This window comes from Vicia villosa, linkage group LG3 (assembly GCF_029867415.1).
Source record: "Vicia villosa cultivar HV-30 ecotype Madison, WI linkage group LG3, Vvil1.0, whole genome shotgun sequence".
Classification (NCBI taxonomy): Eukaryota; Viridiplantae; Streptophyta; class Magnoliopsida; order Fabales; family Fabaceae; genus Vicia; species Vicia villosa.
The window spans coordinates 218461785-218533873 of NC_081182.1; the positions used below are offsets into that span (position 1 = coordinate 218461785).

The window sequence follows — 72089 nt, forward strand, 5'->3', positions numbered from 1 at the left end:
TATATACAAAAATAACTATAATTTGCACTTATTAAACTCTCCCCAACTTATTACATTGTTTGTCCTCAAACAAAGTCAAACAACTCAAAGAGACAAATAACGAAAATCAAAGAATGCATGAATCAACAAGTTTTAAAATCGAAATACAAATGTATGGTTCAAACAAAAACACACGAACAAGGTAATACTTACCACAATCCTAAAACAACACATGAGAACTAAATTAATCCTAAATACAAAAATCCTGCAAAACAAGCTAAAACAAAATATGCTAAAGTCATGAATCACACCTAACAAAAATTCATCGTTGGATGAAAAACACACAAAGGTGAGGTTTTGACACTCATCCAACAAATTTGCAGACAAAACTAAATTATTCATTCATACACAAATTCACATTGAAATTTGATGCATCCGCAAGTGCATGGAAATATCGAAGTAATATAAAAGATTGTCGAACCCACAGAGACCAATGTCAACCTACTATAATCTACCGCCTCTGTGTACAACTAAGGCTAATGAATAATTGGGATTAAAGGGAAACTAATAACTAAAACTGAAGTAAAATAAAGATTAATATGAATATAAGAAAAGAGAGATCAGAGTGTGTATTCCGCGTACCTCGGAGACCCTGTTACTCGTTGGGTTATAAAAATGTCAAAAATATATTTAGTAGGAAATAGTCAGTTGAGAAAGACTATTTATAGTGGAAGACATGTGAATTATGATCTAGGAAGGTGATGGTGGATCTCCGTGAGTCCAATTGATGAAATATTAATTTTTTTTTTGTTAATCCATTTTACATATTGTGGACCGTCTAATATTGAAATTCTAGTATGTGTACTCCCAGTGAAGGAAAACGTCAATTGAGGATGACCCTTTCTAGTGGAAAACATGGACATTATGATCCACAAAGATAATGACAAATCTACGGGAGTCTAATTAAGGGAATTTTTAATTTTTTTTGCTAGTCCATTTTATACAATGAAATTCTGGTATACAGATTGTAGATGTCCTAATAGATGTTGAGACATTGATATTTGAACAACATATAATGGGAAGACAAACATGATATTAAAATAAGACTGAAAAGTAATTGAACGCACAAAATTATTAACCTGGTTCAGTGTACAACAACACCTACTCTAGGGGCTACCAAGCCAGGAAGGAAATCCACTATTACTAATATCAATTCAAAGCTAAACAACCTCTGGTTTACAACTTCTCACTTAATCCCTTCCCAGTGCAACTTCTACCTAAGAACTTCCTAGATAAGAGAAACCTCTCTCACTTTCAATCACCACAGTGATGTCTTACAATGACAATCTCAGTTACTGGTATTGACGGCCAAGTACCTCAATCTTCAATTACAAGTGACACTAGATTAATAACCTCTTATTCAACAAGAAGTTACATGATGTGGAGCGTCCAATATTGAAAATTCTAGTATGTTGAAGGAAAAGTTCATTTGATAAGGATCCTTTCTATTGGAAGTCATGCGAATTGTGATCTAGAAAGGTGATGGCAGATCTTCGGGAGTCTGATTCATATTTTTTTATTTGTTTGTTTTCTAGTCCATTTTTCACGATGTGGACGGTCTGATACTGAAAGGTCTGGTCGATGTTCTTCTATTAAAGGAAATATTTAGTTGAGAATGACCATTTTTAGAGGAAGATTTGTGGATTGTGATATGGGAATGTGATGGTGGACCTCCGGGAGTGCCATTGATGACATTTTTAAATTTTTTATTTGTCAGTCCATTTTACACAATGTATACAGTTTGATAATGAAAATTCTAGTCAATTTTTTCCAGTGAAGGAAAGAGTCAGGTCGAGAAGGACATTTTCTTATGGAAGTCATGTGAATTGTGTGATATGGGAAAGTGATGGTGCGCCTCTTGAAGTCCAATTGATAGAAAATTTAAATTTGTTTGTTTCTTAGTCCATTTTACATGATGTACGTGGACAGTTTAATATTGAAAATTCGAGTTGTTGGTCTTCCGGTGAATAAATAGTTAGTTTCTACGGAATGAATTCTCTATGTGATGGTACAAGTTTTCAATGTGGTAATACGAGGGTGGACTTATTTGAGAAATCATGTTCCTAATTTTATTAGAATATCCTTTTCAACTTCAATTTTTAGTTATTAAAAAATGTCTTTAAAAAATTGAATTTTTCTAAAAAAAAGGTCAGTTTCTTAGAAATAAATGAATAAGTGTATTAAATTCTAAAGTAAATAAGTTTTTTTTTGAAATATTATAATATTAAATTATTAATGAGATTGTTTAATTAATATTTTAGGTTATGCTAACGAGTGCCACAGGGATACTCTTTAAGCATTCCATATAAAGAAAATATTCCCTAAATAAATTATTTATTTAAATTTCTAATGCATTGAATACAAGTAATTTTAATAAAACAAACTTTGTTATTTCTTCAAAAGTCATTTATTTCCACTTCTAAAACATTAAATACAAGTATTGCTTACCTTTTTAAACTCTTAACAAGTGCTCCTAGACCACTCGTTTGCATTTTCCTAGTATTTTTTTAAGGTGTTGAGTTAAAAAATTGAGTGCTTATTAAATATTACTAATATCGTATTAAAAAATGTTGGAAACTTAAGGTGAATTAAAAGGGTCATCCTATTTTTATGGGAGTTAATTTTAGTGGAACTAACTCTTAATATTAATTAATTAATTATTATTTAATAATGAGTCATTCATCAAAACCTAGTTTTGACTAAGTAACTCCCTCACACTATTTTTCTCTCCACTCTCCCACTATTTTCTCTCCACTTAGTTGAATCATTTACTTATTAATGATTCTTAATATTTTTGGAAACGTACGTCAGATTTCTAAATTTTGGAATCTCTCTTCTCCCTCTATATTCTCTTCATCTCAAAATATTTTCTTTCTTCTTTATATCTTGAGTGGCCTTGTGTGCCATCAACGACTGGAATTGTTTCACATACTACGAATGGTTTAAACACCATCAGAAGGTGTATTTCATTAAACGATTCATCACAGTGCAAGTGATAATCGTAACCCTTTTGTGAACGGGTTGTTTTATCCTGTAGGCGTCGTGGTTATTAAGATTTGCTTTGCATAATTTTGGTAGTACCGCGAAACGTCTTAAAGAAAGTGTACCAATCCGCGACTCAGCCGATAACTTCCTTCGTGGCAATATTTTCAAAACCAAAAAACCAACAATTTTAAGATGTTTGTATTAAATGCCATGTCTACTGAAGAAGTTATTAGAACTACCGCGGCCGCTACTGTGTCTGACAAACCATTTAAGTTTGAGGGTTCTCACTTCAAACGTTGGCATGCTAAGATGAAATTCTTCTTAGCGTTAAAGAAGGTTGCTCACGTTCTGACTAAGGATATCCCTGTTGCTCCTTTTGGAGTAATTGAACTAACTAATGGTAAGACACCGGTGGAATCAAACGGGACTCCAAAGACGTCTGAATTAGACTCTGTTGCAAAAACTAAAGATGCGACAGATAAATTACAGCTCGGGAAAGAAATCTCCCTATGACAAGAGAATGATTATCTTTGCCAAAAGCACATTTTGAACAATCTTGCTAATGATCTATACGATTACTACAGTAATTACAAGACTGCTAAACAGGTATGGGAGGCTCTGTAGAAGAAATATGATACTAAAGAAGCATCTGCAAAGAAATATGATGTCAGCCACTACTTGAACTATAAGATGGTGGATGAAAAATCTGTGGAAGCTCAAAGCCACGAAGTTCAGAAGATCGCTCATGAAATCATTACAGAAGGTATGCCCCTCAATGAACAATTTCAAATTGCTGTTATCATTGACAAACTACCCCCTGGTTGGAAATATTTCAAAAATGTGCTTCGACATAAAACAAAAGAGTTTTCACTCGAGAGTCTGATCACTTGCCTCCGAATTGAAGAGGAAGCTAGAAAATAAGACTAAAAGGATGAAGTCTTAGTTGTTTCAAACAAATTTAAAAACAGAGATTCAACACGGTTCCAGAGCCTACGGAAAAACCATTAAATAATTAAAACCACAATGGTGTGAACCGAATTATCTTGATTGATTCTCTTCCCAAATTCTACGGTTGTTCTTCTTCTCCTCTCTTGCCCTAGCTCTCTCTTCTTTTCTCGTTCTCTCCATAATTCTACGACTAATGAAATGATCTCCCTTTTTCTCTTTTTACCTTGTTAGCCTTATGACCCCTATTAGTGATATACCTAATTTGCCCTTACTAATTCTTCCTCATTATCTCTTATTTTATTTAAATAATAACAATGCTAATTAGACTATTTTTTATATTATTATTCTTATTAACACCTCAATTCTACTACCCCACACACATCAACATAAATGTCATGCATCACATAATCACATAAAAAAATCAAATAATAATTAAATAATTAAATCTAATTATCGGGGTGCTACAATTAGCATTTTAAATAATCAACATCAATAAAAGAGATTATCGTTTTAGATTTGCGTCGGCTAAAGCTTTGAGTTGCTAGTGGTCAGGTTGATGAAAATCTCGTCTTTATTCCTCAGCCTTTCAAGGATGTTCAAACATCTTTTTGGTTTATCTCTTCTTTCACTTAAACATGGATTTTAATCATTCACTAAACAAAACAAAAACAAGATGTTAGTTCCATGGTTTTAGGATGGGCAACAATTTTGCTAAGACATGGTTCATGACAGATGCTGAGCAAGATGTCATAACATCTTGATCAAGATGATATAGTAGTATGTGAAGGTTGCATTGAAGACAGATGTTGTGACATGCTGAACCAAAACATCAGTACAAGTTGTTTCAAAATCTTAACTGATTTGATTAGATTTTGGGATATTTCTTGTGGGTATATCTCAATGATTTGCGCTGGTAAAGAAGATTTAATATGGAACAAGTGAATCAAATCTCCAACAGAATTAAAGTTTATAAAATTGGATATTGATAATATTTAGGAAACTTGAAGATTTGTTCCAAGTTTCAAATAGATTTTTTGGCAGATTTTTTGCAGCTCTCATTGTGTGGATCAAGTAAGATTTTGGTGAAGATTTCGAAGCCCATGGAGTGCTGAAGAGTATTTAAATAGAACCCTAGACTTAATGTAATCAAGTATTTTCACAATTGTTAAATTAGGGAAAGATTAGAAGTCTTAAGTTTTGAGAATCTCTTGTGTTTTAAGTCACCCATGTATCTTTTGATACCATGTGGTAGACTGATTGTTACTTGACTGGTTGTCAAGTTATTGTTCTCACTCTTAAAGCTTTTAAGCATGGATTTGAAAATTGTTCTTGGTTGAAGCTTTTAAGCAAGATCAATTATTGTTCTTAGTTAAGGTTCTTGACTAAGTATTGTTTATTGGAAGTGTAATCTTTTATTTTGTTTTGTCACTGTAATTGTGATTTGTTTTGAAATAGAAATTGGGGTTGGGACTGTTTTATCACTAAGATGATTGGAAGTGAGATGTGATTTCACATATCTAGATGGTGATTTATAGGTAGAAGTTAAACGGGGTATTGATTAGGAGAGAAGTTATAAACTTGGACTATTTAAGCTTTGAACTAATACTATTATAGTGAATTTTCTTTCTGGCTTGGTAGCCCCCAGAGTAATTGATTTTGCACTGAATTTGGTTAACAATCTGATGTGTTATTTACCATTTGGTTCTTAATCCTGCATGATTTTCTTTTTGGTAAAAGTATGTTCTGTCAGCAGATGACGTCAAGACATATGTCCTGACATTATGATCTGTGTTTAGACATATGTCTTAACTGGTATGTATGTGTTGTTTATCATTCTGTAGTTGAAATCTGCATACCTACAGTCTGGTGTGGTTTATTCTTCTCTGACTATCAGTAGATGTTATAACATCTCTCTTGATATTAGGTTCTGATGTTGGGACATCAGTTGTGACATGTATTTCAAGTGCCATAATTTCACAAGAAAATCGAAGTAAAACATTAACAAAACAAAATAATAAATGATGAAATTAAAAGACTAAAAAATGATTTTTTTTAAATGACTTATCGAACACTTTAGTTCTTAAATCATTTCATGTCTTCAAGCAATTAGCTTAAATTGGACGTATAAGGATAACACGATTTTTTTAAAAATTCAGATACATGCATGTTAACATAGCAGCTAACATATGTTTTTAAGTCTTTTAGGGATCACTTAGTTCAAAAGTTCTTACAAAAACATTTTACTAATTTCTTCCTCAAAGATAAAGTTTCCGCCATAGGCTTGACCATAAACTTGCACTCCTACTTTTTCTCCTTAAGAATACAATCATGATTTCAAAGGTATTTTTTCTATGATATTGCACCGAAATTTTGAATTCGTGGTATGTTCTTGAGCATTTTAAACATATTATTCGTTTTTATTTTGGGACAAAATCATATTTTGAAAAAAATAATTGGGTGAGGGTTACCTTACTTACTCCGTTTGATCTCACTTTATTATTTAGGCATTGTTACTCAAGTTGAGGAACATTAGCTGCTAGAAGGATTCTCTACAATAAATAACACTTTTCATGACAAAGCTTTCACGTCATCCACAAAAAACTGAGGTGATATACCTTTCAGGACATGCTTCGAATCACAGCTAATGCATTTTATGTTTTTATTTGTTAACAACTATAAATATATGATTTAACCCTTCGGTTTCTTTGATAACTCGAGGAATAAAATAATCAGATTTTACTATAAAATAATGGCTAAATAGATTTAACCCTAATGTTATCTTATTTGTAGCCTCCCCACCGTCGAACGCATCATTTTTTAGTATGGAGTGCAAAATTGAACAAAATATTTTTCAGCTTTTGAAATCCATCTCAAACAATAGTGTTGATGTTTTTTTTTCACTACTACGGAAAACCCCTCTCACAAACGGTTGGAAAAGGGGTACCATCACGCGAGTCATACCGTTGTTAAGTAGCGTGTGGTTGTAATTTCGTTGTTTCTTTAACGGTCTGGAAACTGTTATTGAAAGGAAGGACGCGCGCCACTTATCACAATGGTTATACTTATAAACCGTTGTGATACTTACAAATAGGTATTGGGTTCGAAACCCATCAGCACAAATTATATAAATCATAGATAACCTTTGATCACGGTTACAATATATAACCGTTGTGAAAAGTGCCCAGAGTTTATTAGATAATATGTAGATTGCATGTTTTCCATACACCTCAGTAAATAAATACAAGCTTTCAAATTGATGAAGAAGTCTATAATTTGAAAATTAAGCTATTCTTAAAAACCAACTTAAACAAATCATTATTTTCTGATTGCATGCGTCTCATCGTGCATTTCATGCTCTTTTACACACACACACACACACACACATATATATATATATATATATATATATATATATATATATATATATATATATATATATATATATATATATATATATATATATATATATATATATATATATATCATATGAGAATGCCTTATTTATATGAGAATGAATCTGAACCATTAGATTTTAAAATAAATGGTGGAGATTATGAGTGAATCTTTTTTTATCTCTCCTACATCTTTTATTTTAATAACGGAGGAGAGATAAAAAAAGATTCACACATAATCTCCACCATTTATTTTAAAATCTAATGGTTCAGTTCATACTCACATTCTCATATATTGTGGTTTATTAGTCTAACTCCTTAGATACATCGTTGTCTTTGATTATAGTTAAATTTCTTGTAGTTAATGAAACTTAACTATAATCTAAGACAACAATGCATCTGAGGAGCCGGGTCATTATACCATAATATTTATGTAAAAGAACATCAAATGAATGATGAGATGCATGCAATCCGAAAATAATGGGTTATTTAAGTTGATTTTCAAATACAATTTAATTTTCAAATTATAGTATCTATGTCAATTTAAATGAATGTATTTTAAGTGAGGTGTATGGAAAAACAAGCCATCTACATATTATATAACAAACTCAAACAACAACATACAACATAACTAGATATTATAAATTTGTGAGCAATGAAAAAGATATATTATAAATTTCCAGGACGCACCTTTTATTAAAACTAATTATGGAACAAGAATCAATTATGAAGTTTATCAAGTTTGTGAAGCTATGAAGAAGAAATATAAAGAGGAAGAAGCTTACACAACAACTTCTTACTTCTTATATTTCTTTTCATAGTATCTCAAACTAGATGAAGTTTTCTACGACTATTGTTTCTTCATTAACTAAAATATTTTGTTATTGTTGAGTCCTACAATAATAATGAAAAACATCTTGTTTGTGAAGCTATAAAAAAATACAAGTTGGATGAAATTTCCATCATAGCTTCATGCTTCTTGTACTTTTTTCCATATCTACACAAACAATATGTAACATAGCAAAAGTATGGTCTTTATTAAGGTAGTGAAGAAGAATCTAAAAAAATAAGAACAATCAATCAACAAAAACAACATGTAACAAACGAGATAATGGAGAACTATCTAAAAATAAAATGTAAGATGAAGATTATCTTAACATATGAAGCACAAGATTCACAACTAATGGCGAATAAGAAGAGAAAAAATAGGTGCTACGGTTTCACTGTGAAGGAAATGCCGCTACTGTTAATAAGTGAGAATTCATTCGCTTATATATGGGTAAATTATTTCACAACGGTTATCTACCAACCGTATTGATAAGTATATCACAACGGTGGAACACACCAACCGTAGCCATATCCTTTTAATTTTTATATAAAAATAAATAAAAAAGAAACAACGCGCCTTAATATTAAAGGAATAATATATATGATGGCGCTGAGGTCGAACCCATGAAAGCATGATGGTTTTACCACAGTTGGCTGTTCAACCCTTGTTATATACAATTAATCTTTAATCAAAAAACAAAAATAGTATGATAGCCTCTTATTTTAAAGATGTCTCCACGATGTAGTGAATAATCGTGGTGACCATGGCGTTGTTGTTTTCAAGTTTTGTAGTAGTGGTTGTTGTTGTTGTTCAAGGTTTTGAACAACTATAATTTATTCCTAAAAGTCTTTACTGATGGATTGCAAGTACTGAAAAAACATTTTCCAACTTTTGGAACAAACACCTAATTAGAAGTTGGATGCATTCCAAGCATGCAAATTATATACGCTAGTGAAAGTTGTGATAGTTATAGAATTAACAATCAATCTTGGTGATGACAGATCTGAAATTCAAGTATAGATCTATATCATCTTGTGTAAGACCTGAACATGCTGTATTTTTAATATTATGGATAATCAATCTTGATATTCTGCGAAGATTTGTTGCATACAATTTATTTTGAATATTCTGGGTAAACAATGTAACCATTAAAAAAATTACTCTAACCCCTCGGTGTTTTTTTAAAACCGAGGGGTTAGAATAAATTATTATTTTTTTAAAATGGCTACATTGTTTACACAGAATATTTAAAATACATTGTATGCAATGCAACAAATATTGTATGAGACCTACTCATGCTGTAATTTTAATATTATGGGTAAGCAATATGATATTCTGCGAAGATTTGTTTCATACAATGTATTTTTAATATTTTGGGTAAACAATGTAACCATTTTTGTAAAATTTTTTTTTACTCTAACCCCTCGGTTGTTTTAAAACCGAGATAATAGTTAAGTGTTTTTTCACTATTTTCAATCAACGGCCTTAAACAAATCTTTGTCCCCCTTTAAAGGTTATCAAGGCTCAAGAATCCACCATTAGTGATCCTCATGAAACCTAAGGGACGTCCATTATATAAGCTCTCTTAAGATTTTGAAAATCTAAATGAAGCGTTAACCTAAGGAAACTTGAAAAAGTTCTCTTCGATAGATCGCAAGAGCAAAAAATCATATGGTTCAAGGTTTGTTCTATTAAATTTTTATTTGTACTTAAAATATTTTTTACTATAGATTTTAATTATCTTACCCTTTTTTTTCACCATGAAGATGTTTTTCCGTTGGCTGTATCTGTGGTAAAACATACCTGAGTATTTAATGTCTTGACTAATGTCATGACATGTTTGATATTGTGTTATGCAAGCTGCATATGTGTTAAGCTAATACAAGTTCTGTAGTGAATGTCATGATCGATGTCATGACATCCTTGTATGACAGCAGGAGCTATTATATTTTATTAATTGGGTTTCCTGATTTTTCTCAATCAACAGTTTAAGAAACCTTTTATTGTGTGTTGAATATTTCGTCCAAAAGATTTTGCTGACAACACATTATGTAACAACCAGATGACGTGTAAATTAGGTTAACTTGGTTAACCCTAATTTGTTTCTAAAAAAGCCCAAGGCCCAAGAGCTGCATATAAAAAGTCTGCAATCCTAATTGGGAACATAGAGAGAGTGGGTGTTAATTGTGAAGAACCATAGTTCTATAGTTGTCTCTTGTACTCCAAGCAATTGTCTTTGATGATTGCGTTGGAATATATTGTTTGTGTTAATTGTCACTCTAAGCTTTTAAGCACAAGTGTGTGTCTCTTGATTGAAGCTTTTAAGCAGATCAAGGTGTGTTTTTGAAGTGTGTCTTCTCTATGAATTTATGTAATGTTTATTTGTAATCACTGCTGTGATTGAGGGGGAGTGAGTGGAGATACTCAGGTCTAGGAATAGATTGGAATTGCATTGGGTAGGTTTTAAGTGAGGAGTTGTAAACAGGGGAGTTTAACTCCGAATTAATTATGGTTATATTGGATTCCCTCCTTGGTTTGGTAGCCCCTAGAGTAGGTTGTTTGAACCGAACTGGGTAAACAATTTGTGTGTTCTTTATTGTTTTTATGTGTTTCTGTTTTAATTATCTGTGCTGTGTAATTGTGGATGTTATAACATCCATTAAGACATCGAGCGTGAGTTACTAGAATTTTCAATTGGCATCAGAGCAGACACCCTGCTTGTTTACATTCGGGTGAGATCTAGGGACACCAAAATTCTGGTACTATGGAGAAGGAACTGTTAGTGTTTGGAAATAGACCACCCATCTTGTATGGCTCTAACTATGACTATTGTATACCTCGTATGGTAGCAGTCATAAATTCTGTGGACAACAAGGCCTGGAGAGTTGTGGAAAGCGGATGGAAACCTCCTGAGAAGGTTATGGAAGATGGAACCACTGTTCTAATTCCTGAAACTCAATGGAGCAAAACTGAAGAAGAGCTAGCTTTGGGAAATTCCAAGGCCCTAAGTGCCTTGTTCAATGGAATTGACAAGAACATATTCAGGCTTGTGCAACACTGTGAATTAGCTAAAGAAGCTTGGGATATTCTCAAAACAGCACATGAAGGCACATCCAAGATAAAGATGTCGAGACTTCAAATGCTTACCACTAAGTTTGAAAATCTCAAGATGAAAGAGGATGAAACCATTTATGAATTCTATATGAATGTTATTGAGATTTCAAATAACCCAGGAGCCTTAGGAGAAAAAATGTATGAAGAAAAACTGGTAAGAAAGATCCTTAGATCACTGCCTAAGCGATTTGATATGAAGGTGACTGCCATAGAGGAAGCCCAAGACATCAGGAACATGAAGCTGGACGAACTCATAGGTTCTTTACAAACCTTTGAGTTGAGCATCTGTGAGCTTGTTGAAAAGAAGAACAAAAGCATAGCTTTTGTCTCCAACACAGATGATAATTTTAGAGAAATCAATGGTGGAAGTAATGAAAATATATCAAAAGCCATAGCCATGCTTGGAAAACAATTCAACAGACTTATTAAAAGGGTTGATCAGAAGTCCAGACCCAATGTCAAGAACAGTTCCAATGACATCAGCCAGACCTATGACTTAAGCAGAAGATTCAAAGTTAAGGAGAAACCCAATCAAGGGAAAGGGGTTCAGTGTCATGGATGTGAAGGATTTTGACACATAAAAGCTGAATGTCCTACCTACCACAAGGAGCAAAAGAAAGGACCGTCTGTCACTTGGTCTGATGAAGACTCCGATTCGGAAGAAGAAACTGCAAGACATGTCACAGTTCCAACAAAAGTCTATGAATCTGATGATGATTCCATTGATGATGAGCTAACCTTTGATGAACTTGCTGCCTTATACAAGAAGTTGTGTATAAAGAATGCTAAAGTCTGCTAACAAGTGGAGAAGCAAGAGATAATCATAAGAGAGATAGAAACTAAGAAGAATAAACATCTTGCAACCATAGACTCTCACAATAGTGAAGTAAGCATGTTAAAATACAAACTTGATCAGATGACCAAGTCCTTCAAAATGCTAAACAATGGAACTGATACTCTAGAAGAAACTCTAGAGTCTGGACAAAGAACAGGAGACATGTCCGAGGTAGGATTTGTGGCTAAAGAGGAATTCACCTCTGGGTTCAGGAGAGCAAAGCTCGAGACTTGTGTGACCAACCAGATGTCAGCTCCAATGTCATAACATCAAGGAAACAGAAGAAGGAGGAATTCAAAGAAGAAATTCCAAAAATGGAGGTGTCATCACTGTGGAAGATTTGGTCACATAAAGCCATTCTGTTTCAAACTATTTGGATATCCAGATCAAATTCATCAAGCCAAACCTGAATATGATACATGTAACAGAAAGCAATGGTGGGTGGCTAAGAATGTTGCTCTAGTAGCACACACCTCTCTAAGAATGCATGCCAAAGAAGATTGGTACCTTGACAGTGGTTGCTCAAATCATATGACTTGGAGAAAGAACTCACTAGTAAACCTCAAACTTGAGGGAACCAACTATGTGACTCTTGGTGATGGAGAAATAAGAGAAGTCAAATGTGTTGGCAAGACAGAAGGTCAGGGTGTTCCTAATCTAAATAATGTTTTACTTGTACAAGTACTGACTGCAAATCTTATAAGCATAAACCAACTATGTGATGAAGGACTCTATGTCAGATTCACTAAAGAAGAGTATATTGTTACCAATAAAGAAAATGAGGAAGTCATGAAGGGAGTCAGATATGAAAATAATTGTTATCTATGGGAGCCTAAAAACTCCAAGTCACTGACTACTTATCCCATGGCCAAAGAAAAAAATGAGGAAAAAGATCAAGAAAGAACTATCAAATTGGAGGTTCCTATTCCTAAAACAAAGATCCAGACAGAAGAAGTGAATGAGTCAGATGATGAGACTTATATCGAAGAACTTACCAGCGAAGAGCTTGCTGCTGGATACTCTGAGGTGTGTCTACTAAATGGAGAACTGAGCAAGAGACTGACAGTGTATAAAAATGCTTATGCCTTGTTACAAGAAGAAAAAATAAATCTCATGATAAACATTGTTGATCTAGAGGGAAAACTGTGGGACACAAAGAAGAGAAAGAAACTCAATCAAGTGCCTCAACATCCGGGAAAACACACACCTGTCTCAGCCAAGAATTGCTATCAATATGGTAAGATAGGTCACTTGAGGTTCTCTTGTCCTGAAACTCAACCATTTACCCAAAGAAATACCCATCAACAGGAAAACCTGACTAAGATAAAGCCATCACAGCAGAAGTCATGTGTGAACGCTAAAAACTCAAGCCATGACAAAAATGAGGAGGAGGCTGTAAAGGAAACAGGAAGCTCTAGAAGAAGGAAACCTAGACAATATAAACATTACAAAAAGGACAAGTGCATTCCTGTTACAAGCAAGAACAAGACAATAATAGGGGATGTTGTAGAAGGAAGTGAGTCTGCTACCTCAGTAGAATATGACAATGTCAAAACAGACGTTTTAACATCAAAATATGCTGAGAACTCAATTGTGCGCATTAAGACAAATGAATGCTCATCAGTAAATATCCAAAATGCTCTCCAAAAGGAAATTATTATTCGGAATCAAATCCCAGGAGCTGTCAGAAGATCAAGGAAAACTGTGATAAATGCACCCAATGACACCCGGACTAGAGATATGAAAGGAGAAGTCCATTTGTTCAAGAAGGTTATTGCTCTGAACACGGTCTCAAGGAAGGTATCCATTGACAATCAGTTCCTTCTGAGAGAGGAGACACTAGAGATAGACCAAGCTTTAAGATTCTGGATGGAAAGAGCAAAGGACTCACAATTCAACCTGAGAAATCAAGAAAGCAAGGAGAGCAGGATTCTTCTGATCACAACTGAAGATGTGAATCTGATGACAGGTATGATTCCTACAAATCTTTTGGGATGGTCTAAATCAAGTTGGATACACCAAAGTGTATTTAACCAGAATGTTGAGTGAAATCATAACTATGCCCTGCTACATCAAAAATTGTGTGGAGGACAAACAAAACTCTACACAAAGGTCAACTACTGATCTAGATGTTGTTAATAAGTTGGATGTGAAGTTCCTCCTAGTTCACAAAAAGATCCTTCAGCTGTCATCCGCCACAACAACTCTAGTGTAATCACAAATTGCACTTTTCCCATAAAAACAGTTAAAGATGATTCTAACGATAATGACAAGAATGTTCCTAACAATATCAATGACATTTTCACAAAAGCTCTTGATGCTACACATTTTGAAAACTTGTGGAGTAAGTTAGGACTCTGCATCCTTGAGGAACCATAGAGTTAACAACAACAACAACAAAAAATTTGGGGAGAAGACAGCAGTCTGCTTTGGCAACATTTGTGGCCAAACAGGGGGAAAAGTAGTAATAATGTCACCCCATAACAACAAGTATGGTTGTTGTGTGATTAAAAAATCTGCAGTACTTATTATTTTTGTGTTGATTTGTTTGTGCTTGTGCTGCTCTTGTGGTGTGTGGTTTTGATATGTTTGAGCAATGTGTGCATACTGGTGGTGTATGTTGTCTGTATTGTATTAGCTTGCTCTGATTGTGTTTTGGTTGCTTTGTTTCTGCTGAAGTGTTTCTCAGATATGGTGTGACAGGTTGTTTTAGCAAAAAAATTGCCAAAGGGGGAGATTGAACTTGTTTTCATGTTGGCTGCATTTGTGGTAAAACATACCTGAGTATTTAATATCTTGACTAATGTCATGACATGTTTGATATTTTGTTATGCATGTTGTATATGTGTTAAGCTAATATAGGTTCTATAGTGAATATCATGACCAATGACATGACATCCTTGGGTGACAGCAGGAGCTGTTATATTTTATTAATTGTGTTTCCTGATTTCTCTCAATCAACAGTTTAGGAAACCTTTTATTATATGCTGAATATTTCATCTAGAATATTTTGCTGACAACACATTCTGTAACAACCAGATGACGTGTAAATTAGGTTAACTTGGTTAACCCTAATTTGTTTCTAAAAAAGCCCAAGGCCCAAGAGCTGCATATAAAAAGTCTGCAATCCTAATTTGGAACGCATAGAGAGAGAGAGTGTGTTAATTGTGAAGAACCATAGTTCTGTAGCTGTCTCTTGTACTCCAAGCAATTGTTTTTGATGATTGCATTGGAAAAGGTTGTTTGTGTTAATTGCCACTCTAAGCTTTTAAGCACGAGGGTATGTCTCTTGATTGAAGCTTTTAAGCATATCAAGGTGTGTTTTTGAAGTGTGTCTTATCTCTGAATTTATGTAATGTTTATTTGTAATCACTATTGTGATTGAGGGGGGTGAGTGGAGATACTCAGGTCTAGGAATAGACTGGAATTGCATTGGGTAGGTTTTAAGTGAGGAGTTGTAAACGGGGGAGTTTAACTCCGAATTAATTTTGCTTATATTGGATTCCCTCCATGACTTAGTAGCCCCTAGAGTAGGTTGTTTAAACCGAACTGGGTAAACAATTCTGTGTTTTTTTTAATTATTTTTATGTGTTTTTGTTTCAATTATCTGCGCTGTGAAATTGTGGATGTCATAACATCCAGTAAGACATCGAGCGTGAGTTACTAGAATTTTCACACCAAAAATAAATACATGCAAGATCCGTTCATGAAAGAGTTTCCTAGTATTTGATCTTGTCCAGAATATCAAGGAATTGAAGATCCAACATATGATCTTCATGGATGTTATTAAAAAAAAGGTAATATTATGGTAAACACTGTAACAAGATTTATTAAAAAAAAGACCCCTTGATATGTATGATAAACCGAGATAAAAAATACACTAGTTTTTGTAAATAATAAAAGTGCATGAATTGAGGTTCGAACCCATGCTATAATAAATATTTACCTTGGTATTTTAAAAACCGAGGTATTAAGTCATTATTTTTCACGACGCCCTTTGTTACCTCGATTCTTTTTCCGAGGTAAAATGCATTTCACATCCGATGTTAGAAGCGCTTTTTATAGTAGTGATTGGCGTAAATGCCTACTTTATTTATCTTTTTGTTGAGTTTACTTAATGTTACCATATTTCGCTCTGACAGTGTAACATTGGGAGGGGTTTTCAGTTGTTTGATGTTTTGTTGAATTGATTTCCTTATGTTGGAACTATGTTGCTTTTATGAAGTATGAGATATTTATGTTGGATTTAGAAAGTTTTTATGAGGAATGTGTGACATCCTATGCTGATGTTAACAATTTAAATTGGGTGATCTTTTTAAATATGCATTTTTGGAGTTAGTGTGTTACATATCGCCTCGAGGGGCAGCAAAGACCTTCGTGGAGAAGTCCAACTTTAAAAATAATTTTAAAGAGGAAGTATCCTTTGTGGGAACAAAACACTTAAATAATTTCTCAAAGTTAAATGGGAATAATTCTTATTAGAGAGTTACAAATAATTCTAACTATAATATTATCGAATATGAAGAGCATTCAAAGTCCTGGGTAGAATTGATCCTTCCTGCTCCTATAATTTATACACTTTCATACCCCAAATTTGTCCACCATGTTTTAAAAAGTCAAATAATCTTAAAATTGAGGATTATAAATTTTTTTGGTTTATAAATTTTTTTGTTTATTTACACTAACATTTTAGATTTAATAAATTTCTTTGGTTTATTTTGGGTTTTTATTAAATACTTGGTTTGGATATTATTTTGTTCCGCTTACTGAAAAATATAAAATAGTTTAACTAAAATTATTTGTATTTTTAATGAAATATCACATGACTTTCATATACTTTCAACTGACTCTCTATTTTGAATAAATAAGATAACACGGTTGGTAAAGAAGCAGAGGTTGCAAGCATGAGGTCATGGGTTGGTAATTTCCATTTTGGTGTTTTTTAACCTAATTTTAAATCTATAAATAGGGCTCTCTTCACCCTATTTTAGCACCAACAATTTTCTACGAATTCCTGATCACACATTATTAATTTTTTTACACACTCTTATTTTCAAACTTTTCTACTATTTTTTGGACAATGATTAAAATACAAGGCCTCTCCCTTTTACTTTCAATTTTGCTTTTTTTTTTTATTATTTCTTAAAACCATATGATGATTCCTGATGGTTATAAAAAATTATATTTTTTTATCAAATATCAACAATCATCCAAAAAATTCCACAATTCCCGAATCACTCTCCCTAAGTTGTTGTTCTTGATGAACAACAACTAAAAATATTGATCTTGACGAACAACGACAAAATTGTTGATCTTTACGAACAACAACAATTAAAACCTAAAAACCTTTTTTTAAACCTAAAGGCTAAATGGACCCTCTTGAGTACAAGGGAGGCAAAGGGTGCCTAACACCTTCCCTTTGCCTAATTTACCTACTTACCCAGATTTTTTATTTTAACGGTTTCCCACTTGCCCCATCCTTTCATTAGGATAAAACAAGTAGTGGGTGACGACTCGTTTAAACATAAATTTTAAGTATATGTGATACAACCCTTCCTAGTTTGATTGCAACTTCCCTTATTGTGTAGGTATGACTACTTCCTTTGGTACTAGGTCTCCCTATTGCATATCTCTCACCTTTACCTTGGAGTTGTATCTAATTGCATCCATGTGTTTGATAGTAAATTTTCAGACATGGGTGACTTCTCGTAATTCATCGATCATATATGTCGTGCATTTTAGACCTATCTTTTTTGCCTCTTCATTGAAATAGGTTTTTCACCATGATGATGTCTCTATCTTGAAGGGCGACATTGCATCTATCCAATAGACCATGGAAAACGGGATTTCCTTGGTACTGGACTATGGCGTGGTATGGTATGAACATAGTTTCTCATGGAATAGTTCTCTAAGAAGCCTTTGGCATCGTCAAGATTCTTCTTTATTCCTTTAAGAATTACTTTATTCGCACCATTAGCTTGAGTGTGTATCACAAACACGAATTTCATCTTCATGCACAAGTCTTTACAAAAGTCAATGACCACAATGCTTGCGAAATGGGTTCCATTGTTAGAGGAAATGACATTGGGGAGTCTATATCGACACATAATCCATTACCAATAGAAACGCTGCACTCTTTTCATTATGATCTTGGTCAGTGCCTCCGCTTCTATCCATTTGATGAAGTAATACACTCCCATTATCAAGAATTTCAATTGACCCTGGGCCAAGGGGAACGGGGCCAGGATGTCCATGCTCCACCGATAGAAAAGCCCGGGAGAGGCCATTGACTCAAGAAGCTCTACTGGGGCATTATGAAGGTCAAATGTCTCTAACATTGATCACACTTCTTGACAAAGGAAACACAACTTTTAATAAATTATGAGTGAAGGAATTTCCGCAGATATCCCTGTTGCGGGCTCTTTTATGAACTTCAGCAAGTACTAGAGACATACTTTTCTCGCCCAGGCACCTCGGCATGGGAGTAACCTTCCATATTCTGTAAATTTTTTTATAGAGTAGGGTATAATTGACAACTTTCCTAATGATATTTGTTGCTTATTCCACATCTAATGGGAGTTTTCTTGATTGTAGATAGTGTAGTATGAGCGACATCCAAATGGGTTCAAAGAGGAGTTCCAAGGAATATGCTTCTGCTGCTTCAATGCTGGTGGAAGCTAGAGTCTTTTGTTTGATTGTCTTATTAAATCATGTGACCTTCGAGGTGGCTTGCTTGGACAAAAGATCCGCCCTGAGGTTTTGTTCACGGAGGATGTTTTTTACTTCCAAAGAAAGGAAACGTGAGGATAATTTCCAACCATCTGTAGATATTATATAGTAACGAATTATTAGCCTGATATTTTCTTGAAACCTGATTGGTGACGAATTGGACTCATTTTTTGCCTTTAGTCTGGTAGCTCTCATTTCTAAGGCGAGGATCATACCAGCGATGAAATCCTTTTACTATGGCTAATTGTTGTTGGCAGTGAACCCAAACATTAGTGACTGCTCAATAACTATATCACTAGGTCCTTTGAAAAATATTCTTGCACAACTTCCTTGGATGTTGGAGGTGCCATCGATTGATAATTCCAAATCTAAAAGGGGATCTTTGTCAATGGGCAAGCTGAGCTTAGCTATGATGTCAGTTAGGGTTTGGGATTTGATGCTTCCCTAGGGATGTACTGGATTTCGTATTCTGAGAGCTTTACCTCCCATGATACCATTCTTCCAACCAAGTTGGGCATTTTCAAAACTTTTTAGATGGAATAGTTGGTTTTTTCTAAGATCACGGTGTAGCCCTAGAAGTACGACCTGATCTTTCTCATCGCAGAGACAATAACCAATGCCAATTTCTCAATCTTTTGATAGTGTGTCTCTGTGCTTTTGAACACTTTGCTTATGAAATATACAGGTCTCTTTGCTTTGTCTATTTCTTGGATGGGACTCAACTTATCACTCGTTTGGTAACCGAGAGATAGAGGGGAAAAGGTGAAAGCCTTCTCATATTAGGCGGGCCATTTAAACTCCACCTTTTCTTCAAGGATGTAAAGAAAAGGAAAGCTTTGTCGCATGCACAGGAGAGGAATGAGACAAGGCGGCAAGGCAATCTAGAAGGAGTGTGAAAGCTCGTCTAGTTGTGTCTGTCTTAGTGACCAGAGTCTAATTAAAGTAGGAGAGTAAATCCTAAGATACTAAGGAAACTCACAAACATACTTAAAATACTTTCAAAGTCTCTCTTTACTTAACAAAGTCCCCTAAAAATGTTTTTAAGGCCTAGAAAGTTGATTAAGGGACAATGTGCTTGATCAGGAGATCTTTTCAAGTTATCTAATCGATTACATTATATACTTAATCGAATAGATGATGCCCAATCGAGTCCATAAATAATTGGTAACCACTCTTAATGATTATTAACAACTCTATAACAAAATATTCCTTTTGGGGCCATAATAATTGATTATTTGATGTACCTAATCGATTAGCCTAGTCAATTAGGCCATCAATTTGGCCCATGAATATTTGTTTCCTATTTGAACCAAATTTTTTCCTATACAAAATGAGGTCTCTCCACACTTCATTTCACACCATAACTCGGATTTTTCCTAATTTTTTACAATTTATCTCTATCGATAAATATTTTCTTTCACCAAAGTTGCTTTAGTGTCTTGTGAGAAAAGAGTTGTTCTAGTGGCACACCATTGTTTTAACTTCAAGAGTTCAAGTATCCTTATTGTATATAATTGCAACTTTTTTGAGCTCATAAAGTCTAACACATATGTAAAGTTACATATGTGACCAATGAGAGATTGTTAGAGTTTTGGATCATAAATGTAACATTTAAGGTGTTACGATTATTGTTTAACTAGTCAAGATTTAAAGTGGTTTAACTAATATTAAGTCTGGTCCTAAAAACATAAATGTCATAAAAGTAAGGTTATTGTGCATATACCATAAGTCAATATCTAATTAGATGAGGAGCCACATTAGAATATTGAAAACTAATAAATAACCTTAAAGTTATTTATATGTGTTTATGATCCTCACTTGTAGAGTAATCGAAAAACACAATTTATTAGGATTCTCTCTTCATCCCCATCAAAAGAGATTCAAGAAACTCTAAGGAACTCTACAAATCAAAAGATCGCATACTTGTGAACCTTCAGCGATTCCAACGGTAAACTCCGGTACGCTTCTACTTTCATACTCATCTTGTATTCAATATAGATTCATAGGATATGAACTCATAGGGATTAGTTCAAGATTTCGTTCTTGATCTCTATATCGCATAGTTGTGAACCTTCAGCGATTCTAACGGCAAACTCCGATACGCTTCTACTTTCATACTTATCTGGTATTCAATATAGATTAATAGGATATGAAATCGTAGGGATTAGTTCAGGATTCCGTTCTTGATCTCTATATAGATAGAGATACATAATGTAATGAATAGATTTAACAATTTCCCCTTTCAATATTTTTTCTTTCTTAAGGGGTCTAGCTAAGATTAGGAGTAGTCTTATCAAGATCTGACAATTTGTGGTGTTGACTATTTTGAAATTCCTGAGCAACTACATCTTTTTAAGTATACCGATAGACGAGAAGAATATAAAAGATAGGAGCATCTCTCTCCTAGAAATGGTATTTTGATAGATCACCAAGTTATTCATGTTCTTTCTCTAACTGGCTTACGAATTATATTCTTTATCTCACCAAATAGCAGTTCAAATGGAAATAATTATTTTGGATAAATATAAATAATGACAAAAATTTATCATTAATAAGATAATAAACAACAAGATAAATTTTTAAACTACAAAATCATTATGCTGAAAATGTCTAACTGTTGGATGAAAGACATCTCTTATAGTACTAATGGTTTTTAATTTCAATTGTATTAATTAAGCTTTTAACTTACATTTTTTTAATTACTCTAGAACTTAATTGAAATACATTGATTGGATAAAAAAGTTTTACAAATCAATTAATCACAATCGTTAATAAGTTAAAAATATTTAATTTTTATTTTAATTTTTTTAGTAAATACAAGTGAATGATTATGATGTAGTGATAATGGGCTTTGGCTAATATGCATAAGGATTTTCCTTATGCACCATGCATAAGCCTACATAAGTCCTTGGATCATGTTTTTAATTCAGTATTGAGTATTGAGTATTGAGTATTGAGTGGTGAGTATTGAGTATTGAGTAATAATAATTGATGTCTAAAATTTGATCCAATGATCAAAGGGTCCATAATAATCTATGCACGGTGCATAGATTTTTATCTATGCACGGTAACTGCACCCGTGATAATGTATATTTTTTTACACTGAGTTTATTGCAATTAAACTCCATAGTTAAAGATATTATTGATTCCTTATTTTAATAACACAACTAGTATCGCAAATGTATTTGTCTAATTATTTGTAACAACAACATTTATCTCCAATAGCTATATCAAGACACGCCCCACCTAATTTAAATCCAGCCTTCTTACAGTCATTACTGCAGTTTGGAGTACAATCCTCAAAACAACATATGTTTGGTTTACCTGGCACCCCTATAAAACAGGATGTTTTGTCAAGCTCAGCTGTTGGAGTCTTCAAACCAGTCACCAATCCTAAATTAAAATAATACATAATCATAATTTTTTATTAAAAATTCATTAAAAAAATTAAATTATGATAATTATGTTCAACTTAATAATATATATTTTTCGTGCTAAACTTAATAATATATTGATTTTGAGTTTTGTCTATTGAACTATGATTTGCAGACAATATAATCGCTATCAATCTAAGAAATAGTAACTTTATTGTTGAATATGTAGTATATGAATATTAACATAACAAAGCATAATAAGTTTTCAATTATAATTATAGTAAGTTGTTTATGAAATATAAAACTTAGGAATAGTAAAAGCAAAAATTTTCTCCATACCTGAAACTAAAACCAAAGCTATGCATGAAACTCCTAAAATATAATATTGATAGTTGTTAAAAGCCATTTTTATTGAATTTAACCTTATATTTTATATATTGTGTAATATTATATGAGAGCAACATCACTCCCCCCTGTTATATAGACTTGAAAAGAGTAGTGTTTTGCATAGATTTATTATTTAAATTTAATAAAATTTATTAAAATATTATTTATTTATGGCGTTATATATATATATATATATATATATATATATATATATATATATATATATATATATATATATATATATATATATATATATATATATATATATATATATATATATATATTATAAATACTAAATATTATAACATCAAGTCCTTATAATAAATATAGATATTATCTATGGCATTATTTATCTGTGACGTTATTAAAATATTATAACATCAAGTCCTTGTAATAAATACTAAATATTATTTAAGGCGTTATTTATAAAGAAAATACTTTTTTTAGATTTATTCAATATATAATGTATCTGATTTGTATTTTATAAAATTTATTTTTTAGATTTATTAAATATGTAATGTATGAAAAGAACTTGAGAAAATATTAATGTTGTAATTATATGTACGAAAATGTTTTAAATAGATACTAAATGTAAAAGTTTTAATAAATATTTTGAATAGCACTAATATAAAAAGCACAATATAATTTTAAAATTTACACCTGATTTACTAAAAACGGGTGTAAATAAGTAATACGGTGGCAATTTTGTAAATAAAATATCATTTTTAGGATTAACATGTGACAATTTACACCCTATATTTTAAAAAAAAGGTGTAAATTAAAAATATTATTATAATCAAATCTCAATTACTCCCGTTAAATTTAAAACGGGTGTAAATCTAATTAGCTTAAAATAATTATTTAATTTCATAACTCACAATATTAATTTAAACACATTTACAAATCACTTTCTATTTAATTAAAAGTCTAAATTTTATAATCTACTTTATTAATTTTAGAACCTAATAACATTAAAGATTAAAGAGTAAAGACATTAACAAATTCAAAACACAATCTGATGCACCTTTCTCTTCCAAACCCATTTCTCAATCGCATGTACCTTTAGAAACCCATCTATCATTGCCTGCAAGAGTGCAATCTCGTCGGAAACTTCTGGTCGTAAAAACATGATTCCTTCATTTCTCTACAGTTCTTCACCTAAAACCCTATCGATTATTCATTAGATCATCAACTCCGGCCCCACTCCTTCTGCCGCAACGCTGTCTTCATTGACCGGAACTAGATATATCAGTTGCGTTTCGAAACTTCTCCTAAGGAATCCGGTAAAATCGAGATTTACTTTGGATTTATCATAGCTCATGTTGCTGCTAGGTAAATCGTTGAACCTATTTCATTTTTTGGATAAATCATTTTCGAATTGTTGAATTGCCTTGGAGTTTTCGATAACAGAGCTCTGCTATTAAGTTCAGGGGAATTGGTGCTGACATAAATTTCAATCTGAATGATTTTGAGGATGATCTTAAACAGGTTAGCGAATTATCAAGTATTTGATGAATTTAAAACTAGATAGATCAGATTGTTTGATGAAATTTTTCTGATAGAGCTAAAATCTAAAATCTAAAACTAGATAGATCAGGGGCTTTGAAGCTTCTTAATCTTAAGAATGTTCATTCACTGTTTGATGAATTGATTCAGAGAGCTTCTGATTGTGTTTTTGTCTCCGACTGGGACATCTACTGCCGCTTCAAATTCAAGGAAAGTTGCTAATGGTTCTGCTTCGACGGTTTCAACGAATTACTCAAAGATTTTTACTTTGGGTTTTGGTTCTCGAGGTGGTCTTTACTCTTTTTTTTTGTGTGATTTCGCAGACCGTGTATAAAGGTAGAAAGAAGAAGACAATTGAGTATTTCGCGATTAAAAGTGTCGGTAAATCTCAGAAAAACAAGGTTCTTCCAGAAGTGAGTTATTATTATTCCTGTTAGTTAATTATTAATAGCATTCATGTAATTTCTTTAGTTTTCTATCAGATGTTAAGTTGTATTGTGTTGTTGATTGCAAAAACTCGCGAATTACGCTTTTTATTCTTCTGCAAGTTAGGATTCTTCACACTTTGGATCACCAAAATTTGCTCAATTTTTATTCATGGTGAGGACATTAAATTCTATTCAAATTGTTTAATGTGAATGTGATGATTAAAAAATTTGTTACTTACTAAAATAAGGAGGATCGTGCAGCTAGAGTGATGGTTCCTAGGAATCATATGCACTATGTGGAAAACGGTAACTCTTCATTGCATCACAAAGGTATGAGCATGTAGAAAGCTAGCATGGGGTGAAACAGGATGAGAGTCTCAATAATTCAAACTGTGGTGAAGTCGTGCAGACTGCCTCAACTCCTACAACTGCCAATTACTCTCTAGAAAAAGTAGAAACATGATTTGATTTTTATCCTTGTTTATAATGATTGGTTTGTATGAAATTTGTGCAGAGAAAGAGTGTTTGTGCCGACTGTCGCACTTGAGTTAGATTTTTTCTGTGCAACTGGAGTCACTTTTGAGGTAAGAACACAATTTTCAGCTTGCTTATAAACTGCATTGCAAATACGGTTACACTGATCTTTGGTATTTATGACAAATGAGGCTTATGTTGTGGCCGAAATTTCAATTTTGAACTTTGACAATCTTCGTATGGGGGTTGCAGAACACAGTGGTTGCATCAGCAGGTGGCAAAGGAATGCAGGTTGCTGAAGGTTTAGATGATTTGAAGATAGTACTGCTTATTGAGTTCATAGTTTTTACCTCTGTCTTATATATGTTGGTCCATTGTTGATTCATAGTTTTATTGAGTTCACATCAAGGAAAGATAGTACTACTGGTGAAGGTATTGTTTTGATATTGATCCTTTTTGTAGCAAAATCAACTGAAGTGCTTAGTGCCCATCAATACAACTTCCAATTTCAGAAACTCGGTATGCTTATTCGCTCAAGCATAATCACTTCGGTTTACAAAAAGGGTTTAAGATTGTCGAGTTCTTCAAGACAAACTCATGGAACAGGACAGATTGTGAATCATATGGCTGTTGATGCTCAACAACTCTATATGATGATGCAGTTACATCCTATATGGTTGATGCCATTGCAAGTTACTGCTGCACTGGTTCTTATATATAGCTATATTGGTGTATCTACTGTTGCAGCATTTCTTGGATCTGCGGTAGTATTTTTCTTCACGACATATTAAACTAAGAGTAGTAATGGTTTCTAGTTTCAGATAATGACGAGCCGCGATTTGAGACTGAAGGCAACAAATAAATTGCTTAACAATATGCGTGTGATTAAGATTCAAGCGTGGGAAGAGTATTTTGTTAACAAAATTCGACAATTTCGTGAAGCGGAGCATGGATGGATTGTGAAATTCTTGTACTGCTGTTAACTATGGAGTATTGTATGCGGTTGTAGGAACTGTTGGTTGAGGCAAGTCTTCATTATTGGCTTCTTTGTTGGGTGAAATGTTCAAGATCTCAGGAAAGGTACACATGCTTGCTTTGGACTCATCTAGTTTCTTTATTTTGTTGCACTTCAAGTTATTTGCTTCTACTGCCTTGCGCTTTTCTAGTGATCATCGGATTATAGCCTCAACCCTGTTATTATTAAATGAGACATGAATTGATGTTTATTATATATGTTTGTTTTTATTAGTTTGTATATAGCATCTACTGCCTTGGGCTTTTCTAGTGATCATCGGATTATAGCCTCAACCCTGTTATTATTAGAACTGTTTTAGGTGAGTCTGGTAACCGGAGTGATTTCTTTTCTTGTCGATAAACCAGTCGCAGAAAGCTGCTATCTGTTTTTGCTTAATTCGGAGCTTATCGGAGTTAGAGTGTTTGCCGGAGGAGAAAACGACGTCGTGTTTAGTTGACGGAGGAGTAGACGACGAAAGTTGGTTACCGGTTTGAAGGTCGCTTTCAGTTACAGATTTGATTGAATTGACGATTTTGTCCTTTTCGTGATCTAATAGCTTTTTAGATGATTCATCGAATCCTCGCTCTGGAAAATGATGCGGGAAAATGTAAGTTGCTCTATGAGGCATTTTCAGTCACGAGGCTCTTGTGCTAAGCAGTCACGTGCAAAGAAATAAACGGTGAACTGCTTGCTTTTCCGTGTTGGCCGTTACAGACACCGTTAATCTTTCTTCTTCGTCTTTCTTTCGTCGGTGCAAATTGTTGATCTAATTATGAATTGATGATGTAGTTGGAAATTGCATTCTGCTATGTGTTTCTGAAGAAATGAGTAACTTAGAAAACAAAATGATTCTGCACCTGGAATGAAGTACGCGTGGATGCAATGTTCATATAGTAGGATTTGGTTTTCTGTTAGAGGAAGTGTGATGGTGATGGAGATGGGGTTGGTTGTGAGGTTGTGCAATGCAAGCTGCTAAGTTGAGGTTGGAGTATTGTGGAAAAGGCAATAGGTGGTGATGGAAAATAATATACAGTCGGTATGGTAAAGAGAACTGGTGTCACGTGCAATCCCTTGCTATTGGGGCAACACGTCACATTCTTACATTCCTAATGGTTAGTTCAATTCTTTTATGGATCCCTCTTAATTAACAATAGTAAATTTGTATACATATAGTTTCTTTTAATATTAATTCCATCATATTATCATCATTCATGTTTTATCTAATGTATGTGTCTTTCAATGATTTGAAGATCGTCTCTAACTATTTGTGAAATCAATTAAAAATATGATTAATTTCATATTAATTTTAATAAAATTTAGTCAAAGCCCAAAATGTTGAAATATTCAAAATAATACTGCAAACGGCAGTTCCAAAGCTTTAAAAGATATCATCACATATATAGCAATATATAACATGCATCATCTATAATAATTATATTTATATTAATATAACACTTACACATATAATAATTATATTTAATTTACTTATTTTTTTAAAATTATTATCGGTATCGAGATGTCGAGCTATACCGTTCTTTCATGAAAAATGAAATATGGCTTTTGAAGATGCAAAATCTTAGTTGGATTATATCAGTGTTCTATTTTGCGGTTTGATTTGCCTGAGCTAGGACTGCAATATTAGTAGTTACAGCCTGAGGAGATTTAATATTTTGCAAGATCTTTATTTTTTCCATGACTATATTGAGGCCAAGCTATTTTGTTAAGAGTTTGAATACTCTTGACCTTGATGTAGCTGATAAGTATTACCATTAATGGTAAGTGTATCCTTGCATTGGTAATACTGGTCATGATCATTTTATTAACCATACGAGTTTCTATTGTATATTAGGCGTACTGTCGTGAGCATCCCAACGGTCCTTCTGCTCTTGCTGTCAAGGAAGCAACCTGGGGTCTTGCTTGCTATGCTGCAATTAGTCAGGTGAAAAAATCACTCAAGTTATATAAATTCTTTCTTTTAATTCATAGTTATTAGTATCACATCATATATTTTTGCCACAATTTCGGAAGTGTTCGTCAAAGTTCAAATAACTGGTTAACAATAAATGTGATTTTCATATTGGCATGAAACAGATGGATTACATCATGGGTCAAAATCCAATGAACATGAGTTACATAGTTGGATATGGGAAGAAGTTTCCAACTCATATTCGTCAGAGGTGCATCAATTCCAAATAATCACAAAAATTACTCATGCACTGGTCGTTGGAAGTGGCGCGACACCCCTAACAGAAATCGGTTGGATTCAATTGGACTAGAGAACACCGAAGCTAACCGTCAAGCATGGCGTAAAATTATATATGAAGAAAGTGTTATGACTTGGTTAAAATATAATTTTTATGTGTATGATTTTATAGTACTTGAAATATTATGAATGCACATGATTTTGTATACTTTTTGGTTAATATTAAAAATATTTTGACTTAGTTAAAATATGATTTTTATGTGTATGATTTTATAGTATTTGCAATATTATGATTGAAAATGCAATATAACTAAATGGTGTATATGAAATAGGGTGTAAATAGATTTAAATATAATATAATTATTCATTCATAAATGACGTATTTACACCCGATTTTTATTAAAATAGGGTGTAATTAAGAATGCATCTACACCTGATTTTAATTAAAACAGGGTGTAATTAAAACGTAATTACGCCCAATTACACCCGATTTTTATTAAAATAGGGTGTAATTAAAACGTAATTATGCCCAATTACATCCAATTTTTATTAAAATAGGGTGTAATTAAAACGTAATTATGCCCAATTACATCCAATTTTTACTAAAACAGGGTGTAATTAAAAACGTAATTATGCTCAATTACACCCGATTTTTATTAAAACAGGGTGTAATTAAAAACGTAATTACGTCCAATTACACCCGATTTTTATTAAAACAGGGTGTAATTAAAAACGTAATTACACCCGATTTTTATTAAAATAGAGTGTAATTAAAAACGTAATTACGCCCAATTACACCCGATTTTTGTTAAAATAGGGTGTAACGTAGAACATATTTACACCCGATATTCTTAAAATAGGGAGTAATTACGAACGTATTTACACCCGTTTTAAACGGGTTTTAAACGGGTGTAAATGCGTTACATTTCTCACCTTGTGGATATACACCCGATTTTTATTAAAAATAATGGGTGTAATTTTAATAAAAAACGGGTGTAAATTAACATTTTTGTACTAGTGTAGTCAGCAAACTTATAATTTTATTAAAATTTCAAATAATTAATAATAGACATGATTTTTTTAAATAACAAATAATAATATAGTTAAATGAAGGAGGCACATTATCTTCAAATTATTATCAAAGTACAAACAAAAAAATCCACTTAATTATAAAAAATTCCCAAAAAGTAATAAAAGAGGAAAAAAAATACATCTTAATCTTATTTTTAATCTTAATCTTATCTTAATTTTAATCTTATCCTAATATTTGTTGAGATTGTAATTCCTTGTGTTGAAGTAGGTAGTTCGACAAAAAGAAGGTTGCCGACAATAAAAAGGTTTTATCGAAATAGTCTACCCTAGTGTGTGTCAAAATATCGAAAGAGTGTTGCCTCGATAGATATTTGGATTTAGGCCTAATTTTATAGTGTTAGCAAAATTAGGTATTTTTACCTTTTATGTTTTGGGCTTTGCCTTAAGGAGAAAGCAACCTAAAACTATAAATAGAGGGAGTAACCCCTATTTTATGTACACTTGTATTCACAGAATTTTGCATTTACAAAGTGAATAAGATTTTCCATAATTTATGGTGAGAGAGAAACTCTGAAGAAAATATTAGTCTTCCTCCTCTTATTTTTTCAAACCCTAATTCACCTTTCTTTCAAAATTTTATTTCTTGTTTCTTTCATTGTCATTGTGTAGTGATAAGGAATTACTCAATTATGAAGGGTCAGAATTATGAGAATTGGTGCAAGCAGATGAAGATAGTTTTTTTGTTATCAAGATCTTTGAGATCTTGTGAAAGAAGGAGTAACACTGCATGCAGAAAACACAACGCATGAAGAAAAAGCTGAACACAAAGAATTGAAGAAGAAGAATTATAAAACACTCTTTATAATTCATCAATATGTTGAACTAGATAATTTTGAGAAGCTGAATGATGTTGAATCAGCGAAAGAAGCCTGAGAAATTATCGAAAAGTCTTTTGGAGGCGCAAAAAGGTGAAAGAGCTGAGATTACAAACTCACAAAATAACGTATGGATTGATTCAGATGGAAAAAGTGAAAGCATAACTGATTTCTTCACTAGGGTTATGGAATTGGTGAATCAAATCAAGGTATCTGAAAATGTGTTGGCATCAAGATCAGTTGTGGAAAAGATCTTGAGGTCATTGGCACCAAAGTTCGACCACGTGGTGGTAGCCATAGAAGAGTCAAAAGATTTGTCAATATTGACAAAGGAAGAGCTTCAAGGGACGCTTGGATCTCATGAACAAAGAATGGCTGAAAGATTTGCACGGAAGTCGAAGAGTGATGCGACTCTGTAGGCTCAATCAACAAAAGAAAAGAAAGGCAAAGGAAATTGGAATGAGAACAAAGGTGTAGGAGGCTACAACAATTCGACTAGTTGAAATCAGCAAAAAGGAATTCGGTTGAATTAGAGAAAGCCCTCGTATCATAGCAACCAAAGAGGTGGTGTTGTAGGTAGATGAATGGGTGGTGGTCGAAAACTTGAATCAAAGTCACATTTAGTGTTTCAATTTTTAGAAGTATGGTCATTATGTTAGTGATTGTCTAGAAAAACAAAAGAATCAAGAAAGTGATGCAAAGTATACAAACCATGAAGAAAGAGATGATGTTGATTATGGATGTCAACGGGGAAAGGAATGTTTGGAGGATGCATCCCCGCTCTCCGCACCACCCTCTGATTTTTCCCCTGTACCCAGCCCAAATCCCTGCCACGGGGGAATATTCCCCCATCCCCATAGAGATCCATATATATCAAATCTTAAAAAATTTCTTTACTTTTTGATCAAAACTGTAACACTAATATTTTCTTTTTTTTTCTTTTTTAGAATTAAAAAAATACAAAAGCACTGACTGTTTCTATTTTTTTAATAAAAAATAAAATAAATATTCAATCGAACTTGTTGCTACAATGCATGCCCTTGTACAACCATGATGTAATGTCACAGTATATAAGAAAAAACAACAATAACCCCTTAGGAGATGATGAATGACGAGACAGAGAGTTGAGAAAATAAAAGGAGGATATGAAATGTACATTGTATGTATTGGATGCACTTTTCTAGGGTTTGGTAATTAGAGTAGTGAAATAATACATTATACAATAAAACAAAACAAAAATGATCCATCCACTAATAACTCTTCATTTTCTAATACATTAATATATTTTTTTATTAAAAAAACATGTTAAATGATATATATGATTATATATTAAGTAATATATAAAATATAAAATTTAAATAATATGTTCGGGGTCAAAGAATCCGCGGGGCGGAGGATAATTTTCCAATCTCCGCCACAAAGTGACATCGGGGGAACTTTTCCCTCCATCCTCGTCCCCACGGAGGAAAAAATCCCCAACTTCGGAACTCCGAACAGATAACTCCCACGGGGATCCTTGTTAACAGATGCAAATTGACATCCCTAATGTTGATGGTCACAACAAGAGACGAAGAGAGATTCAACGACCAATGATACTTGGAATCAGGATCCTTATCACACATGTCTGGAAGAAAAGATTGGTTTCTCAACATAAAGCCCTCTATGAAGAACACGGTGAAATTTGCAAATGACAATACTCTAGCAGCTGATTGTATTGGTGATATTCTGATTATGGGGAAAGATGACAAAAGGTTAGTAATTTCCAAAGTGTTGTACATACCAGGCATGAAGTGCAATTTTCTTAGCATAGGGAAAATGGTCGAAAATAACTACAATGTGTCGATTGAAGACAAGATGATGAGAGCTGTCACTCATGTGGAAGGTTAATCTTGAAGGCTCATATGTCTTAGAATAGAACTTTCAAAATTGAACTTAATGTGATGGAGAAGAAGTGCCTTGCAACTGCACCTAGCAGAGATGAATAGATATGGCGCTATCGATTTAGCCATCTCAACTTTAAAGACATAAGAGATTTCAAAAGAAGAAATATGGTTTCAAGATTACCATAAATCAACATTCTAAACAAAGTATGTGAGGAATGTGTGCACGCGAACTAACACAAGAACAACTTCAACAAGGATGCAGGAAGCTAGTCGAAGGCAATTCTTGAAGTCATATTGTCATACCCCAAAATTTGCCCATCTCATTTCATCTTCAAGGGCTCAAGGCTCAATGGTTAAACTCAAGTCACTATCTCCTAATCAAAAGGTCCCCAAGTTAGGGTTTTGGATTTTCTAAGGAGAAAAGATGTATCAAGGGTTCCAATGGATTTCATATGGTTTATTAGGGTTCAAAGTATCTCCATGTCAAAAGTCAAGCTTCAATTCCAAGGATTTGCTCATTCAAATGCTCAAATGATCCACAGTCGACTATGTTGACCTAAAAGTCAACTATAGTCAAGATAGAGTCAAACTTCAAGACTTTTGGTCAACATCAAATATTTGAGGTTATATTCATCATTTGATCAAAGGTTGATCATGATTCATTAATAAAAACTCAGAAATGAAATTTTAAATGTATGAAATTTTTGACTTTATCTTTCTTAATGATATATTATATAGGAGATTTGGTCAATTAGAATTATTATTATTTTTTTTTAAGTTGAATCACATATTTTGTCGGAGGATAAAGATTGGTTGAGTCACCATTAATTATATAATAGAATTTTTAATTGCCAAAAAATAACTTTTATTTAGATGAGTGAGCAATATTATTATAGAGATTATCTATTATATGAAAGAACATAATTATTACTTTTGTTGTTGTTCTTTTGTATAACATTATTTTTACAATATTATATATATTATTTCGTATAACTTTATATATATATATATATATATATATATATATATATATATATATATATATATATATATATATATATATATATATACACACATAAAACAGTATAATAAAATTTAATTGTTTTGACAATTATTTACATCATTAAAAACTAAATTTTATATAAAATATACAATTTTGATATTTTTCCTATTAGATCAAGGTTGTAAGTAAAATATTTCACTTTAAATTTAAAAAATAAAAAAAATTGAATCAATTGATCTCAATATTTTAGTGTATCTAACATTCTATTTTTCTTTGTATAGAATGTTTAAACTCTTCAATGCTAAAATATTATTTGAAACTTTCGGTTAGTACTATATTTTATTATTTTCATTAATAATTTTTTACTCAATAGTTAAATTTTATAATTTCAAATACTATTAAAACACTAAACACTTTTTACTCTAACTTCTTACCCAAAAGATAAACTACGTTTCAAGAAGTAATTTTTTAATCCTTTTTGGTATTTGGTTTGTGAATATTGATTTAATCAAGATCTTTTCATCGGGATTATTCTGCTAAGAGGATAAAAATTTGAAAAAACCCTCTTAAAATCCCAACAAGAATACCTATCATGATAGTCCTAACATCGAGTTTTAGAAGCTCGAAATTTGGCTTTCCTTACCATGTTTGAGAAATAGTTCACACTGATAAGTCGAAGTATTGCCACTTTCATAAAAGTCACGACCATAACACTGATGATTGCATCCAATGGAAGAGTGCCATCGAGGGGCTAATTAAGAGTGGCCGACTCACTAACATTATGTAACTCTATCTTTAAGAGTGGCCGACTGACTGACATTATGCATCCATAATCAAACAATTTTCCCTTTTAAGATTTTTTTTCTTTCTTGAAGGGTCTAGTTAAGATTATGGATGATCTTATCATGATTTGACAATTCGTGATGTTGACTATTTAGAAATTCCTGAACGACAACATCTTTTTAGGTACACTGATAGACGAGAAGAAAATAGAAGATAAGAGCATCTCTTTATCTTAGAAATAATATTATAATAAATTATCAATTTATTCATATTCTTTCTCTAATCGTCTTACGTATTCTATTTTTTATCTCATCAAATAGCGGTTCGAATGGAAATATTTATTTTGGTTAAATATAAAAGATGACAAAAATTTGTCATTGATCCATAATTTCAATTGTATTAATTAAACCTTTAAATTACATTTCTTTAATTACTTAAAGATATTATTGATTCCTTATTTTAATAACACAATCATGTATTGCAAAAGTATTTGTCTAATTACTTATAACAACAACATTTTTTTCCAATAGCTATCTCATAACACACTCCACCTAATTTAAATCCAGCATTTATACAGTCTTGTTTGCAATTTGGAGAACAATCCTCAAAACAACACGAGTTTAACTTACCAGGCACCCCTATAAAACATGATGCTTTTCGAAGCTCAACGATTGGAGTCTTCAAACCAGTTACCAATCCTGAATAGAAATAATATAATCATAATTTTATTACTAGTAAACATAAAAAATATTAAATTTTCATACACAATGGTAAAAATTTAAGAGTCGAACTCCGATAATTACATTAAACATAAAATATTGATATTTTTTTTGTTGAACTATAATTTGCAGACTGTAATCACTATTTAATCGAAGAAACGTTCACTTTATTGTTGAATATATTAAATATTAATATAACAAAGGATGGTAAATTTTTAATAGGGCAATTTTTATGAGCTACAAAGCGTATTAGGGTACAAAATATCAAATTTATCATAGTTAATTCATAGTTAAATAGAACTTCATAAAATATTTATAACGTCTAAACTACGGTTAAATGTAGCATCTTTTTGCTTTTTTATGGTTAATCTACAATAATATATACACAGGACCTCTAAGAATCTTGAAACTAAGACTGATTTTCAAATATAAATATAGTAAATTGTTTATGGAATATACGACTCAGAGATATTAAAAGCAAATTTTTCTCCTTACCTGAAACTAAGACCAAAGCAATGCATGAAACTCCTAAAAGATAAAATTGATAGTTTTTAAAAGCCATTTTTGTTGAATTTTACCTTATATTTTATATTTTGTAATAGGTTTATATGAGTAAGATCACATCCATTTATATAGACTTGAAAAGTGCACTGTTTTGCATAAAATTCATTATTTAAACTTTATAAAAAATTATTTATTTGTAAGTTGTAATAAATACTCAATACTCTTTTTGATCTTATAGATATGAAAAAGTTTACAATTTAAATTTACTTAATATATAATGTATTTGATTTGTATTACATTGATTATTTAAATATCTAAAAAGCAATTTTTTTACATAAATAGAATCAGAAAAAGTATAAATGTAGTTATTTTTTGTATGAAAATGTTTTTGAATAGTCAACAAATCATATAATATTACTAAAATTTGAAATAATTAATAGTAGTCAAGTTTTTTTTTTTTTAAATAACAAATAATAATATATTAAAAAAGAGGTGAATATTCATCAAGATAAACACAGGAAGTGTAAAAAAAACAAGAAAAGACTCATAATTCCAAGATTATACTATCTAAAAGCGATAAATAATCATAATTCCAATATTTATTTTGTGCATATTTAAATTATAAAAAAATTCTTCTATCAAAAATGATATCTTTAAACTAATCAAAAGATAAGAAAAATAAATAATCATAATAATAAGTCCTTGCAGAACGATATTATACTAGATATGTAAAATGTGTTTCACAAATTCTAAGTTAAATTTGTGTTTGTTTAAAACTCTTTTTGTGACAATCTCAACATGTTTCTCTCTACATTATATGTTATTGGGTTAAATACGTTTTTAGTCCCTATAAATATGCAATCCTGCATTTTTAGTCTTTATAATTTTTTTTTCAATGAATGGTCCTTCTAATAACATGTAATTCAATTAACGATATACAATTTTTTTCAAAAGTTAAATTAAACAATACAGCTAACATGAGTAAAACTAATAATAAGCTTTACATTGCAATGCGCTACATTCAACGTATTTAAAAATATGTCTCATGTAAACCATGTTCGCATTTAACTCCATATTTGTAGCAAGCGTCGGTCCTATCAACGAATCACGTCTGCATGAACAAATAGGAAAAATTATATACTTCTTGAAATACATGGAAAATGTACATACTATATATTTTAATTCAAAATAGATTTTTAATTTGAATCGTAAAGTATAAGATATAAAGTTTACCAACTATCAAAGTGCTTGAAAGACTTCCTTGTACACAACATTAGTAGTAGTAGAACACGGTACATTCTCCTTGTCATGAATTAGGGTTTTTAGCTCACTTTTGCTCTTAACTCTTGAAATTGCAACATATAATTGACCATGGCTAAACACAGGAGTAGACAAATACAATCCAACACTATCAAGAGATTGACCTTGTGACTTATTAATTGTCATTGCATAGGAGACAATAATCGAAAATTGTCTTCTAATCAACTTGAATGGCCAAGGTGAATCAGAAGGTGACATAGACATTCGTGGAATGTAAAAAATATTACCTATGTTCTTTCCAGACATGATTTTTGACTCAATGACATGATTTTCAAATCTTGTAACAATTAATCTTATTCCGTTGCACAACCCATCGGCTTGGTCCAAATTTCTCATTAGCATAATAGGTGTACCAACCTTCAATTTGATCCTATGATTGGGAAGCCCTGACGTTCTTAATTTACTGAGAAATTCAGGAGTTAGAACTTCATATGCTTCAGTATAACTTGAATTTGTTCTATCAATGGAATCAAAACTCAAATACTCTTTCTCTTCTCCTAAAAAAAGTTTAAAAGCAAAACATAAATAAATTAGTAAAACTATGTTCTTAAATATATATATATTATGAATGTAATAATACAGTAAATATAACTGACATGTACCTGGTATCAAGTCTAATACATAATGATTGATTTTGTCCACAACTTCACTGGTTGAAGCAAGAATAACCTTTCCTTGTAAGAATTCAACATCTTGATATTTTTCAAACAAATTGGGATATTTGTTTTCAACAATTGCTCTTATAGGATCATCACAATTTGATATTAATAGCTCTGGAGGAATTTCAATATCAACCAAACCATCATTGGGTTCACAAATCTTACCATCACCCACATTTAAAATCCATTTTGAAAATTCCGCTAGTTCATTAGAACTTGTGTTGTCTCTTCCCTCTTGAAGTCTCATATTTTTTGATAGTGTTAAAACCTGGAAATAATCCCATACATAAGATGAACTAATTGATGCATGAACAATATCAGAACGCCCAACTCTTGGAACAACAGGAAGAATCTGTCTGAAATCTCCTCCAAATACAATAACTTTTCCACCAAAAATAGTATTCTTAACACCCTTTTTGCTCATTACATCTTTAAGGGTTTTATCCAATGCTTCGAAGCAGTTCTTGTGAGACATAGGTGCCTCATCCCATATTATCACATCTGTTGCTTCAAATAATTGAGAATGTTCAGTGTCTTTGTCGATGTTGCAAGTTGAGTTGTCAAGCGTTGACACAGGTATTTTGAACTTTGAGTGTGTTGTTCTTCCACCCGGCAATAATAACGAAGCTATCCCACTTGAAGCAAGAGTAAGAACAATTTTTTTTGAGAACGAAGTGCACTTGATAGTGTTCTCCACATGAAAGTTTTACCAGTCCCTCCGTAACCATGCAAGAAAAATACTCCTCCACTCTGTTTGTTAACAACATCCATGATTTTCTCAAATATCAAACGTTGTTCATCTATAAAATACAAACCAAGAATTATAAGTGCAAGGACAATAAAAATCATTTTTGTAATTCATAGTATAAAGAAAATAAATCACATGTAAGGGCATGAAAAAGTTCTTGGAATTTCTGTTTCTCGGTATCATCATTGTAATTAAGTTCGTCATAAATAAGCCTATTGCCAACATGTTTTGTGACGTATGAATCTGGATACGGCATACATTTAGATTCATGCAAACTTCTTCGATTCGATTGCATCATGTTCTCAATCTCAATTAGTGTGAGATTCTTTAACTCATTGTTCGATAGCTGCAATTCTGTTAAAAAAATTTCATTAGTTTTCTATATAATTACATATGTATGATGCAACTGTTGTCGTGATGTTGAAATACATTGAACATAAATCAAACAGTTTAATATTATACTAGATATGTAAAATGTGTTTCACAAATTCTAACTTAAATTTGTGTTTGTTTAAAACTCTTTTTGTGACAATCTCAACATGTTTCTCTCAACATTATAGGTTATTGGGTTAAATACGTTTTTAGTCCCTATAAATATGCGATCCTGCATTTTTAGTCTCTATAAAAATTTTCTTCAATGAATGGTCCTTCTAAAATTTTTATGCATGTAATTTCAGTCCCTCCTATTTTCTAAAATTTTAAAAACTGATTAATTACCCTTTAATTTTTAAATTTTTGAATAATTTTTTATATATATGTTTAGAATACTGTAAAATATTTATTTACCAAGTTTTAGAATTTTTAAAACGAGAAGAATTAAATATGAATTTTTCAAATTTTAAAAAATAATGATAAAAGTAATAAAAATCTCACCTTAGAAATTAAATTTTGAATTCTTTTTTTTTTCCAGAAACTTTTTAAAAAATTATGAATATGTCTGCAAAATAATCATTCTAAAATACACATGAGTTTGACAGAAATTACATGCATAAAAATTTTAGAAGGACCATTCATTGAAGGAAAATTTTATAGGGACTAAAAATGCATGATCGCATATTTATAGTGACTAAAAACATATTTAACTCTATGTTATTCAAGGTATAAAGTCATGAACATTTTTATTTCTATTTGTCATAATCATGTTTTATGGATTAATGCTTTTCCTTCAAGGAATTTGAGGATCGAGAATCCCCTAGAAAATGCCATTGTTCCCCGTTGCGATTATTAATGCCATCGATTAATGCCTCTAAAGCATCGTAAAGTTCACCAATTTTATTCAATAATCTTTGTTAAGGTGTAGAGAAATTTTTTATGATTGTATTTGAAATTGCATTGCATTAGGTATCATTTTATTTTGATGTTCTATCTAAATTTGATTAGTGTGTGTAGTTTTATTTATCACATATTTATAATTTGTTTGTAAGCTGATCATTTCATTTGTTTAGATATGTACCTTGCGACACCTTTACATTTAATTTATTGGATTTGGACCCATGATAATGTGTTTCTAACCATTGCAATTTGATATAAGTCAAAATATCAACTATAGCTTGAAACATAAGTTAGAATATTTAAATCAAGGTTTTGTGAAGCTTGATTTGAATAAAAAATGTTATAATTCAAATAAAGTTGATTATTCGAAGTTCAAAATTTGGCTCTGCCTCCCTGAATTTGAATTAGGAAAATGTGTGATTCTAATCACAATACTTATTGACTCGACTCACATTTTATTTGATTCAAATCAAAGTTTACTTTTTAAAAGAATGAACTGTTATTCGACTCATACTTTGTATGACTCAAATTACATACACAAACACGTGATTCAAATCAAAGTAATAAATTCTTCAATTTACTACCTTTGCCTAGCAAGTTTGTTGGATCAAGATCATTGAAGATCTTGGGTATTAGCATTTGAGTAATCAACATCAACAGAAGGGAATATCATTTTAGATTTGTGTTGGATAAAGCTTTGAGTTGTTAGTGTTCAGGTTGATGAAAATCTCCTCTTTCCTCCTCAGTTTTTCAAGGATGTTCAGACATCTTTCTCGTTTATCTCTTCTTTTACTTAAACAATGATTTTAATCTTTCACTAAACAAAACAAAAACAAGAAAACCGAAGTTTTCACCAGAGAAGATAGCAAAAACAAGAAAACAAAACAAAGACCTCTGGTTGGTCTTCTAGAGAAGATATCACAAATAAATTGCTTCCTTCTGATCTCTCATCAACAAACTTATTGTAAATGACTTTATGAGTGGGCTTGGGTCAAACCTCGAGTATCTTAGGCTAATTTAATAAGTCAATTGATATTACCCTCCACATATCATTGAATATGATATATCTTCAGGGGACACACCAGGAGTTTCCAAAAATACCATTAGCATGAAATTCCATGGCTTGAGCTATGAGATATGATTTTGCAAAGAGAGTTCCATGTCACTTGAATTCAAGCTATTTTCATGAAGAACTTTGAAGAATCAACTTGCAAGCTTATCCAAATCTTCAAGAATCAAGCCAAGACAGGTCTTCTAACTTTTTTAAGAGGACATAATCAGAATATTACACATTCTTTTGAGCTATTACCCAAGTGTTTCAAGCTTTGTCCAAAATCCATTCCATTTCAAGACTAAAGTGGTGACTTCCATTTTGAAAAAGAAGCTTTATACACTACGTCAACTCTCCTTGAGCCTCTCCCATGTCTCTTCTGCACCAAAAGCATTACAAACACAATAAGTAACATTCTAAGCTGCAGACCAATCTCTCCAATCATGCTTAAAGCATTGTACTTCACCATGGGAACCATAACTTTCTCATTTCTTCACAAACCAGCAAGATGGTACAAGTATCACATGGGAGCCCAAATGGACGAGAATTTTTCCCTCCACAAACCATAATTCATGCCTATAAATAGAGGGCCTCACTCCCTAGGTCAAACACACAAGAAATCCCAAAGTCATTCTTCATTCAAAAGTCTATTTTTTGTGTCATTTGCATTTTCATAGCAATTTTGAGTTAGAGAAATTCAGGGTAGAAACCAACCTTTCTAACACCCTCTATACACTATATAGAAGATGTTGATCATTTCCAAACACTTCCCAAAAACCTCAAACTCAGAATCACCTTCATACCTCTATTAAAGCTTCCAAACTTCATTCCATAAGCACATTGCTCAAACAAATCATCCAAACACCTTCCATATATCATATAGAAGCTGTTCAGATCATTCACTAACCACTGTAACACTTGGAAGCCATTGTTGCACTTTGAATTTCTCCATTTTGTAGGTACAGTCGATCTTCATGTTCTAGAGGTCTTGAGGAGCAATTAAGCATTCATTTAGCTTCCCTATAATACAAGGAAGCTATCCAGGTCAAAAAAGGAGTTCTGTAACACCTCCAGGTTTGGGTAGACCTCCATTTTTCAGAGGTACAAAACTCAAACTCAAGCTTACTCATTTAGGCATCATTCTGATCATTTCTTGTTATCAATCTACTCAGAAAGATGTGAGGATCAATATCCCAAAGGTTTTATGGCTTAATTTTGAGTTTTAAGGATTTAATTTGAAAAACTATTTTTAGGGTTCATACGAGTTTCCCAGAAATTCATGATCTAGGGTTGGAATTAATTATTGCTAATCATGTGGTTGGATTCGTGTTTCAAATCTGAGCATTTTGCACTTTTGTTTTGCTAAAATTGATTGAGATTTGAACAAGTTTGAAAATCTAGCCATTGAAGTTGTTGCTCTTGCATCACAAAGAAGATGAAGTTGCTGAGTTTGTTTGAATTTGAATTTCAGTGCGAACTTTATAATATATTGATTGGTTTGTGTTTCTAAACTAATTACATCGTATGGTACAAATGGAAAGCGTGTGTGTGTGTTAAGGCTTTAGTGTGTTTGGGTGTGGGTTCGAGCCACCTCTTTTACACTTTTGATCATTTTATTTTCATTTTCTCTATTGCTCACTTGTTTTGATATTTTGTTAACTGATTGGGCCTTATGATCAACATATAGCGCTAGCCCAGTGGCTTAGGTTTTAAGCTATGAATGTGAGGGCATGGGTTCAAACCTCCAAAGGGCCATTTCCAATTTTTTACCACTAGTTTTCTTCACCTTATTTTATTAACTTTGAAAATCATTTAAAAATAGAAAAATTAATTATTTTGGTTATCTAACTTGTATATTTTTATGTTATAAATTAAAAATACAAAAATATTTATTTTCATCTCATTTAAAAATTAAATCAAAAATAGGTTTTAAGTGTTAAAAAATTAACAAAAATCATTCCTTTTTGAATATTCTCTTCAAATCAACTTTGTGCTTTTTTGTAAATATTTTTATAGGGTTAGAGTGACATGTCCTTGACTTTCTCATGTACCCTTATACCTATTCTTTTTATAATTTGGTATTTAACCATTAAAAAATTAATTAGGTTTAGGTGTTGATTTAAAACCCTAATTTCAAAACCCTAATTCGAAAAGACTTAGGATATTTCGAGATATTTCTGAGAAATATGTGTTGGCAAAGTCGCGTTGTTTCGCACTTCAGAGCTTCGAGCGGAAATGTTTTGAATTTCAAAGTGTTTTATTTGATTAGAAAGACACGTGTAAGCATCAAAAAATCAAAACGCATGCAAAGAAACAAAGTGGCGTTCTATTAGCGTAAGACCGTTAGGGTCCAATTAGTATAAATAAGATTCTTAGTGGTAGGATTCAAAGGTGTTCATTTTGTACAAATCACTCAAAAAATCGCTCAAGTACCAAGTGAAAGAGAAAGAGTTTCATTGACAATGTACGTGTAACACCATTTGTATTTTTACATTCAGTCTCAATTTTATAAATTCAAGTCATTTATACATATTTTTTTCTTTCGAGTCTTGTCCTTTATCATTACAATCGAAGTGCATAGATTATAAACTTTTAGACACATGTCCTAGGATCAATCTAGTCGATCCTGTAAGTAACCAAAATATATTTAATAATTTGAAATACTAGCGATTGTTTTACTAGAAATCACTGTAATCACTACTATGTTTTAATTTTGAGGAAAACAATTTCACAATGGTTGGAGTTTCAACCGTAGTGATACATGAAACATATAACCACGGTTGATAAAACAACCGTAGTTATTATGCTTTCAATTTTAAATAAAAAATATTAAGGAACGCGCGCTTATTTTACTATAAAAATGGAAAAATGTCGATGTTGGGTAATTAAAGAAATGTTTATATAAAATTTCTTTAATTACTCAAGAATTTAATTTTAATTTTAATCGTATAAAGAAATTTTTAAAATTGAATGGTTATTATATAGTGATAATGTAAAAATTTAAGTGCATAGTAATTAAACTCATTATTCTAAGATATTATTGATTTCTTATTTTAATAACTCAACCAAGTATCACAAAAATATTTGTCTAATTACTTATGACAACAACATTTTCCACCAAGAGCTACATCAACACACCCTCCACTACTAGAAATACTCAATTTCCTGCGGAATTACCTGCGGATTTTAGCTAAATTTCCGCAGGAAACACGTTTCCTGCGGTTTCTTGTCCCCAGCTAAAACCTTCGTGGGTAATATTTTCAGCAGGAAATTCCGCAGGTAACTCCGTAGGAAAATTCCGCAGGTAAATCCGCAGGAAAATTCCGCAAGTAAATCCGCAGGAAAATTCCGCAGGTAAATCCGCAAGTAGTTTCTAACTCAAATTGAACAAATTTTTATTTTAATAAATGATCGAAACATTATATATTATATATAAAATAAAATTATAATTTAAAATGTTTTGAATTTTAATAAGACAAATTCAAATTCATAGAACTAAATACTATAAAATTTGCAACAAAGTTACTACATAGTCACATTATTAAAAATGAAAAGTATAATCTATCATTACATTTAGTATTAAATTTCAATCCATCCCTAGTTTTCTATGAAAAATGAATTTCAATCCTTTTAGAACAAAACTGAACTATCCCTTAATTTTTTAAGCTAGGCTGTAGAATTTGTCATTATTATATAATCAGGCTTCTAGTTAAAATAAAAGAAATTAGTAACCGTACATCTCTATATTATATTGTTCTTACTCAAATCATGTTATAGATAAGCCACAACAGTACAAACTAAGCTTTCCTCAAATAAATCGATACGAAAATCGGACACAAGATGAAAAAATTGCTTTATTAGAATCCCAAATTTCCACATCTTGCATCATACTCCATAGAACTTTTTATCGCATATTACCCTCTCGCAAAACATCAATCATATTGTAGATTCTCTTGGAATCCTTTGCTTCAATCTGCATACATCAAATATAATTATAGTAAGAGATTAATTGTTATATACCGACGGTGGAAATAGAGGAAGTTGTCTTAAATTTTAAGCACCTTTTTAGCAAGAAATAGTTCTTCGGTGAGGCATTTTATCGAATACCTTGTGAGCAAGATTGAAAGCTGCATTTTCTTCTCCTCGTTGCTTCAACCGGTAAGCATTCCTCCATTCTCAGCTTTATGATATCGTATGCCTGCTCTAACTTAAACTCAAACTGAAATTTATATTGAAATCGAATCCCAATCAGTTGTAGCATAACCCGTAATGGAGTAAAAACCGTAAAAATGCAAAGAATCACAAAACAAAACTAACCTGCTCTGAGTTGAAATTTCGAGCGCAAACAGACTCTGAACCCTAACGCGAATCGAATCCTGAAGCGTTAACAATTCAAATCAGTTCTGAAATCCAAATCCAACTAATTCGAGACCAACAGAATCTACGTCGTAATTGTTGTTGTTGCGTAAGAATTGAGAGGGAGAGAGCATGAGTTTGAGAGTGTGTCGCACAAGAGAAACCGAGAAAGCTTGTGCCGATGCGCGTGAGAAAAAGTGCTTCTCCGCTGAAGCGCTTCTGAACAAGTTGTGTTTGCTCTCACCGAAGAAGCATTTTTAGGTCACTAATAAGTATCTATCTTAATCTTTCTTTCTATTTATCTTTTTTTAATTTTATTTTTTAAAATTTTATATCTATTATAGAAATAGACCAAATTATATTTATTATATACAACTATAAAAATACAAAACAAATGAATAACTATTTATTTTTCTTCAAAATAATATAGTAAATCAAATTATAAAATTATAAATTTTATAATTTTAAGCACACCTAAAAACTAAAAGAGAAATTTCAAAATTTCAAAATATTTTAGTTATTTATTTACTAACTCTTAATTTATAAAAATTAATTTTAATATGAACATCTGAATCTAAATAGAATAATAAGGGAAAGTAGTCTCTTAACTTTAATTGGTAATAATATATTAATAAAATTTTTTCCATGCTTCAATAAAATAGTAAAAATAATTTATAAAATTAAAATTATTTAATAATATTTTAACTATAGTCAAATATAAATTCATATAACACATTAATTTCTAAAATTAAAACTTTATAATAAAGAGAACCAATATAATTCACTATAAAATAAAATGTATATTAAATAAATGAGATTAAATTTAAATTTAAAATAATTTTAAATCAGCAAGAATTATAAAGGTCCCAAACAATGTAAAAGTTAATAACTCAAAGTAATATTTCACTACATACCGATGAATTAATAAATTTAAAAATAAATCATAAGACAACAAATTCAAACAAATCACCTAAGTTTATAATCAATCTAACTTAAAATTAACAAAACAATCAAGATAAATTAGGGAAAGAGTACGGTTGCTCCCTACTTTTTCTCCCCAATTTTACACATACACACTAATTCACTTATAATTAATAAATATTTTTACACTAAATAATTATAAAAAATATTAATTCAAAATAAAAAATTAAACATAAAAGTATTTTTATATTGATCAATAAAATAAAAATATTAAGAAAAATATATATACACATATTAGCTATTATTTAATTCCAACCAAAAATAGTAAAAGTAATTTATAAGGAAAGTTTTTTTATATATAATTGTAAAATTTAAACAAAAATTACAATTATTTTTAGAAAAATTTGAATATGCCAAATTTGCAGCAAAATCCGCAAGAAACTTTCCTGCGAAATTATCTGCGGATTTCTGTATTGTGGTTTGTTTTTATTGTGATAGAATTCCGCAGCAAAATCTGCAGAAACATTTCCTGCGAAATTGTCTGCGGATTGTTTAATAAAGTTAGCTATTTTGTTCAAAATACTTATTCCGCAGTAAAATCCGCAGGTATTCCTGCGGAATTTTCTGCCAATTCCATTTCCGCAGAAAAATTTAATATATTTATTAGTGTTGCAGGATATTCCGCAGGTAAACCTGCAGGAAATTCCGCAGGTAAATCAAGTATTTCTAGTAGTGCTCCATCTTTATATCCAGCGTTCACACAATCTTGGCGGCAATTTGGAGAACAATCCTCAAAACAACATAAGTTTGGATTACCTGGCAACCCTATAAAACAGGATGCTTTTCGAAGTTCAACCGTTGAAGTCTTCACACCAGTAACCAATCCTGAATTAAATATTATAATCATAATTTTTTATTAATTTTTTTTTTATTATTCGTTTTGTGTATTGAACTATGATTTGCAGACAATATAACCCCCTTTCAATCGAAATAGTGTTGAATATATAGTATATCAATATTAATATAACAAAGCATGGTAAATTTTTTATTATAATTATAGTAAATTGTTTATTAAATATACAACTAAGGCATATTAAAAGCAAACAATTTCTCTTTACCTGAAACTAAGACCAAAGCAATGCATGAAACTCCTACAATATAACATTGATAGTTGTTAACAGCCATTTTTGTTGAATTTTGCCTTATATTTTATATTTTGTAATAGTATATAAGAGTAACATCATTTCTACTATATAGTTTTGAAAGGTGTATTGTTTTGCATAAAATTTATTATTTAAACCTAATTAAATAGCATTTATTTGTTAGTAATAAATACTAAATATTCTCTTTGATCTTATTTATTTATGAGAAAAATTTTATTTTTTAAATTTATTGAATATGCAATGTATATGGTTTGTATATCATCCTGATATATTAATTATTTAATATAATAAAAAAGTATTTTTTTTTCATAAATAGGTATAAATGTAGTAAATATATGTATGGAAATGTTTGGAATAAATACTAAATAATAAATATAAAACCAGTAATAAATGTTTTGAATAGTCAATAAGCATATAATATTACTAAAATTTCAAATAATTAGTAATAGTCAAGATTTTTTTTTAAATAAGAATTAATAATATAACAAAAAGAAAGAGGTAGATATTCATCAAAAGAGCAAAAACAATATATCAAAGTAAAACGAAACAACATAAAGCTACTCTACCAACACTATTAATCAGGTGCTCACAAATAATGATCCAAGCAACTATTAAAATTCACCTTGCTGAAACTACGATAGAATATAAGTCAAAATATCAACTATTGGATTTGGCTCTGCCCCTCTTATTTGAATTAGAAAAATGTGTGATTCAAATCACAACACTTATTGACTCGAATCACATGTTGTTTAATTCGAATCAAAGTTTAATTTAAAAATAAATAAATTGTTATTCGACTCATATTTTGTATGATTTAAATTACATACATAAACACATGATTCAAATCAAAGTAACAAATCATTCAATTTACTACCTTTACCTAGTAAGTTTGTAAGATCTTGGATATTAGCATTTGTTGGATCACGATTTTAACAAGTTTGCCACCAAAGAAATTACAGGATCGATTCGCAGATCCGTACACTTTCTTTAAGACATTTCGCGGTACTGCCAAAATTATGCAAAGCAGCTCTTAATAACCATGAAGCCTCCAGGATAAAACAGCCAATACGATTACTACTTGCACGGTAGATAATCGGTCTAGAAATACACCCTCAGATGGTACTAAGACCATTCAAATATGGTATACATACCATCTTAGTATCTGGTATTACGACCAGTCGTAGTAATTTCTCAAACCAAGAGAAATTTCAATAATTCTCTAAAGAGAATCCAAGAAAAGAAATTATACTTGATAATTTCTCAACTCAAACGAGGAGAAATTAACATTATTCTCTAAGGAGAATTCAAGAAAGTACTCGGAAAATTCAATGAGTAGAAAGAAAGGGTGAGAAGTTGGCGCTTCGACAATTCGAAAGACGCGGAGTTATGAGAGTGAGGAAGGAAAAACTCAAAATACATTTTTGGTGTTGTTTTGGAATGAAACAAGTGACTTCCTTATATAATGAAGTAAATTAGCCAAGATTTCTAATCTAAGAAATGCGGGACTAAGGAGTTTTTTCAACTACCACACAATGTGAGACTTGACTTGAGAACTTTTTCAATTCATCTCCCCTATATTGAAATATATACATAATGTTCCAGCAGCATTTGAGTAATCAACATTAACAAAAAGGAATATCGTTTTAGATTTACGTTGGATAAACCTTTGAGTTGTTAGTGTTCAAGTTGATAAAAATATCTTCTTTCTGCCTCAGTCTTCTAAGGATGTTCAGACATCTTTCTGGTTTTTCTCTTCTTTTTCTAAAACATAGATTTTAATCTTTCTCTAAAAAAACAAGAAAACTGAAGTAAAACATGAACAATACAAAACTAAAGTAAATAATAAACTATGAAATTAATAGACTAAAAATGATTTAAAAAAAATGACTTATCAAACAATTTAATGCTTGAATAATTTCATGTCTTCAAGAAATTAGTTCAAATTGGAAGTATGGGAATAACAAATTTTTTTAAAGACTTCACATACATGCATGTATGTAAACTCATTCAAAATCCGCATAGCAACTAACATATGTTTTAAATCTTTTAGAGTTCAAATGTTCTTACAAAAACATTTTACTAATTTCTTCCTCAAAGATAAAGTTTCCGCCATAGGCTTGATCATAAACACGTACTCCTACTGTTTCTCCTTATGAATACAATCATGATTTCAAAGGTACTTTTTCTATGATATTACACCAAAATATTTCACGATGATGAGCTATTTTATGATGAATCCTTGTATAACTACTGGTGTGATTATGCGTTTCTATGGTTGAATACTTGCATAGTAATTGTTGATGAATGATGATGAGCTACTTAGAGATGAATCTTTGTATAACTAATGATGTGATGATGAGCTGATTGTTGTGGAATACTTGTATACTACTTGTTGATGTATGATATTGATGTTTTATGAAGTGGTGAATTGTGTATGACTTTATTCTCATATACTTGTTATCATACGCTTTCTTATACTATTATAATATCTAACCCCTTATATTTGAATGTTACCCCTATATTGGTAACGCGCAAGTAATTTGAAGTAGCTTGAGATTAAGGTTAGCCAAGGAGATTGTCTCATAGTGTGTAGAATGAGTCGGTGTCAGCTCTGATATGTAACACTAGGATTAATTACGTTTGTTTTGTTATGTAGGGAGTAAAACCTTTGTATAACTCCACTTTGTTGGATTTATTTGATGATGTATGTTGAATATTGAATTATAATGATTATAACTTATGTTGGAAAGTTAAGAAAAATATTGTTGATGTTTTTCATTACGAATTGTGAGATATTGGATCAAACTCTAGTATGGTCGAAGGGTAGCTTTTTGGTTTGACAGGATTAAGCATGAAGTCGAAGGTTGTTCACATGTTGGTGTCAAAGATGCTAGGTTTGTTAGCATGTTAAATTAGTTTTTAGTGTTTAAACCCTAATTTGTTAAGTTAGATTGTTTATTAAGTTAGCTTGTGTAATGGGCCTTGTGGAAAAAGTCCATTATTTAGTATGTTAGGTTTTATTATAAATAGCATACTAGTCTCTCATCATTGCATGCTGCAAATCCTAATTTAGGGTGAGAGAGGTTATTTGTTATTCTTGTAAACTTGTAATCTTGTTTTCTAAGAGAAAGTAAAAGAATAGCAGTTATAACAAATTCTTGTGTTCTTCTTCTTCTTCCTTGTTCTTTATTCTTTCCTTGTTTTATACTTCGTTATTGGCATTGAATTCACAACAAATTGGTGCGCTGGGCGTGGAGAAGATGCCTTCAACAAAGTATGAGATTGAAAAGTTCACCAGAGTGAATGATTATGGTCTGTGGCGCTTGAAGATGTAAGCCCTACTGATTCAGCAAGGTTGCTTGGAAGCGTTGAACGGAGAGGTAGCCATGAATGTTGCATTAACGGCAGCGGAGAAGACGACTATGATCGAGAAAGCACACAACGCAATTTTGTTGAGCCTTGGTGATCGGTCACCATTTCTACCTAATTTTTGTCATGTATTCGTTCGAAATTTGTCGATTCGGTAACACTTTGATCAATGTTTTATTGCTTTTGTTTAAGTATTTCATGTTTCATTGTTTTTATGTTTACTTTGCATTATGTTTTAATTTAAGTTATTTAGATTCTTTTGATGCCGTTTGGTTAGTTGTGTATAAATTTCAGGTTTGAACAAGTCATCTTAAGTGTCAAAGCAACTATGAAGGAAGGAGAAGCAAGAGAAAGATGAAAATTCAAGGCTCTGGGGTCTAACACGGCCGCCCGTGCTTCCAAGCACGGCCCGTGTCAGAGAAATGACACTCTCCATACAAAAGCCAGGGAGACAACACGGTCGTCTGTGCTTCCACGCACGGCCCGCTGCTGGGAGAAAAAATAAAAAATAAAAGAGCAACACGGCCAGTGCTTCCAAGCACGGCCAGTGTTGCTGAGAGCGTGAAAACTTCCAATTTTAGGGATTTTTCGTTAAATCTCCATCTTGAGGGCACTTTAGACATTCCATTTGGCTGAGATTTGTACCTAGACTATTTAGTTGAGTTTGAGAGAATGATTGAGGGACTTTTGCATCATACGATAGAAAACCACAGAGGAGAGAAGATAGCTTCATCAAAGGTTTCGGAGACGGAGAGATTCAACGGTGGACACCATTGAAGATCAAAGTTCCCAATTATCTTTGTAATGTCTAAATTCTTTACTTTGTCTTTCTTGAATATTATGAGAGGCTAAACCCCCAAATGCTAGGGGGTGGTCCTGATTTGGGTTTGTAATAACGATGAATTTGTGATTTCGTCAATACATTGGTTTATAATATTCATTTAAATTATGAAATGTTCTTCATGTTCTCTTTATCGGTCAAATAAGGATTCATCCATGGCTAACAGGTACAAGACTGTAGTTGTTAGGGTTTGTGCATAATTTGAATATAGTAGATATCACCTAGAACTAGGGATACCCTATAATCACCATATAATCTTGATAAAATAAAGGCTTGGTTTCAATTTAGATTCCTAAGGACTTAGGAATTAGGTTGGAAGACCAAAGGTTTTCTCACTAAGGACTTAGGAGAAAACACCCTAAGGATTGGTAACTGAATATTGTGAACTTGTTGAAGAGATCTTAATTCTGAAGTATTACATGCCAAATCAACCACTCACCCTAGCATCTCATATATTTGGTAACAAAAGTCAATTTATTTTCTCATTATTTTTTCTTTGCAAGGATTTAATCCACCAAAAACCAAAACATTAGTTTTTGTTCAATTGAATCATACTTTAAGAATCTGTATTTTCTACGCAGTCCTTGAGATCGACATTCGGGGAATCTTCCCTATTATTACTACAAAGGCAAAAATAGTACACTTACTATTTTTCCGATCACTTGGTGATAAGGTTCTCAGATAGGTATCAAAGGAGACGACGACATCAGGGTTATGAGTGAAACTTCAAAGTTTGAACATGACCGAATCTTTAGTAAATCGACTCTACTTGAAGTAAGCTTTGTATTCATTCAAGATGATTGAAGACAAAGTGTTAGCTGAGCATTTGTATATGTTCAACAAGCTAATTCTTGATCTTGAAAATATTAATGTGAAGATCGATGATGAAGATCAAGCGTTGTTATTATTGTACACTTTGCCTCGATCACATGCTCACTACAAAGAAACTCTTCTGTATGGAAGGGAGTCCATGACCTTTGAAGAAGTTCAATTAGTCATGTATTCTAAGTACTTGAACGAACGAAAGGAGCATAAACCTTCGACTGTTGGTGAAGGTTTGGTCGTTAAGGGAAAATTCTTGTGAAAGAATGGTAAGTTCGACAAGAAGAAAGGCAAAAGTAAGCATAAGTCTTATAGTTGCGAAGCATCGGGTATTTGATGCTATCATTGTAAGAAGGTTGGTTACTCTAGAAAGGTGTGCCCTGAATGTCTGAGAGATCATGGAGGTAACGATAATGGCAATGCAACCATTGTTTAAGATAATTTAGAATCATCTAATGTCCTAGTGATTTCAAGCAATGACTCTAGAAGAGAGTGGATTATGGATTCAGGTTGCACTTGGCACATGACTCCAAACAAAGACTTGTTCGAGTAATTATGTGATCAAGATTGTGGATCAGTATTGTTTGGAAATAAAAAAACTTGCAAGATTGCAGGTGTTGGATCTGTGAGATTCAAGCTCCATGATAAGTCAATAATGTTTTTGACTGAAGTCAGGTATATTCCTGATTTGAAGAGAAATTTGCTTTATCTTGGTGAATTCGACAAGAAATTATATGTTTTCCAAGGAGGGATAAGTATCCAAAGATTCATGAAGGGGTCAAAGGAAGTCTTGAGAAGCGTGAAGAAACAAGGCGTGTATACCCTTGAGGCTGAAGTTGTAAGTGGTTTGACAAATGATGCATCCATGAAACCTTTGTCAAAGACAAAAATCTGGCACATGAGATTGGGCCATGTTAATGAAAGGGGTCTGGTCGAATTAGGGAAACAAAATCTGCTTGGTGGAGACAAAGTCGAAAAGCTGAAGTTTTGTGAACCCTGTGTACTTGGAAAATATTGCAAAGTGAAGTTCAACAAAGGAAAACAAAGAACACACGGATCCCTTGATTACATCCATGTTGATCTTTGGGGGGCTGCAAGGTGTCCATCACATTCAAGAGAAAGGTATTTTCTATCCATAATTGATGATTATTCCAGGAAGTTATGGGTATTCATCAAAAGACTAAGGATGAAACTTTTGAGAATATCAAAAGTTGGAAGACTCTGGTCGAAAATCAGAATGGCGGGAAGGTCAAGAGGTTGAGAATCGATAATGGCCTTGAATTTTACAATGAGGCGTTCGATAGTTTTTGTGTTGCCTCTAGTATTGCAAGGCACAGAATAACTGCAGGTACTCCATAACAAAATGGTTTGGCTGAAAGGTTTAATCGAACTATTTTGGAGAGCGTCAAATGCATGTTGACTAGTGCTAGATTAAAGAAGGTGTTTTGGGCTGAGGCTATTTCGACAGTAACATATATAATAAAAAGATTTCATTTGACAACTTAGATATGAAGACGCATGAAGAAGTTTGGTCGGGACATCCACCTGATCTCGACAAACTGAGAGTATTGGGCTGCGTAGCCTATGCTCACATTAGGCAAGACAAGGTCGAACCTAGAGCTCTAAAATGCATGTTCATGGGATACCCTGAAGGATTCAAAGCTTATAGGTGATGGTGCCTAGAGCCAGGTCACGGGAGGTGTATCACCAGTCGAGATGTAGTTTTCAATGAAGCTGAAATGACTTTCAAGAAAATTGATGATGATGATGGTCGAAGAAGAAGTAGAAGATTCCCGTTGAGGTGGAGCAAGTTGATGCTGAATTGCATATTCCAAATGAAGTCGAAGAAGAAGTAGAAGATGCTGAGGAAGTTAAGGAAATTGTCGATGATTATCTACTATCAAGAGATAGGTCAAGAAGAATCATCAAGCCACCTCAGAGACCTGGGTATGCAGATCTTATAGCTTATGCTTTAATCTCTGCGAGTGAGGTTCTAGACGAAGAACATTGATATTATAAGGAAGTTACGAGAAGTTTAAATAAGACTGAATCACTGAAGGCCATGAATTATGAGATGAAATATATTCATGATAATCATACTTGGGAACTGATCAAGAAACTTGCTGGGGAAAGGTTAGTCAACTGTAAATGGATTTTCAAAGTTAATAAAGGAATCAAAGGAGTGGCGTCGAATAGATACAAGGCAAGGTTGGTCGCAAGGGGTTTCACTTAGAAAGAGGGTGTCGACTTCAATGCTGTGTTTTATCTTGTTGAGAAGCATAAGTCCATTCGAATGTTGCTTGCCATGGTGGAACAGTTCGATCTTGAATTGGAACAGATGAATGTGAAGACTGTGTTCTTGTATGATGATCTAGATGAAATGATCCTGATGAGGCAACCTGAAGGGTATATCGAAAAGGGGAGGAAGATTATGTATGTAACACCCCATATTTCCTATTATTTAATTTAATCATGATTAATTATTTAGAATTAATTAATTAATGGAATTATTGGGAATTTGTGGAATAAAGAACTATTGGGCTTAAGCTGTGGTTAGTAAAGAGGTGGTGTGATGGTTAGGCCTTTTACTTAAGATAATTTCTATTTTTCATAAAATAGAGGAAATTGTGAAAAAGGAGTCAAAAAGGCAAAAAGAGGAGAAAGAGCAAGAACACGTAAAAGAGAAGAGGAGAAGAAGAAGTGCTTTCAAGACTTTGAATCAAGGTAAGGGGGACTTTTCCTTTTAGTATCTATTATGGGATTATATGTGATAGAATTGAGTAAGATATGGTTTGACTCAATTGGATATATTGGGATTGAGATTGTTAGGTTTGTAGATGCCACAGTTTAGGGTAATTGATGAAATTGCATGAACTATTGATTGAAAACTTGTTTTTGTTGATGTTTGATAATGTGTGATGATGTATCTGAAGATTTTATGCCTTTAATGGATGTTTAGAAGGGATTTTGGATGTGTGGAATCGCAGGTCCGTCACAAAGGTGAATTTCTGCATAATCACACATCCGCTAAGCGGCCCCTGGCTCGCTAAGCGGATGTTGTTCATTTTCATAAAAATAATTGAGCTCTCTAAGCAGACCTAGCCTGCTAAGCGAAGGTCCCAACATATTTAGCTACTGTGATAGGTCGCTTGAAGCGGGGTTATGGAAAATTTAATCCCATAAGCACGCTGGAGGTTCGCTGAGCAGACCCTGTTGTGCAGAAAATTTCTGAACTTTGAAATAGCGTATCATGTGATTCGTGTATCCTTTTTAAGTGCCGTTTTGGGCGTTGCAAAACTAATTAAATGTTTTATATGATAAATTGGTGAGATGGGCAGTAGCCATATTTTATTTTAAACCTCGATTTAGTTACTTTGGTAAATGAAACATTGTGCATATATGTGATTTGTGAATATGACAATGTATTGGTGTAGTGATGGATGGATTGTGACTTTTATTATGTTTATTGTGATAAATGTGTAAATGATTGAATGATTACGGAAGCATGTGCATACTTATTGGTGATAATGGTGGGTTACGGTGAGGCGATGCATTTCTTCGAATCGGTGATGTGTAAGTATGTCATATGTGTGTGCATTCATTTCCTAAATCATCTTGGTGATGGATCCCGATGATGTTTGGATCATTGATGGGAATATTTCCCATTGTGTGGAATTTGTGCCGGTAGGGCCGTATCTCGGTGATGTTTGGATCGGTCAGGTGGGTTAATTCCATGGCTTATTGGTACCACATGCATAGTGTTAGTTAGAGTTAACTACGTAATCTATTTCATGGTTTTCGGTTTTGTTTTATTATCTTGGTTTTGGTGATGTGTATTTTCTGCTGTGTTAAACATGATATTGTATTTTTCCAAATCGATTCTAATAATGCATGAGAGGTGACATATGTTTTGGTTTAAATTAATTGTGGCACCCTTGGTTGCATGTTTTTACTCTGATTAATTTAATAATTGTCGCGGAGTTTAGAAGGGTGTTACAATAGTGGTATCAGAGCATAGTTGGTCGTTGTGAGCAGAATCTTAGTGTTAGTTATTCCCTCGTATGCGAATAGTTCGAGTTATCACTGTCGATACTTTTGGTTCTAATGGAATTGTTTTGTGATTAGCAGAACAATGGATGGAAGAGGTGGAAGAAACAAAGATGCTATCATTGAGGCTCTGGGCATGATTGCTGGTGTGCTGGGAAGAAATGCCGATGGAGCCGAGATTGGTGCTGACAAGCAATTGGGGAATTTTCAGAGGAACAATCCTCCATTGTTCAAGGGCACTCATGATCCAGAAGGTGCCCAGAAGTGGCTGAAGGAGATCGAAAGGATTTTCAGATTTATTGATTGTGCTGAGAACCTGAAAGTGAGGTATGGTACTCACATGTTATCTGAGGAAGCGGATGATTGGTGGGTCACTACGAGAGCTGAACTGGACGCTAACAGTGTAGCTATTTCTTGGGCTATATTCAAGAGAGTTTCTGAGGAAGTACTTTCCTGAAGATGTTCGGGGAAGGAAGGAGATAGAGTTCTTGGAGCTGAAACAGGGTAATATGACGGTGCCGAAGTATGCTTCCAAATTTGTTGAGCTGGAAAAGTTCTATGTTCACTACAACAATGATGAAGACGGTAAGTTCCCGAAGTGCATTAAATTTGAGAATGGTCTTCGGGACGAGATTAAGCAAGGTATCAGGTATCACATGATTCTCTGATTTGTCGATTTGGTGGATTGTAGCAAAATCTTCAAAGAGGATAACCTTAAGCTGAAGTCATCTCACTCTCGCGAGTTAGTTGACAAGAAGGGTAAGAAGCCTATGGACAGAGGTAAGCCATGTGGTAGAGGAAATCTAAAAGCTGATGATTGGAAAAGGGCTAGTGGGGGAGATTCTAGTGCTCTCGTTAGGTGCTATAATTGTGGTGAGACTGGACATAGAATGAGTGCAAGAGTGGGGAAAAGAAATGCTCCAAGTATGGTAAGATGGGTCATATTGCTTCTGATTGTAGGATGAAGACCGTGACTTGCTACAATAGCGGCGAAGAAGTCCATATTAGCCCACAGTGAACTAAGCCAAAGAAGAATCAGCCTGGTGGAAAGGTCTTCGCTTTGTCTGGGCTAGAGACTACTTTAGAGGATCGATTGATTAAAGGTACATGTTTTATCCATGGCACGCCTTTAATTGCAATTATTGTTACTAGAGCGTGTAATACGGTGAACTGACTTTATCGAAATGTGCGGTAAGCAAGAGTCGCCACCGACTTTTATTTTATCCAATTTATAGAAAGGCTAAAAGAACATAAAAAGACCTTTTAAAAAGATTTTGAGTTCGGGGGGTAAGTTATACAAAGGGAAGGTGTAAAGCACCCTTTGCATCCATGGTTTTCCATGGGCTCTTAATTGCTTTGCTCTTTTTGTTTTCAAAAGTGTAGAAATGAAATAAGACTTTAGCTTTTAAATAAGCGTAGCTTTTTGAAGGTTTTTTTGAGAAAAGTGTAGACAAGGTTTTTAAACCAGAGCAAAGCAATTAGGGGCAAATTACCTGGTTAGATGAAAAATGTTCTTTTAGCCTTTCAGGGCTATCCATACCATAGGAGGGTAAGGAAGTTCTTTCATTTGGAGGTTGAAGGGTCGTCGAATCATCGTTCGCTATAAGACTGTCTCATGCCATAGAGGGGCAGGTAGTCTAAGGGAAGGATCAAAATAGATTTTCGTTTAGGCAACCAGAGGATACCTCAGCACTTCGTAGGCAACTTCGAGGGACAAGATCATATTTGCGAATCGAAGGCAGCATCATTAGGGACTTATGATCTTGAGAATGAACTGAGGGCAACATTACTGAGGTATCCTCGTATTCGAGGGACTTGGCTATTCTGCGCTGAAAAACACAAGGCAATAGGCAACAGGCAACAAGAGAGGTTACCATAAAAGGTGTGTGAGTGCTACAATCACGTGATCAGATTCAGTTATATTATCTTGTAATTAGGTGATTCTAATTCAGTTCATAAGTTATCACTCCCTAAGTTACTAACCACACAGTTTATATACAGTGTTAAGTGCCTTCAAGGCCAAGCAATACAAACCAGAAGCAGTTACATGATAAACCATGGGGAAGGGGAAAAAGCAATAATAAAACCCCCAACAAAGCAATAGGGTTTGACATAAGTAATAATTTAAAGAAGAAATAAAGTAAATTGAGTTTCAGGGTTACCGACTAATCGAGCTTTGACCGGCTGGCTAACCCTATAAATTGGAAAAAGAAAAATAAACAGAAGGGGTGAGTATAGGAGGAGTTCACTAACAGTCGGAATCAAACCCTATTTAAATCCACAAGGCAAAAATAAAAATAAAAATGTTATTAAACAAAGAAATTAGAAAACTTAGCTTTTTGGTCGGGTGAGGCGCGTGGCTGAAAAATCTTGAGGTAACCCTGAAAATTTGCACAAAGAAGGGAAAAGGTTAGTGCATTAACTGGTCTAAACCCTAATTGATTACAAACCCTAAAAGGTTTGCAAACCCTAATCCTGAACCTAAAAGTGTTATTTAAGAAAACTTATTGTGACCCGAAAGGTTTATAAGGCTTAAAAATGCGTAAGTGGGCAACACCTACCTAACAGTGATTAGCGATCATGATGAATAGAAATAACTAAAATAAAATCAGAATTTAAAGCAACTGGTTTAAATATAAAAGGTGAATAATTTAAGAAAAAAAATCGAAAGTTTAATTAAATAAATTAAATAGTCATGAAAATATTTATTTAATTTATAAGTAACATGTTTAAAAATAATTTTCAAAATAATAACAAAGAAAAATAGAGAAAAGAAATTAAAAAAAAAGGAGGTTTATGTAATTAAAAATGAAATAACAAAAAAAATAGAAAGGACTTAGCTTTGATTCAGTGTTGTTGGCTCCTGAAGGTGCATCATGGACATGCGCTCCATGGACGTTAGATCTGCCTGGCTGAGCATCCAGTGGTGAGAAATTTAGGGTGCAGTGTGGTCTCATGTGGGGGCACTGTATTGAATCTGCAAATAAACATTGTAAAAAAACCAATATTGTCACAGTGGGGGATCGACCCCAGGTTTCCTAGGTGACAATCATACTCCCTCTCCCATGTGCGATAGAAATGTTAATTGTTAATAAGATCTATGGAAATAAATAAATAGTAATCACGTATAAAAATCTGTAAAGTCAAATGTGGGCCCACTATCAACGCCTGTATCCAATGGGGAATGGAGAGAGACTAAAAGAATTCTGACCAGCCAATAGATGAGGAGAGAGGGAATCGTTTTATTTGACCAACCAATGGGATCCTTGCGCTTGTATCCCACAGATTTTGAAATTCAAACGAGTGGATTACATGGTGCCACGTCTGGGCTTCTGTGCACAAGAAAACTCCGCCGCCGGAATAGTAGATTTCGTCATCTTCTCCGGCAAGGTGGGCTGAGCGAACCTGCGAAATTGCATCAAAACAAATAGGAAAAAGACCCAGACCCACTAATTGATAGGCTGCGGATCCAATGGATCCATTACTTTGGCCTTAAACGCACGATAGCCATGAGTGCGAAGCAACTCGAGCTCCATGCCCTAACAATGGCATACACTCTTCCCTGCGTGAAAACTCATGAACAACGTGTTAGAACAAGATTTGTTCTGATCAATATTCTTAGTTTTGGTGATAACAATGTATACAAATTTTGCTTGAGATAATGTGGTACTCTAATTCTATGCAATTTCCATTTCAAGAAATATATAAAGAGTATGCCCAAAATCAGCGCAAGAAGCACTGTCTCAGAAGGTTCAAGTATGCAACATCAGAACATGCTCTCGCAAGACATTAGAAGATGGTCAAGCAGAATCAGAACATGGTCTATTGAAGCATCAGAAGAACTTGAGATCAGAAGCAGAAGTGTAACACCCCATATTTTCTAATTTTAATTTAATTGGAAATTTAATTAATGATTAGAATTATTGGTGGTTTGTGGTACTGGGCCATGTGTGATGTTAGTAAGAAGGAGGTGTTAAGTTAGTAACGTCCATTACTAATTTAATGTTATTTTTATAAAATAATAAGGAAATTGGGAAAAGAGAAGGTTAGAGGCAAAAGGGACAGAAGTCTGAGAACTGAAGAGTACGTGAAAGAGGAACAGAAGAGGAAGAGGGCTAATCAAGATCCTTGGCTAAGGTAAGGGGGGACTCTTCCGGTTAACATCTTTTATCGTATTGTAGATAATAGGACTGATTTAGATGCATTCTTTGTGTCAATTGGTTATATGCTAGATTGGGGTTTTGGGATGATTTGAGGGGAATTGTATGATTTGATGAATTATATGATTATATGATTGTTATGATGATTAAATGATCCTCTTTGTGTGTTATAATTGTGTTATAACATGTATGTGGCTGATATGGTGGTGGTTGAGGTTCATGACATAACTTGTTTTGGGTTTTGGGGATTTTGGGGTAAATCCCGTAATGCTGTCAATTGCGATGGGAACTCTGACTTTTGCCAGTTCGCGTCGCGAAGGTAAGTGCGCGCCGCGAAGGCGTAGTGATTTTCTCGTTCTGTGCCGCGAGCCTTTGTTTGCGCTGCGACGGCATGTTTTCTATTCGTTACGCGCCGCGGACTGTGTGTGGCGCCGCGTGTTGTAGCGATAATTGTTTTCTTATAAAAAGTTAAAGATGTGTAACTTTCAAACCGTAAGTCTGTTTTAGACGCCGTTTTGGACGTTGTTCCTTAAATTGAATGCTCTACCATATGAAATAAATAAAACAACAATAACTTTATTTTATTTTGAAAAGTACCGTTTTCTCCAAATGTGGTTTACTCTGGTTTTGCATAGTTGATGAGGTGCAATGATTGTTGTTTGCATAACTGAATATGTGCAATGATGTGTGCTGTGATAAGGTGGTTGCTTCTACTTGTTATGAAAATGGATGTTGCTCATGGTAAATATGGTTATCATTTGTTTTGATGAATGATGATGTAAATGCTTTGTTGTTGTTGGGTTGATTTGTTGTACTTGGTACACGACTGTGAGAGGCGCTATTGTTGTTGCACTGTGTGCTGGTTTATGCATACAGGCACATTAATGAATGATTTACCTGTCATGATGTTGTGGTTGTAATTGGTGTTTTTTTTATACATATATTGTTGGTGTAAGATATGTATTTTATTATGGTTGAGAAATAGCATTAACTGTGTGTGGCTATTTATTTTGTGGTGGTTGATGATTATGACATTTGGTTGTTTAATGTTGATGATGAGCATGTTATGGTTAATACATGCATTTCATAATCATGTTGTGGGCTGTATCCCTTATGATGGTGGGACAGCGGTAGCTAATTCCCATTGTGTGGAATTGGTGAGAGAAGTAGCCGAATCTTTATGGTGGTGGATCGGTGAGATGGGTTATCCCAGATTTTGGTACCACATGCATATAGTTGCATTTGCATTAGGCTACTTGTGTTATTATAACATGAATGGAAGATTGTCCAATGTTATAATATGTGATGATTGTGTAATGGTTATGATTTGTTTGGATGAATTATGGTGTTGTCTCTTGGTAATGTATTCTATTTGTTGTTGTATGATGATGAGTACTTCCTGACAATCTGAATATAATGAAATTGGATGAATAATGTGACTATGATGTGTTATTGTTTATGATTCGATAACATTTGTTAATTGTGAATGAGACTCACCCTTACTGTTGATATTTTCAGATTGAGGATAGCGGCTTTTGGCTCGGTGAGGATTAGCTCTTGAGTCAGTTTGTTTAGAATAACGTCGATGTCATGCTCTGATATTGTAACACTGGATGAACGCTAGTTTAGAGTTGATAATGATACTCTATTTTGTTGTTATTGGAGTAATTTTGTGAGATATTGCATAGATGATGTTATGCTTATCTGTTGATTAATGTTCGCTGTATAGAAACATGATTTTATTAAATGGATGATTTGCCCCTAAGTGAAGCATGACAATTGATTTATGATAATTTGTTTTAAATTGAATTGTGGCACCCTTGTTTTCATGTTTTACTGTGAATTATTTAATTAATTTCCGCGGGGTTTAGAAGAGTGTTACAATAGTGGTATCAGAGTAGGTCGGTCCGTCCGGCCAATTGTCGATGTTTTATCCCTTGGTACATGACATGTGAGTGAATCACTACCGATACTTGTTTGTTTTATTGCAGGTGTTGGACTGAAACAAGTGGGGGAGAAGCTTGGCTTCTCGGTGATGTTTCAGTTGTAAGATGAATTATTCAGTAGGCTGTTGTTGGCAACATTGCAAGCGTTGTTGGAGTTTGTTGCTTTCCGAATCGAAGATGACTTGAAATTAAGACTTGACTGGTAATTGAGTTGTAATATCTTGAAGGAAGATGATTAGAGGTAATTGATGATTAGTGGTAGAAGAGAGAAATTAGGAAGTTGCAATGTATCAGCTCTGCTGATGGACTGCGAAGTTGTCAGTTTGAGTAGCCTTGCGTCTCGGAAGAGGTTCAGCTGCAAGTTGCAAAGAGGACTGCGGTCGTAATGTTTCAGAAATCGCACTCCGGTGATGGGATATGTTGCTCAAGTTTTTGTAAGTGAAGAGATATGGTAAGGGACTGTTTGGAATGTGATCGAGTTGAAGAGAATGAGTTTTGGAATGAGGTTTTCGTAAGCAAAACGTAGGAAAATTGCTGAATAGATGCAGAACTTCGAAAATTCATAACTGGAGTTCTGGACATCCAATTTGAGTTCCGTTTGAAGCGGAGGGAAGCTAACGAGATGAACTTTGTTATAAAAATAGTTGTAGAAGCTGTAACATATTTAATTGGGACAGAGTGATGTTGGAAAGAGGCGAAATTGCGGTTACCCTTGTTCTTAGAACTAGACTTGTTTATTGGTACTACACTGGATGTCAGTGTCAGCGTTGAACGAATTGAAGGAATAATTAGAAGGTTTGTTGAGAAGTAATTTTAAGAATTGAATATACCATTTGAGAAGTAATAGTAGAGGTGATCCTATGAGGAGATGTTCTGAATTCGGTTAAGGAAGCGTGGGAACTTGTTGAATAGGAATACCTACTACCGCGATTGTCTGAAACAAAATTGAGTAGAATATGTTGTTGAGGAATAAGTTGATGAGATGTTCGGTAATAAAGATGATTTGAGTGCCAATGGATTTTAGTGAGGAGTGAATTAGTAGAAAAGGTGAAATAAGTTTTAGTACGGTTGAAGTCGTATTTTTGATGCCAAAGCAACGACATGTATAAAAGAAGAATTGTAGAGGATTTCTTACACCTATTGGTGTTGTCATACCCCAAATTTGTCCTATACCCTTATTTATCTGGCCTATAATTCATATACATACATCATTTAGGTCATGGCCCAATTCATGCATTCATATCATGGTTACTGTTCCAAAAAGGAGCTCCTGGCACAAAGAACTTCTGATTAAATATAAAGATCCGACGTCTGGTCTTGTGACATTATCCTTCTGAGGGCACTCTTGAATCAGGGTTTCCTCACCTCCAAGTCAGAGCATTGGTTAGAAAATACAAGCTTGTTGTTCATCTGATAATCCTGAACTAGGGTTTCTTGACCAAAGTCAACGCAGTTGACTTTTTGGTCAATACATTGAACAAGAGCTAATTTAATGAAGGGAGATGGTATGATGACTGGGCGGAAGTGTTCAGTTGATCGTCATTGACTAGAAACTGATTAATTGGGAATTTCATTAAGATCGGAGAAAAAATCGGGACAGTTGACATTTGGGTCAAAATCAGGTCAATCACTCAAATATTGACTTTTGGTGGAAAATCGGTTAAGAAAAGTCGAAGAATGAATAAAATCAAGAGTTTGACAAAAGTTGCCAAAAATAGAAAAAATCAAAAATGGAAAGTTTCAACACTTAAATTTTTTTTTGAGGTTTTAAAGATGGCTGGTCAGCTGACTTCACTGCATGTTTACACGTGTCAAAAGTCATTATTTTAGAAAGGTCCCAACATAAAAAATGTTCATATCATAGCATGCAACAACTCTCTAGTTGAAAGTTTTCTCATTCGAGGCCTGGTTGAAGAGATAAAGGGATTAGAAGTTGGAAGAAACACACTGGATTCAAGTCATTACACTTAGAAAATTTCTGGGCACGCGTGAACATTCCATCAAACACGTGGCGTGCCAATTTCAAGACTGATTATAGAGAGATACAAGGGTCCTTGAAATACAAAATTGGTATGCTTCCAGTCTCCTCCATGTTCTCTTTCCAATAAGCCAAGAACCAAGTTATTTGGACACGTATTGAATCAAATGATAGCCTCCAAAGTCACTGCTTCGCAAAGCCAAGGTCTTGCATCCAGCCAGGTCATGGTTCAAGTCATGCGCGCAGCATTATCACAAACACCTGGCGTGCTATTTTGGACATCGAATTTAAGACTCCACAAACCTCCACTAGGGTCCATTTTGGTATCAAACCATCCTTTGCTATGCCCCCTATCTAATGGGTTCGAGATCATTAATTTTGGACGTGTAAGGAGCAAGATAGAGGGACTTAAAGTCACACCTTAGTCAAGTCACATTTCAGCCAAAGACGAGGCCAGATCAAGTTAAGCGCGCCAGCCCCATGTTACTTGTGTATCATCACATTCCAGTCCACTCTTGAAGGGTTTGTGAACATTTTTACTTGGTCATATTAACACAAGACATGCTCTACCACATGTCTTCTTCATTGTGAGTCCAAAAGTGAACCATTTGGGCAATTGGCCAAGGAGTTATAGAGCTGCAAAGATGGTCATTTGAAATAAAAAAAAAGATGCAAACTTCAACACTCCATAGAATCATGCACCCACACACTATGCCATGCACCTACCATATAAAAGCAAACACTATCATAACTCACACACATACACTCTTTCATTATTTTTTTCCAGTTTCGAAAACTCTCATTTCTCTTCTCCATTGTCTCTTCTCTTCATTCTCTTTTCTCTCCACTCTTTCTTCGACCACCTCCAACTCATAACAAACTTCATCTTCACCAACCTTCAACCACCACCATCTAAACCTCCATTTCCACCATCATCTTCATCAACCTTCAACCACCCTAAAAAACTCTAACCACAACAATCACCACAACCACTACCTTCATCCATTATTATCGAGCTTCCATCACTATGCCGTAACAACTTCAGCATCTATCCTGGACCAGCTCCTTCTCCAAGTTTCATAATCATCATCAAGAATCGTTCAGCAAGTTCTCGTTCTCAAAGAAGATGTTCACACTGAAGACTGAGTCTGTTCCTCGGTTTGTTGAGATCGACTGAAGTACGCATCGCACACGTCCAAATCCACATCAAGGGAGTAGAGTTTTCTTGTTCTTTCAGTCAAGATCTTGTGCAGGTAAGTATTCTAGAACTTTCTGAGCATACTTAGAAGATTTTTAAGGTCATATGCATCTGTGTGTGAATATAACATGTGACTACATGATGGAGTGTTTGATTCGGTTTTGATAAATTAGTGTGCGTTTATCTATTTAGAGCGCATAGTTGGAATCTACGTAGCATGAGGTTTGTTTTGATGCCATCAACATGTGTTTTGAGGAAGATTCATAGAGTTAGGGTTTTGGATCTGGTTTCGGTTAGGCTTTTAGAGGGAGAATTAGAGGAAACTGAAGTTAGATTCGAACTCAGTGATAAGAACCGAGTCGATTGGTGGCTGCGACGTTAATTTCTGGCCAGTTTCATGTATCTCCGGCGAGAGTAGAGTCGGAGAAGACGACCGGAATAATGAATTCTGGCGTCTGCATGTTTTCATGTTCATTTCCATTTTGCTGAGGTGGCGCCACACCATTGGATCACCTCCCATTTGTTTTGTTGTGTTTTGTTTTACTTAAATGATTGGCAGGCGACGTGTCGTAGTGTGATTGGCCCAAGCATTGATTTTGTCTTTTCCTCATTTAAGTTGCAGCATGACCAATTGATGTGTGGTATTACATGATGGTGTCACGTTTTATTGAAAAACTATATAACACATGCTGACACAATGAACAAATGAAAAGTGAAATAAAAAAATGGAAATGAGTGGCTTGTGTGGTGGGGCCACGAGATTAACCGGGCCTGGAACTTTCAGAATCACACCCTTGCTTTGCTATTACACCATGGGCTATTGAACATGGGCCTAACGCCTTAATATTCCCACCCCCTGTAATTAGGCTCAGTTTGCTCACAACACAATTTTAGTTCATTTCCAAATTACTGATGCACCCCGTGGCAGTTTAGATTTTATTTTTATTTTTATTTTTGTTTTTTTTAACTTTTGTCTCATAATCCCTTTTTACTTCAAATAAAAAAGCATAAAAATTTGTTCATAGACATTTTAGGTTATGTGAATAAATGACTTGATTTTTATTAATTTTTTAATTGTTTTAATACTTTTAATAAATCTTTTTCTTTGCAATATATTTGAATTTTCTTTGTATCGATACCTCCTTGTAAATAAAACATGTTAATGGACTTAGGAATTAATTTTAGTCTTCCTTTTTTTTAGAACTAATTGATATATGTGTGTTTGTGAATGCCAATTTGTTTGCTATAGGTCTCAATTTTATTTGTCGCATATTGATTTTCCTTTGCTTATTCCATGTATGGTTTTCTTTAGTTATTGAATTGTATAGCTTTTATTATTTTGATCCCTTAGACAACTTAGATTAGAATTTAGAATTTGTGCCCCATTTCATTCTTTTTTCTTTTCAACTTTTAAAACACTTAATAAAAGGAAGATGCGAATCACATTAAGAAAGTGATAGAGAAGTGAGTGGGATTCATTCCCTAATCTGTTTCTCAATCGCTTAGTGGCATAGAAACGAGTGCGATTCATTCCCTAATCTGTTTCTCAGTCACTACTTAATGGGAGAGAAATGAGTGGGATTCATTCCCTAATCTGTTTCTCAAACATTAATTAATGGGAGAGAAACGAGTGGGATTCATTCCCTAATCTGTTTCTCAAACATTACATAATGGGATAGAAGTGAGTGGGATTCATTCCCTAATCTACTTCTCGATCATTATACATTTTTATGTGATTCGAATCGCAGAGTAATTTCCCTTAAAAAATACACAACCAAAAACACTTAAAACACCTAACAATGGTTCAAATTAAAACAAAGTAGAGAAAGTGGTGAGTGGCCCGGTATTGGGAACTGTTCATCACTCATCTACCCTAAAAGACACAAACCAATCATTTCTTTTCTTTTGCCTCTTTGGCACCTAAGGGCATTGTTATTTCCGCTCGTACGCATCATAGGTCGATCCCTTATGCAAGAGCGCGAACGTTAACTCCGCACAACTAAAAAACACAAAAACAAACAGAAAATCTTTAGCCGAGCTACGATAACTCTGATTCCTGAAAAGGATACGTAGGCAGCGGGGTAGGGACCGTGCGAGTACAATTCTTTATTTTCCCTACATTTTGCATTCATTCGCATATAGGCTTAGACATAGATTACACCCTTTAGATAGAAACAAACATAGGTGGATACCATCGAGTACGATGGGCGTGAGGGGTGCTAATACCTTCCCCTTGCGTAACCGACTCCCGTACCTAGATTCTCTGGTCGCAAGACCTTGTTCCTTCCCTTGTTAGGTTTCCTGGTATTCCTTTCCCTTATGGGATAAATATATTGGTGGCGACTCTATTCATTTTTCGCGAGCGTGTGACAGTTGGCGACTCTGCTGGGGATGTTAGTAGACCTGTGCTGGTCCATTCTTAGCAAGTCGATCCTAGCCTTTGTTTGTTTTTTTTTATTGGGTGTTTATTTGTTTATTCATATGTGTACATCCTTCATATATGCTTGCATATCATGTTTATTTCTTGCTTGCATATCATATTTACTTTTCGCATGCATCTGGACTATATTATGTGTCCCCGTGGGGACCACATATTTTCTCTGTTTGCAGGTTGGGTGGGTTGTTTCTATGAGGTAAAAGGCCCAATACACAGGCTATGAGTGCATTTTAGGTACCCTAGGATAGAGTGGGAGCATGGTTTGTCTCGGGGTGTACGTCTCGGGATGGATTATGTGACTACGAGCAGAGTAGTGGTTTCAAACGGAGGTATTATCGTCACCCGCATCCGCGCTGCGATGATGCTTACCTTTGGGCGGACCGTATACTGCGTTTCATGACCTTACCCTGACCTAGATTCACCTGTGAGTGGGGAGGGATATACATGACAGGTACCGTTGGTGACTTTTCTGTTCTGTTGGTGACTATTGTTCCTATGGCTATGTGGTACCTATGTCGGACCTTTGATCTCATGATATCCGACCTATATCAATTATTCAGAGGATTGTATAGTGCTTACTAAGATTATGTGGACCGTTGACCCCATGTTGTTGCATTGTATAACATCATTGCTTTATCCACTTCATTTATGGGGGATCCTAAAGTCTATTTCAAAAAAAAAAAGGGAGAAAAAGGAAATAGAAAAGAAAAAAGAAGAAAAGAAAAAAGAGAAAAGATATTATATACAAAATAAATCCTTGATTTGAAAAGAACAAAAAGGAGAAATTAAAAGTGTGTGAAAAGACTTTAAGATCTCTCATAAATGAAACATGCATTCATACTATCATGCATTTCATGGTTCTTCCAGAGACTTATGGGACCCTTTTCTTCAGATTTCGAGATCAACAATAGATTTGACTTCTCACCGCCACAAGCTCTGAGATCAACTATGGAACAACTCCGTGAGGAAATGGATGAGATGAGGGAACAAATGGGCCATCTTATGTTGGAAATGCAAGACTTGATCCATAATCAGAATGCACTAAAAGAGGAAAACAGCCAGTTAAAAACTCAGGTTAGTCTGGTCATGGAAACTCCAGAAAAAGTACTAAGAAAGGAATGTGATGTTGTCCCTGATGCTGCAACAGAAATTGTTGATCTCTCCTCTCTAATAAGACCTATTTCCATTCATGGGATGCCTCAAAGAGTTCTTCTTCGACCTTAAGCGCCAGAACCTCCCCGTCAACCGGTTCATGTCCCTGTAATGAATCAGGAAGGCCAAATGTATGGACAAAGACCTGAGATGCCCGAGAAAGTTTTTGATTCAATTCCGATACCATATGCTCAGTTGCTCCCTCACTTGCTGGAGCTTCAATTGGTTAAGCCACGCAATTTGCCCGTGACTAAAAACCTCCCCCTTGACTATGATGCTAATGCTCGCTGCGAGTCCCATTTTGGGGCACCCGGTCATGATACCGAGAATTGTAGAGGACTGAAGTATCAAATTCAAGATCTCATTGACTCAAAAGTGATATTGTTCACCCATGAGGGTATGAAGGTTCAAGGCAATAGGGTTCCGATTGTGGTGGAAGAAAAGGTTGATTCATACTTCTATGTAGGATCTACTTCAGGTCAAAAGCACAATACATCGTTTTGGATTCCCAACCCTCCACTTTACTAGTCTTCGATTGTTTCTCAGCCAAATCAAAAAATGAAGACACGTGAACAGATTGGGTATTCGAACTGTCACCGACTACAGATTTTCTCTCAGAAGAGGCAATAGAGACCTAAGAAACCTGAAAGGAAGATTGACCCAATACCCATGTCTTATGGTCAATTGCTACCTCAGTTGCTCAACCACTGTGTGATTGGGTTGAGGGAATGGATCCCTCCTCCTGTCGAATTCCCACCAGGATATGATAATGATGCGAGATGCGAGTTCCATTCAGGAATGCCTGGCCACTCAGTTGAAAATTGCAGGGCATTAAAGAACCAGGTGCAAGATCTGATTGAGTTAGGGCTCATTACATTCACTCCAAATGGTCTATACATAAATTGAAGAGTTCATGCCCAAATAAAATTTCTGTATTCCATAAAAGTCTCCAAAGAACAATAAGCCCAAACGGAGTCAAGGCTCCTCAACAGTGGCGATCATCATTTCATTTTCGTAGTCTCATTTGCAATATTTCTTGTTTTGTTGAAAGTTACTTCCATGATTGAACTTGTAACACCCTTCTAATACCCCGCATAGATAATAAATAATAATCAGAGTAAACATGAAAAAGGGCATTACAACTTCCAAATAATTAAACAATAATACTCATGTCATGCCATAAAGGAGAACGTCAACCAAATTTATTCAGATTCATCATGTTAACACAGCGGAATTATCTTTAACATCTGAATAACAAACAGCCAAGTCACAGACTTAGAGCGTTAACATACAAATCCATCCAAAATATCCAAAATAAAAGTTCAGCAAATAATTCTAAACGACGCCCCCAGTGTTACACGACCAGAGCATGACACGGACCCAACTAACTCTAACACTACTTGACGAGCTAATCCTCACCAAGTACGAGAGCTACTCCTCAATCTGAAAAATAACAACAGTAAGGGTGAGTCTCATTCACATTTAACTAATGTTATAGGATATAGATAATAAAATATCATTTCACATGCAATTCACCCGAATACAGTTATGATCAGATTCAAACCATACAATCAGTAAGCAAACAACCAAATTAACATATATTATAACATTGGACAATCTTCCATTCATGTTATAATAGCAAAACAGCCTAATGCAATGCAACTACATGCATGTGGTACCAAAATCTGGGATAACCCAACTCACCGACCCACCATCGTCAAGGATACGGCAACACCCACTCACTAATTCCACACAATGGGAATTAGCTACCACTGATCCACCATCGTCAAGGATCAGCCACATAATGATTATGAATGCATGCATCAACCATAACATGCTCATCACCCACATACATCGATCAATGTCATAATCATCAATAAAACACATATTTCATACCAACAATACATGTATAATAAACACCAGTTATAACCACAACATCATACAGGTAAGACATTCATTAGTGTACCTATAAACATATCCCGCCACAAACAAATAAGATCGGGTGTTTTAAAAATAATTCGAGCCACAACTCAAAACACCATTTGAGTATATAAATTATTTTATTAGCTTCACTGTACTCAAAACGGTACCAAAATCCGGTTTACGGTTTAAAAGTTACACCTCTTTAAGACTTTTCAAAATGGACAGTCGCAACAACTAACAGCACGCGGCGCCATACCCGGTTCGCGGCGCGGAACGAATAGGAACAACGCCTTCGCGGCGCAACAAAGGTTCGCGGCGCGGAACGAATAAAAACTACGCCCTCGCGGCGCGGTCATATGTTCGCGGCGCGTACTGAACACAACAAAACTCCTTGGCCTTCTGCCAAGCAGTTCGCGGCGCCAACTCCTGGACGCGGCGCGAACTGGCGAATTCCAGCGCTCCGAATAGCAGAAAACAGCCTGCGATTTCGTCCCTCTTTCACCGAATCACTACCAAACAAATCTCATTCCAACCAGATTTCGCATACAGTGAAATAACACACATTATAACACATTTATAATACATTCAACCATCCAATTATCACCAATACATGATCAATATAATCATTATGCATCAATCCTCCCAAAACCTAACATTTCTACAACCTAAGCACAACCCAATTGATGCGAATAACACGATCATTTCTATCATACTATCTATAATCCCATAATAGAAGATAAACGGAAGAGTCCCCCCTTACCTGAAGGTTGATTCTTCGTTCTTCCTCGGTCGCACTTCTCCGTTCCTCTTCTCTTTTCACGTTCAGACTTCTCTTCCCAATACTGTAACCTTCTCTATTCTACCACTCCTTCTATTTTATTAAGAATAAAATAAAATTATTTTAATTAGTAATAGGGCCTACCAATGCACCCCCTCCCTTACTAACCACCACTCAAGCCCAATTGCTTAATTCCTCATAATTCAATTAATCTAATTAAATTAAATTATGAAAATAAATGGAGTGTTACAACTCTCCCCCACTAAATAGTTTTCGTCCTCGAAAACATACCTTAGGCAAATAACTCTGGATAGGAATCCTTCATCTGACTCTCCAATTCCCAAGTCACATTCCCACCTGCTGGTCCTCCCCAAGCTACTTTGACCAGTGCTATCTCCTTGCCACGCAATTGTTTCAGCCTTCGGTCTTCAATCCTCATAGGCAAAGTTTCAACTGTCAGATTGTCCTTTACCTGTACATCATCGACTTGGATCACATGAGATGGATCAGCAATGTATTTCCTCAACTGTGATACGTGGAATACATCATGCAGATTCGCAAGCGTCGGTGGCAACGCAATACGATACGCCACTTCTCCCACCCTCTCCGTAATCTGGAACGGACCAATGAATCGCGGAGTCAACTTCCTTGATTTCAGTGCTCTACCAACACCAGTTGTGGGGGTCACCCTCAAGAACACATGATCTCCTGCTTGAAATTCAAGTGTCCTCCTTCTTTTATCATGATAACTCTTCTGACGACTCTGAGAAGTCTTCATCTTCTCCTGAATCATCTTGATCCTTTCTGTTGTCTCCTGAACAATTTCCGGTCCAATCACGGCACTTTCGCCAGATTCATACCAACATAAAGGCGTTCTACACCTCCGACCAT

General features: G+C 33.7%; 1 protein-coding gene and 3 long non-coding RNA genes across 6 annotated transcripts; 3 read left to right on the forward strand and 1 right to left on the reverse strand.

The window, feature by feature from the left end:
* The first annotated feature begins 23685 nt into the window (after positions 1 to 23685).
* LOC131657429 (uncharacterized) lies at positions 23686 to 24469 on the forward strand. Its single transcript, XR_009300657.1, has 3 exons — positions 23686 to 23964; positions 24063 to 24120; positions 24289 to 24469. It is a non-coding gene; the product is annotated as an uncharacterized LOC131657429 (long non-coding RNA).
* Positions 24470 to 24481: 12 nt separating this feature from the next.
* Positions 24482 to 26077, forward strand: LOC131657430 (uncharacterized). 3 transcript variants are annotated; one of them, XR_009300660.1, is made up of 4 exons: positions 24482 to 24551; positions 24691 to 24738; positions 24828 to 25150; positions 25293 to 26077. It is a non-coding gene; the product is annotated as an uncharacterized LOC131657430 (long non-coding RNA). The 3 variants fall into 3 exon arrangements; XR_009300659.1 differs by having other exon boundaries at positions 24487 to 24551; positions 24815 to 25150; XR_009300658.1 differs by having other exon boundaries at positions 24488 to 24738.
* Positions 26078 to 26424: 347 nt separating this feature from the next.
* On the forward strand, positions 26425 to 28446 carry LOC131657431 (uncharacterized). Its single transcript, XR_009300661.1, has 3 exons — positions 26425 to 27167; positions 27905 to 27994; positions 28147 to 28446. It is a non-coding gene; the product is annotated as an uncharacterized LOC131657431 (long non-coding RNA).
* Positions 28447 to 36296: 7850 nt separating this feature from the next.
* LOC131659972 (uncharacterized) lies at positions 36297 to 40986 on the reverse strand. The gene is made up of 5 exons (XM_058929078.1): positions 40911 to 40986; positions 37920 to 38138; positions 37747 to 37836; positions 36980 to 37663; positions 36297 to 36874 (listed from the first exon to the last, which is right to left on the reverse strand). Exons 1-5 carry the CDS (start codon positions 40984 to 40986, stop codon positions 36297 to 36299), a joined length of 1647 nt encoding a protein of 548 aa, XP_058785061.1.
* Positions 40987 to 72089: the final 31103 nt, after the last annotated feature.

Coding starts and splice junctions, on each gene's coding strand:
- LOC131659972 (XM_058929078.1), bottom strand. CDS start 40,986: ATGATATATGGAAGGTGTTTGGATGATTTGTTTGAGCAATGTGCTTAT. Junction 38,139..40,910: donor GTTTGGAAGCTTTAATAGAG/GTATGAAGGTGA, acceptor TTTTTTTAACAG/AATTGCAGCTATCGAACAAT. Junction 36,875..36,979: donor TGTATTAGACTTGATACCAG/GTACATGTCAGT, acceptor AACTTTTTTTAG/GAGAAGAGAAAGAGTATTTG.